General features: G+C 37.8%; 2 protein-coding genes across 4 annotated transcripts; both read left to right on the top strand.

The window, feature by feature from the left end:
* Nucleotides 1–19,874: 19,874 nt before the first annotated feature.
* Nucleotides 19,875–20,612, top strand: LOC147487447 (uncharacterized). The gene has a single exon (XM_086574036.1). The coding sequence runs from the start codon at nucleotides 19,875–19,877 to the stop codon at nucleotides 20,610–20,612; it is 738 nt and encodes a 245-aa protein (XP_086430162.1).
* A 17,411-nt stretch (nucleotides 20,613–38,023) lies between these two features.
* Nucleotides 38,024–59,673, top strand: LOC147487446 (gamma-interferon-responsive lysosomal thiol protein-like). 3 transcript variants are annotated; one of them, XR_015201850.1, is made up of 6 exons: nucleotides 38,024–38,282; nucleotides 38,384–38,446; nucleotides 38,902–39,045; nucleotides 39,179–39,251; nucleotides 58,954–59,124; nucleotides 59,301–59,673. XR_015201850.1 is itself a non-coding variant. In XM_086572184.1 (5 exons), the coding sequence occupies exons 1-5, from the start codon at nucleotides 38,031–38,033 to the stop codon at nucleotides 59,324–59,326; spliced, it is 558 nt and encodes a 185-aa protein (XP_086428310.1). In that variant the 5' UTR covers nucleotides 38,024–38,030; the 3' UTR covers nucleotides 59,327–59,673. The 3 variants fall into 3 exon arrangements, 2 of the variants coding, with proteins under 2 accessions (XP_086428310.1, XP_086428309.1); XM_086572184.1 differs by lacking the exon at nucleotides 58,954–59,124; XM_086572183.1 differs by lacking the exons at nucleotides 58,954–59,124; nucleotides 59,301–59,673 and adding an exon at nucleotides 55,419–55,753.
* The last annotated feature ends 12,416 nt before the right edge of the window (nucleotides 59,674–72,089 follow it).

Raw genomic sequence — 72,089 nt, 5'->3', positions numbered from 1 at the left:
GATGGAGGAGATGGTGCTGGAGGAAGGGGGTTGAGTTTGGTGGACTTTGGCCAGCGTGTGCAGGGTCGAATTCACACCTGCCTTGTCGCGCGCGCGAGTGATGTGTATGGGGGACAAGATCCGATTTTTGTGGGAGAAGAAATGAGAGAGGTGGACGCGTGGGTGCCTCGCACGTGCGCTTTGTACCCGGATTTTTGATTTTTGGGTCGGGTCAAAATTTTGGCCCAAGCCCAAATGAATATAAGAAATTCCCTTTATGTCCCGAAATGTTCCGAAATTTCAAACGTGAAAATTCGATTCGTTTCAACTCCAAATTGAACGGATGAGATATCAAAATGATCGGCATTAAAAATGCTATCCACTAGAATATGAAAAAAAAAATCACATTCAAATATATATATATATATATATATATATATATATATATATATATATATTTGAATGTGATTTTTTTACTAACTTTGGTTTTATTTATTTACACTTTTATATACAAATGTACAAGTCGAGAAGAACGTGTCAACAACACTTTGGAAGTCCAAATAAAACAACACATCAAAAAAACTTTTAACTCGAGGCAACTTTCATGTCGCTCTGGCGAACCCAATCCGGCCCGGACCGTGGCTTATCCTTTATGTTTTGGGGGCCTAGGGTTCGGGCGGTACTATCCCTGACCAATGTGCAATGGTCTAAGAGTAATATTACCCTTAGTACATATGGTATAGCCTCAAACCGCCCCGAAACAGTCACATAGAAAACTGATCGGGGTTGGCCTGGTGGAATCCATTGCCCGTACGAACTAGGAAATGTCCGATGGTGCATATCACGACTCTCTTTGGGCACCATGCTGGGTGCTAATAATAAAAAAAAAAACGAGTATATACATGTTGAGTCTTTTTACGTTAGATCCTCAAGACGAATGTGAGTCTTTTAACGTCAGATCCTCAAGACGATTGTGAGTCTTTTAACGTCAGATCCTCAAGACGAATGTGAGTCTTTTAACGTCAGATCCTCAAGACGAATGTGAGTCTTTTAACGTCAGATCCTTAAGACGAATGTGAGTCTTTTAACGTCAGATCCTCAAGATGAATGTGAGTCTTTTAACGTCAGATCCTCAAGACGATTCCCAACCTGTGGGAATAAGCGGGACGACGGCGAAGTTTATCCCACGAGTGGTGTTAGACAATAATATACCTTATACCCGCTCATCTCGGATAGAAGATCAAGACACGGACGAAAGGAGTTTGACAGTTCATACACCACCCCATCCTTTTCGCACGTCGCTTTCGAGCAAAAGTACTACGACCATTACCAATTCGAGATGGGTGAGATTTACACCAAATGATGAGTTGGAGTTCGCGAGGAAGAGAATAGAAAAAGGAAGAAAAAGAAGGATTTGAAATTTTTGGTACCCATTGTTTTCCAGAAGGCACGTTTGCTCGATTATCAGAAGACATTTATACTCAGTTCTGAAGTAGAGTTTTGTGGACTAAGGTTCCGGTGCTTGCAACCACACTCTAGGGATTTTTAGAAAAGAAAATAGAAGAGGGCCCGGCTACCCTAATGGCATACTTTTCCTGTTTAAATACATGGAAAGAAGTACACCAAATGAATCTATTAGTCCAGATAGAATTTGGATCATTGAAGAGTCTCTTCGACATCCGGAGAGCAACTCATGATAATGTTTAAAGGTGGCCATTTACTTGAAATTCGCTACCATCATTTACGTTTTTCTGAGATAGCCCCATAAGGGGTGACAGCAGAGACGATGAAAGGACGGACCATCGAAGTTTTTAATTTTCTGGAAAAATGTGTAATCTTGAGTTATACATCAAAACTTTTGACCGACTTTGAATTATTTTCTCAATATGTGCTTGTCATGCACTCTTTTGATGTTGGCTTTATAGGATTTCGGAGAGATCATAGGCATCACTCGAATTTCCTCAAGCTCATTTAACTGCAATTTTTCTCTTTTAAGCCGCCACGTTAGTGTTATAATTGAGGCTTTTGATGGCCCATAGAGCACGGTGCTCAAGTTCAACCGCAGATGACAAGGTTTTCCAAAAACGAGGCGATCACGGAGACATCCCTATAGGTGTCTTAAAAGTCATTCAGTATGCCCACAAGGCATCATATAATCGTAGAGACCGATCTTTCCTAGATGGATTGACGTTTTTTCCAAAATGGATTTGATTTTCGATTAGAGACTTCTACTTGACCATCGGTTTGAGGATGATACGGAGTTGCCACTTTGTGCGTGACTCCATATTTCTTTACTAATGATTCAAAATTTTTATTGCGAAATGTTTTCCCCGTCACTAATTATAGCTTTTTGGAACACCAAATCGAGAAAATATTTTCTTTTACTTAATAAAGCGACCGTTTTATGATCGTTAGCACGACATGCCAATGCCTCAATCCATTTTGACACATAGTCAACTGCTACAAGTATGTATAGGAAGCCATGAGAATTTGGAAATGGACCCATGAAGTCGATGCCCCATACATCAAAGATTTCTACAATTAGAATGGGATTTAAGGGCATCATATTGCGTTGAGTAATGCCTAACTAACTAAGCTGGCAAGCGATTGCATGCTTTGCAATGCTCATGTGCATCTTTAAACAAAGTGTTGGACAATAAAACCACATTGTAGAACCTTGGCCGCAGTTTTCTTACTACTAAAATGACCACCACAAGATTGTTCATGGCAGAAGGATAACACATCGTTGTGTTCCCAGTCGGGAATGCAACTTGGCGGATTAGTTGGTCCGAACAATACTTGAATAGGTAGGGATCATCCGTAAATAGAATTTCCAGCGGTGGATAAAAACTTTTTCCGGTCATTACGAGACCAAGATAAAGGGACTTCCTCGGTAACTAAGTAATTTACTATGTCGGGTTACCAAGGGGACGAAAAAATAGAATACAAGTGTTCATCCGGAAAGGAATCGCAGATAGGTTCGGTATCAGTATCAACATCACTGACAAGTCTTGATAAATGGTCTGCAACCACATTTTCGCTACCTTTTTTATCTCTAATTTCGAGAGTAAACTCTTGCAAAAGGAGAATCCATCGGATCAACCTTTGTTTTGCATCTTTTTTCACTAATAGATAACGAAGTGCCGCATGGTCAGTGTAGACAATAGTTGGAGAACCCACTAGGTAAGGACGAAACTTATCCAACGCATATACAACGGCGAGAAACTCTTTCTCAGTGGTGGTATAGTTACGTTGAGCTTCATTAAGGGTTTTACTCGGATAGTAAATGACAACTGGCTTATCTTTCGGCGTTGCCCCTAGTACGGCTCTATAGCATAGTCGCCGCGTCACACATTAATTCAAAAGGTTTAGACCAATCAGGTGGTTGAATTATGGGAGCGGTAGTTAATCGCGGTTTTAATATCTCAAAGGCTTGTTTGCAACTCAAACTGAAATAAAAATGGCATCTTTAAGCGAGGAGATTGGTTAAAGGTCTAGCAACCTTTGAGAAATCTTGAATAAATCTCCTATAGAAACCTCACGTGTCCAAGAATGCGAATGTCTCAAGCAGTTTTGGTATAGGAAGTGAAGCAATTTTTTCTATCTTAGCTTTGTCGACTTCGATTCCGTCCTTTGAAACGATGTGTCCTAAAACTATTCCTTTAGTAACCATGAAATGGTATTTTTCCCAATTAAGAATAAGGTTTTTCTCTTCACAACGTGTAAAGACCTTTTCAAGATTTGATAGACAGCTATCGAAAGAATCTCCATAAATTGAGAAGTCGTCCATGAATACTTCCATAAACCGTTCAACCATATCACTGAAAATATGAAGCATGCAGCGTTGGAAAGTACTAGGTGCATTGCAAAGGCCGAAAGGCATTCGTCTATATGCAAATGTACCAAATGGACAGGTGAACGTTGTCTTTTCTTGATCAGCAGGGTCTATGACTATCTAAAAATAACCTGAATAACCATCAAGAAAGCAGTAATAGGCATGACCGGCTAAACATTCGAGCATCTGATCGATGAATGGAAGTGGAAAGTGATCCTTACGAGTGACGGCATTAAGTTTGCAATAGTCAATGCATATTCGCCATTTTACTGGGATACGAGCGAAAATGCATTCATCTTTATCATTTCGCACAACTGTAATGCCAGATTTGTTTGGAACCACGTGTACAGGACTCACCCAAACACTATCAGAGATAGGGTAAATAATACCCGCAGATCTAGTAATTTTAACACTTCCTCTCGGACCACATCTTTCATGGTAGGGTTTAGCGACGCTGCGGGTTCACGCCGACGCCTTAGCATTTTCTTCCGTGTATGCGATGGGTGCACACATTAGGTTCAATGCCTTTAATCTCATCGAGGGACCATCCAATAGCAGAACGATGTTGTTGAATGACATTAATTAAACGAGCTTCCTGATCGTCAGTCAATTGTGAAGAAATAATAACTGGGTGACGACCATCTGCATCAAGCTGTACGTATTTTAATTCCGAAGGAAGAGGTTTTAAATCAGGGGTGGGCGGAGTGGGTATTAAAGATTCTTGAGGAAGGTCATCATCCATGCAGTAAATAGATTGATGATCATCCAAGTTACTTGACACCACTGTTGTAGGGTCAAATAATGGTACTGACTCTAATAACTCATTTACTTCTTGTGTATAATCATCATCCTCAAACTCAGATTCGCTAAAGGAAAGAAATTGGTACACTTCATCTTCGTGAAAGAGTTTGTGAAATACTCTTGCGGAATGTTTATCACCCCGGTTGACCTCACCATCAATGTCGCTCTGGAAGTTGTTTCATCAACTTGAACACATTCACCTCGACCGAAGATTTCGAAGCGACATGGTCATGGAACCATCTCTACAGCTTAATAAGAGCATTAGTAAAGTGGCGAGGAATGGACGTCCTAAGATGATAGGAATGGAATCACATGCAACTTCTGTATCCAAAATAACAAAGTCTACAGGATAGAAGAAATCTTGGACTTTTACAAGGACGTTTTCCACAATTCCTTTTGGATATATACTTTATGGAACGATCGGGCTAACCGTAGAGTCATGGTGGTAGGTTTGAGCTCATGAAGACCTAGTTGTTTAAATAAATAATATGGAAGTAAGTTCACACTAGCTCCTAGGTCTAGTAGTGCAGTAGCCGTGTATTTGTCACCTAAGGTGCATGGAACCGTTGGTCTACCGTGGTCCTTGTATTTTACTATACCATTGTTCGGTGATGGACGGAAACTGTTCAATGAGGAACGCTTGTTGAGGAACATTAGTTCTCCTTTTTGTGGTGCACATATCTTTCAGAAATTTTGCATGTTTTGGTAATAGTTTTAAGGCATCGAGAAAAGGTAAGTTGATTGTTAAATTTTGAAAAGTCTCTCAATTTCAGCAAAATTCTCATCAGTTTATTCTTTGCCAAGCGCAGGAGAACGGCCTTTAGGGCTGAATTTGGCAAAGGGTCTACTTGCTTGTTTCCTACATTTGGAGGTGTTGACTTTGTTGGATCCGGGGAATCTTCCGTAGGTTAATTATTAGAAATAGATTCCTTGGAACCCTCTTTTTCCTTTGGTTGATCATCCGCATAATGATCCGATTGTCTACAGTTTTTCCAGATCGTAGAGTAGTGATTGCATGCACCTCACCTTGGTTGGGGGTGCTTGTACCGAGGGCATTAGTGAGTTCAAAGGTGTGGTTTTTCGGTTTAGGGTTTGAACCGCCAGGCAGGAAACACGCCTTTTCGACTCTTTTTTTGCCCAATTCTTTGAAGTGATTGTTGGATAGACGTTAAAATTTGAGACTGTTGGTTCATGTAAGCCAAGAAAGTCTCATTTGTCCTATCCGTAATGGTTGGCGCAGTCAGCAACAAAGTAGGAGTTCTCGATTATTGCTTAGAAGTTGTTGATTATAGTTGGGATCCGGATTATTTGGAACAAGGCTGCGGTTGGTTTGATAGTTAGCATTGAAATTATTTTGAAATTGACCTTGTTGGTATTGTTGATTATTTCCTTGGCGGTATGGAATAAAATTGTTGGTAGGTCAATAGGTGGATTAGCTTAAACCCGGAGGAGCCCCCCATTTGTTGGTTATTTATTTTAAGTTTAAATTGGGATGTTGTCTCCACGGTGCATTGGGAATGTTGAATGCACATGCCTCCTCCGATTGTTGAGTAGGGGAAGCATACAACAAGGGACAATATGCATCGATGGTCGGGACTAAGACAAAGGACACAAGGGGCGGTGTCAACGCTCATGACCGGGTTTTGGTAGTTGATCGCTTATTTGAACCGCAAGGGCATCTACTTTTTAGTTAGGGATTCTATCAAATTTTTTATTTCGGGATCGGGTTTTACCTCAAAAAATAGATGTGGCCTTTGTAACATTGTCCTTTGATGACCGAGACGACTTCGGTGTTACCCCAAAGTGTGTACCTTTTTTTCGCTTGTTTTTCAAGAAAAGTATAAGCTTTCGTAGCTCCTTTGTCCATGGAAGCAACCGCCGCTCATTATATCAAGAGTTTCTTTTTGATGATCGAAAAGACTATTAAAGAATGAACGAACAAGGACAAAACTTTGTCCAGTTGGTGATGAGGACATTCTAACAGAAGATCAAGAAACGACTCCATGCTTCCGTCAAAAGGATTCATGAGGATTTTGACGAAAGAATTGAATTTTCTCAAGCATTTCAGTTGTTTTCTTCTCGAAAGTGTAAAATTGAAGCATGAAAGCTTGAACTAGTTTATTCCATGTATTTATGGATCGTGGGTGTTGTCCCGCTAGCCGATTGACGCTTTTTCCGCTTAAAGTGAATGGAAATAGTCCGAAGCAAGAGTTGTTCCCTTAGAGATCTGGATGGTGAAATGTTGTTGCCACTTGTTGAAGCCACGAAGATGATTGTAAGGTTTTTCGTGCTCCAAACCATGATATATAGGTAACAAACTGAAAACGCGTTTGGTAGGATACAAAAATCACCGACAATGTCCTCAAGTTTGATGCGAGGAAGAAGGTCCTTCCCCAGAATGCAAAGATAGAAGTCCGAGAGGGGCTTCTCTGCTGGTGGAGGATCGTCGGCCATAATGACGGTTGATGGCTAACGGAAGGATTGTGATGAAGGTAATTAGCGTAGAAGAACAATTTTTAGGTGAGAACTTACGCAATTGTTTATCGTGATTTTTTCGACGATAGGTATGTTCAATTTCTTTAGTGGAACCGGACCTTAATCTCATGCAAGCATAAAATTAGATCTAACTTACGTATGAATTTAGTAGGACTCGAATTTTATTATTATCTTAAGCATTAGAGTTTAACAACATATGCCTAAGCCGCCGCTAACGAAAGTGTGAAGCTAGGGAATACGTGTGCATAAACCAACAACCAGTCACAAGAGATATGAGGGAGGCTTTCTTCGCAAGCACGGTTCTAATTAAGTAACCTCAATCTTTCAAGTTTCCTAGACACCATCGAATATGATTAAGATTTATGGAATTAAAATTTATGCAAGGCGGTATTAATTTTAATTTAATTAATTAATTTAATTTAATTTATTTTTTATTTATTTATTTATTTATTTATTTATTTTTTAAGATTTATGCAAGGGTGAAAATACAAACATGCAAATACGATCTACTCATACAATACTAGGTGCATTAGCATGTGAAGATACTCTACTCATAATGATAGCTATCCTAATAGGCAAGCTTGTGTCATCGATAAATATTTCCATAATGCATGTGCAAATATACATCAAGAATATGTATATGTACACTTAATTTGTAAATCGATATTACGTAAAACGTGATATCAACAAGAATAAGCAAATTTGAATCACTCATAATGCGATCTAAATACATAAGCATGGATATAGTATACATATGCAGATAAATAATGCACAAAACTAAACATGCAAGGTATTATACATAAACTAAAATCACGACTCTTGTATTGCATAATAATTCGATTTCGACAATACTCATTGAGATTGCTAATGTCATATAGAGAGCGACTTTTACCCCGTAGTGGTTTAGAAACAACTTACCCAACAAATTTTAACCCTCGTTTGGAATGTTCTCCTCTTTCTTGACAAAATCGACTTATTAGACAATACCGCGTAATGATATCGTGAGAAATATTAAACATGTAACAAGAAACATTTATAACGTAGAAAAGACATATACCCATGCAAAACAAGTACCATTAATATGTAAAATATACATTAATATGCAATTCATGTCGTTGTAATCGATATAAATATTTACCGTAATAACTTGATTCATGCATAATTCTAGGCTAAAACTTAAATAATAATCCATAAATTTTTCCTAATACTATATACATGGCATACATGCAGAAAAACATAAAAAATTACAATAATGATTGAAAATTTGGAACTCAGAAGCTTCCTCGCTTCCGCACTCGCGGAACCTAAAACAAACGTTTCAATTGCCGACGCCGATTAATCCCAAAGGATTATCGAATTTTTTAGGTACATGGCCAGATATTTAGGCCCGAAATGGATCAAGGTAGATCGGGGAGAGATTTGGTGGTTGAACAGGCAAGCAAACAAGAAAAAATGACTGCTAACGGTCACACCTACGTCACACGCTCTACACTTCGACACAAGCTGCGTATCAATTAATCCAGAATTATTTCAATTTTTATGGGACTCTTATAATCACCTGCAGTGATGTTTCCACCCCTAACTTTTGGTACCGGAAGTGGAACTAAAAAATTTGTGAGTTTAAACGTGTCTATTCATGAGGTAAAAATACTGAAAATTTGAACAAAAAAACGTAAAACGAATGAAAAGGAAAGGAAAGAAGAGAATGGGGTTCCCCTCGATGCAACTTCCGACCAAGAAACAAGTTCTATGGTTTTAGAACAAAGAAGCGGTGCCATTTGATATATGCTTCTTTACTACTACTTAGAGGTTTGAACTCTCTAAATTGATGCAAAAGCAACTCAAGGTCCTTACTCAACGATCTTCGATTTAGTAGAGTTGGAATAAGGATTCGAACCAACCTAAAAGTCTAGGACAACTACAAATTGGTTGTTATAATAAAGGAACTAAGAAGTAAGGTTATAATACTAATGCTAGATTTTCTTTCCTACACAACATTTAGAAAAACATTAAAGTTTGAAATCATGCACTTAAACAAAATACAAATTACTAAGAAAAGGTGGAGAGTTAATCCTCCCATGTGAAACTAACATTTAGTTTATTGATTTGAAAAGGTTTATTGATTCTTCCTAGACTTCATGGACAAGTCTGTTTCGAGCCCCCCCACCTACGTAAACGCCCATTAGTAGGAGTCTTTACTTTATTAGGTTAATCGTGGGTATAAAGCCCAATTCATGATATCATGGATCGATATACAGGCTATTAACCTATGTGTCTAAAGGCTGAACCTTAGCCACATGCTTTTATAAATGTACATTGATTTATGTCAATTCATTTCTTATCAAAAAGATAATTATCACCGTTAGCCAGTTATATTCTATCACAATTACTCAAGCAACAAGATTATGAGCTACAAGGACTCTACTCTACCTATATAAATATCATATTATTTTTCATAAGGAACTACGTTGAAACTTGATCCCTAGATAATAGATCCCATTATTTGGTTCAGTTTCATCTCTCCCCAACATCAAATTCCTTGTTTTCTTAGATGCGTTCTTTACCATTGCTTTCTCATTGTGGTTACAGTTTTCAAAACAAGTCCCTAATGGAAAAAAGATTTGATCCCTAGCATGTATGGCTACTAAAGAGCTCATACATGCTAACAGGAAACCAAGCAATGACTTATCTCTAAGCTCATTGCTTGATTCCTAACTAGACACTACACCAACTATCATTTTGGGATAGGATGTGTAGAGTTAGTTATTCTTCCTAAAACCTACCAAACCAACAAGAATTGTTTTTTCCCTCACATGAGTTGGATTAACTCCCCAAAAGGAAGTTAGCTCATGATCCTTGAGACAAGGAATTTAAACTAGAGAAACAAAGAAAGAGAGAAAAAGGAAGAAGATAAACAATCAAACTCACTTCTATTTATTTTCTAGAAGAAAACAAATGTTTTCCTCCATTAAAACTATTGAGCAACTTCTTACCAAAACTAAAAACTAATCCCACATTTTTTTTCACTAAGGAACTAAAAAATAATGCTATGTAAGGAAAATAAGTCAAGGAGTAAATGGAGTGTCCCCACCCCTTGTCTAATTTCTTCTCCATTTGAGAGAAATCTCATTTCCTCCCACGTGAATCATCAAACCACATTAATTCATTTTATCCACCACATTAAAACAAAGTGACACCTTGCTTTTTTTCACTTATTAACACCTAATCTAATTTATTACATGTGTCAACTTTGCACCAATAATTTGTTATTTTGTCTTGACATGCTCCATGATTGATGACTCATCCAATCTTGTGGCCCCCGACATAGTGGGTCCATGTGATCCAGCATGGTCCGGATATTTTGCGCTTTTACAACTTCCGCCTATGTGTAGAGTTCATCATTTGATTATCCGAGCAGCTCTCTTGTCGCTCGATCCCCCGGTTAGAGAGGTAGGAGTTTTGGAAGTTTGATGCTCTTTGTGCCGGATTTGAAGAAGACTATATATACATTTCCTCGTGCTTTTATCAGCGAGTTTAACCAATATTTCCATGTTTCTTTTACCAAATACGCCTGAGTATGAAAACATATTTATTTTATGATTATTAAACACATAATTAACCAAATTTATATGTCTCAACGGGTTTCATAATACACTTTTAGGTGCTTATCAAGTACTAGAAAGACTTAATGTTAAAAGCCAACAAAAGAGTATGAACATTCGCTATTTATAAAGTGGACTATGAACACTCCAATGTTCCGGTCAATTCTGAGATACCGCTTCTCAGAGTACTAATATTCAAGATTTAATGTGCATTTATTCCGGTATTGAGAGTGAACACCTAGCAATGCAACTGAAGAAGTCTTATAATTTGCTGAAATGATGTTTCCCAGTCCTAACTTTTGGTACCGGAAGTGGAGCGAAAATTTTTGGATTACAGTCAATCGCAGAGGCAAAAATAAAAAAAATGAAGAAAAACGAATAATCTAACTAGAAGGAAAGAAAGAAAGAGAATGGGGGTTCCCCTTGATGCAACTTTGCTTTGTAGCCCAAGTTCTATGGCTTTAGAACAACAGCAGCCATTTGATATTAGCTTTTACGACCACTTAGAGTTTAGAACTCTCTAAATTGAAGCAAAAGAAATCAAGGTTCCTTACTCACGATCTTACCGTTTTAGTAGAGTTGGAATAAAGATTCAACTAAACTAAAGCTTAGAACAACTACAAATTAGAATTTACAATAAGGGAACTAAAAGAGTAAGGAGTAATTATTAATGCTAGATTTTTCCTTCCTATTAATAAAAACATTAAAATGAAAACATGCACTTAATACCCGAAATGGAAATTTGAAAGAGAAATTGGAGAGTTAATCCTCCTCATGTGAACTACCATTAGTGTTGATTTGAAATAGGTTTTGATTCTTCCTAAACTCATAGACAAGTCCCTAACGGAAAAATAGATTTGATCCCTAGCATGCATGGCTCACTAAAGAACTCATACATGCTAGCAAGTGAAACCAAACAATGACTTATCTCTAAGCTCATTGATTGATTTCTAACTAAACTCTACACCAACTACCATTTTGGGGTAGGATGTAGAGTTAGTTGTTCTTCCTAAACCTACCAAACCAACAATTGGTTTACCCTCACATGAGTTAGACTAACTCCCCAAAAGGGAAGTTAGCTCATGATCCTTGGGACAAGGACTTATGAACTAATAAAAACTCAAAAGAGAAAGAGAGAGAGAGAGAGAGAGAGAAGAAAAATCCACAACCAAACTCACTTCTATTATTTCTTAGAAGAACAAGTGTTCCTCCATTAAAACTATTACAAGCTTTTTCAATAAAATCAAAAACTTAAAAACTCATTTTCACTAAGGAACTAAAATAATGTCATGTGAGGAAAATAAGTCAAGGGAGTAATTGGAGTGTCCCCACATTTGTCTAATTTCTTCTCCATTTGAGAGAAATCTCATTTCCTCCCACGTGAATTATCAAACCACATTGATTCATTTTTATCTACCACATTAAAACAAAGTGACACCTTGCTTTTTTTTTCACTATTAACACCTAATCTAATTTATTACATGCAAGGTGTCAACTTTGCACCAATAATTTGTTATCTTTGTCTTGACATACTCCATGATTGATGACTCATCAATCTTGTGGCCCCGATAGATGGTGGGTCCATGTATGCCGATCGATGGTGATCGGTATTTTGGGCGGTTTACAACTTCCCGCCTATCGTAAAGTTCATCGCATACGATTGTCGAAAGCAGCTCTCTTGTCGATTCGAGTCCCCGGGTTCGAGCGGTAGGAGCTTTGGAAGTTTGATGCTTCTACGTGGATTTGGAAGAATTTATATATCGCGTTCCTCGTGCTTTATGCAGGGTTTAACCAATATTTCCATGTTTTGCAAATACCGCAAAAGTGTGAAAACATATTTATTTCATGATTATTAAACACATAATGAACCAAATTTATAGGTCTCAATGGGGTTTCATAATACACTTTTGGGTGCTTATCAGAGCCCCCGGCAGTCGTTGGTCTCGTGGCACTTTGCTTTATGGAAAGCGCAGTACGACTTTCCTGGTGTGTACTCTGGGAGTTTTACCTTAGGTCGGTAATAAGCCGTGTTTTTTTTATTTTCTCCAGTATGTAACTTGGAGATCTTGTAAGCACAGCGAACTCTCTTTTGGTTTAGTTTCGGGTGCTGGTCTGCTGACCGTGTTGCCTGGGAGTTCTTGTTGGTAGATGGGGCGTTATCTGAGATCGCAGCGACTTCGCATGCTGCCTTCAGCCTTTCTTTTTCGATGCCTTCAGCGAGCTTGATGTATTTCTCCATGCGTGCGTACAGTTCAGCCAGTATTTCAGGGTGCTCTTTCACGAGCGACCTGGATAGATCAGTATTTTTCTAATCGCATTAGAGAAAGCTACTATGGCGAACGACTCCTTGAGGTCGCTCTCCATGGACAATAGCTCTGTCTTGAAACGTCCCAGGAAGGTGCAAATTGGTTCGTCACTCTTCTGAGACAATTGGAATAGTGAATTGAGGTCGGCTGTCTTACGTCTATTGTGGACGTACTGGCTGGCAAACTGGTCAGTGAGCTTTTCGAAGCTGTCGATGGAGTTTAGTCCTAATGAGTAGAACCAATCGAGAGCTCCATCCTTTAAGCTTGCTGGGAATAAGTGGCAATCAGGGTGGTCGAACTCCCGCAAGACCGTAAAAGTGCTGAAAGCTCTCGAATGTAGCGAAGTTACGCGGTCGACCGGGGCACGATGTTATCATCGTACATTGTGAACCGAGACTGAATGAAATCTTGGGGGGAGGCTTTACTGAGTATCTCAAGTGTGAAAGGTGATGTCTGATACGTTTTCAACATCTTATGGACGACCTGAGTGGCGTCCTTCTTCCCAGTGCTCTGTTCGATCCGCTGGGAGAGGCTATTGATCTGTTGGTTGACCTCATTGATCCGAATCCCCGGCGCTAGCTCCATTGGGTTCGACTCGGGTTTTGAGATGCATTTTGAGAGCGGCATTCTCCTGTCGGAGCTGGGTGATGCTACCGTTCATGGCTTCCATCTGGGTAGCCATAACTTTCAATTGATCTTGGAGATTGTCCATGCTTCGCGGGCTTGAAAATTAGTGATTCTAAGAAGATAGTTGGAAGTAATGGAAACTTTGAGTAGATGAATTTTCAAGAAATTTGATTCACAGACGACGCCAATGTAAAAGTTATATTTCGTTTAACGTTACAGGAGTAGGCAATTTGGAGAAGATTGAGTGGTTGATTAAGTTTGACCGAGTTCGTGTGGACGAACTGCCTACGTATCAAGTTCTCTCTCTGGGGGGAACTTAAATCAGGTCAAACGTAGTTCCTCATCCTCTTTATATAGGCAAAGAGCCCGCACCTCTTGCTCTCTTGCTTCAGGTCAGATCCAGATCTTCAGGTCACTTATGAGCCATGAAGGCGAGTTATGAAGAATCAATGAGATGCGTGCCTGAAGCTTCGGTCTTGATGGTTGTAATAAAGGCTTATGTTACGAACCATTGTGAGATGAGTGGGCGTTATGTAGGTTGCTTCTTGGCGAGATTGTCTACTCGACTCGAGTCACTTTGAAGCGAGCTCGCAGGTCGAGTACGGGAGATCGGTTGGTGGTGACATCACTCTGGGCGTGAGTTGAATAGGTTGCTCGCCTGAGTTGAGTCAGTATGAATCAAGCTCTGAGGACGAGGATACGAGGTTAGTTGTTAGTTCTGCGCATACCGGACATTTGTGTGCAGGGGCGGATCTGCAGGTTGGCTGACCGGGGCTACAACACCCCCTAACTTCCCAAAAAAAATGAAGTATGAATAGCGAAAAAAAAAATGAATCCCACTGACTCTCATTGAAGGTTTGTTAAGTCACAATTGCAGAGACCAAACTGACTCTATCACAAGTACAATCCCGGGCCCAGTGGGCCACGTTTCTCTCAAGTCACAACCTCACAATCCCACGTTTCTCAGTTCTCACAATCACAAAACGTCAAAAAGTTAAAATTGAAAACAAAACAAAAAACTGAAAGGTCAAAACAAAAAAAAACACTATTTGCTGTTCACAAAAGAAAAATTGGCTTCTTGTCTTCTTCAAACTTCAGCAGTTCTTCCGCAGTTCCAGTTCCGGACTTCTGGCCCAATCAATTTATAATTTTATTCCCTATTCATTACTTAAGGTAAATTGTTTTGCATTATGTCTATATTTTACTAAAGAAGTTGATTGGGATGCAACAATAGATGTATTTGATAAGAATCCACGCAGGTCAAAACTTCACTAGAGTGATGCTAATGTGCTATGTTCTTTTTGTACATTTCTTTGTTATGTTTGTCTAGGTCTATGGGTCTATAGTGAAAACACTCTTTTGTCCATTTTGGATAAGGTAATAAAAGCGATAACTCTTTTGTTTATCAATGTTAGCTAATTATGAATTCAAATAGATATTCAGATAATTTTACGTAGACATTGATTATTGGTTCCTAAAAAAAAATTTAAAAGTTAACTCCATGGCAACACCCCTAATCTAACATCCTGGATCCGCCCCTGCGTTTGTGGTATTCATTGGATGTGAATATTACTCCCTCACACGCATGTGGTTTGAAGCGTGTTGGAATCCAAGTATGATAACTATGGTTTTTTTTTGCCTGTAAGTGGATTTTATCATATTGATTGTTTACATTGGAAATTTAAGCTTCTGTGTTGCATAGAAATAATAATAACGAGCAAGGTTGTTATGCTGTTTTTCAGTGTATATGACAATATATACAGAGGATTAAGGTTGCAACATCACTACTTTAGCATGATTATAATAGTTATAAAGATTATGGTCTTCACTTCAAAGCTATGCTCTCAAATTTTTTCCTAGCAAAACCTTTAGATTGTTGGGTATGCTCTTAATTCATGCTTATTGAATATGGTGTGTTCTTGATTTAGCTCATGGTTTCATCGATTCCGTTTTTGGTTATGACCATTGTAAGTACCCTCCGTTCCACACTACAGTACATGTGTCCATATACTAGGTCGTCCTCCTTCAACTCGTCCCACACCATCAGATCGTACCCACGACCCAACACCCAGGTCGTCCACATCATCAGTTACAGCCATTTATGGAAGCAAATCAACTAGCGCAATCTTGGAGCTCAATCAACGCCATAATCAAGGAGACATTAACTTTGTAACAGTAGAGTAATGGTGAATCATCAAGATAGCACATAAGGTGGATCTACACTTCATAACGGTCTGGAGCAAATAAGGAAAGTCAGCTCAAACATCTATAAGTAGAGAGAGATGAACTACGTAAGACTTGATTCGAGTTTACCCCAAGAAACTTGATACATAGGCAACTCTTATTCCGAGAAGAGTGCAGCCATTCCCTATCACCCAAACCATCAGTTCGTTGTCCATTAAACACCAACATCTACATTGGCGCCGTCTGCTGGTTCATTCTCTTGAGAAAATAGACAAACCATTTTCTCATGCTTACGAAGCTGGTCACAACAAACCACCATGGAAGGACAGCTACAAGCATTAGAATATCAGATGAAGACGCTACAGGAGTCGTTTGTCGTACTTCAACAAGAGAACCAGACAATGCGCGAGCACACCACCTTCAACACAAACAATGGCACTCCAGACATAGTGGAGAACAATGCCGTCACAGCCCTCACCAACACCACCAATCAAAGGCTGGAAGACTTTGCGCAAAGATTGGAGAAGGTGAATGACAAGGATAGCGCACTTCATATCGCCCAAAAGGTACTCCAGACGTACAAGGCGTCACCATTCACAACAGAGATCAGTCACAAGTAGCCGCCTTTAGAGTTCATCCAACCAACGTTCCCACTGTACGACGATAGTTCATGTCCAGGCCAGCACGTAGCTCATTTCAGCCAGACTCTCGCACTCTACAGCACTCCAAAATATGACTACCTTAAGTGCAAACTCTTTCCAGCCAGCCTGAAGGACGGAGCCATAGATTGGTTCTACACACTCCTTCCTGATTCCATCAGCAACTTTGACAAGCTGGCCGAAACATTCGCAGCAGAATTCTTTCACAATAGGAAGAAACAAGCCGACCTAGACTCGCTGTTCCAGCTAAAACAAGTGCATGGCGAGACAATCCGTGTGTTCCTAGGACGTTTTAAGAAGGACCTCCTCTCGCTGGAATCAGGACTCAAAGACAGCTTTGCAACTTCTGCATTCACAAACGCCCTCTTAGACGACTCCGACCTAGCAAGGTCCCTCATGCGCAACAAGCCAGAGACCCTAGACGACCTGTATCACAGAGTTGACAAGTACATAAAATACGAAGAATGGATGGCCCAGCACAAAGAAAAAGAAGTCCTCGCAGTAAGCGACAGGCGAGGATCAAAAGAAAGCAATCAATATTCAGGCAACAACAACAACAACAACAAGAGATCTAGCTCCAGCAGGCCTTCATACACAAAGAGGGAATTCTCCAACTTCTCCAGGACACCCAGCCAAATCCTGAAGAAGATATATACAGCACCATACTTCAAGCCCAACATCAACAAGGCGATCGCCATACCAGAACGTCCATACTGCAATTTCCACAAGCTCCACCACCATGACACTAATGATTGTTGGAGCCTCAAACACTACCTCCAAGACTTAGTGGAGGAAGGCAAATTGAAAGAGTTCCTGCCAGAAAGCGACCTAAGGCACAAATTGGAGCCGCAACAACGAACGACTTGCCAACAACAGAAACAGGAGCAAAACAGCCCGACGATCTAAATCTCCAGGTCGGTCGAGGCACAATAGGAGACAGCACTCCTCCGACCACGATGAGGAGAAAGTAATCAACATGTTACAGACACCTCAAACGACGAAACCTCATGTCGGGAGAAGCGCAGAAGAGTAGGAGCGCTTCAAGAAATCTACCACCTTTCACACAAAGCTGAGGTGATCAATTCCACCAACCCTCAAACAACAACATCAATTTCATTCACTGAAGAGGATCTAGACAAGGTGTGCCTACCACAAAATGATGCCCTGGTAGTGCACGTCAAAATCAACGGGTGGACAGTTAAAAGAGTCCTCATCGATCTAGGCAGCTCGTGCGACATACTTTTCTATCAAACTTACAAGGACATGCACCTACCAGACTCGGTGATGATAGAATCAAATGCACCGCTCTATGGGTTCAACGGAGATCGCACAGATGCCATTAGAGATGTCATCCTGCTAGTCTCCATTGGAGAAAAGGAAGACATGGTCAAAACCTCAACACGATTTAGTGTGATCGATGTCAAGTCGTCCTATACTACCATTCTAGGACGCCGATAGATTCACAAGATCCAAGCAATTCCATCAACCCTACACCAGGTCCTGCGATTTCTCGGTCCCCGAGGCATCATGGAGGTCAGAAGCAACCAACTAGAAGCTCACCGGTGCAATCATATCAGCATAACGACCTCACCCAAGCCTCAGGTCGTCGAAGACAAAGACGTCCCAAAGAAGCAAGATCCTCAAACGTCCAACCCTATAGCAAGTGTAGCAGACAAGCTCAAAGGGAAACAAGCTCAAATAGAACCAGGAGAAAAAGTCAATCTGGGCTGAGCTAATGACCCAAAGTTTGTTTATGTAGGGGCTAATTTAGACCCCAAGCTCAAGGAGCAACTTGTCAAATTTTTATCTCTCAATAAAGATGTTTTTGCTTGGTCGTATATCGATATGCTAGGAATCGACCCTCAGGCCGCTTGCCACAAGTTAAATGTAGATCCAACTGTCAAGCCTGTCAAACAACAACCTAGGAAACTAGCACTCAAATTTCAAAAAGCCATCAATGAAGAGATAGAAAAGCTCAAGAATGTTGGATTCATCGAGGAGAAGTTAAAGTATCCGACACGGCTACCCAACATTGTGGCGTTCAAAGAAGAATGGTCGTCACGACTTTGCATAGACTTCACCAGCGTCAACAAGCAGCGCCCAAAGGGCCGACTTCCCCTACCAAGGATCGACATCTTTGGTAGATCAAACATGCGACCCACGAGCTTTTATCATTTATGGACGCATACAGTAGATACAACCAAATACTACTGGCAGAAGAAGACTAGGAAAAGACATCCTTTGTAACCGAGCAAGGAACGTTCTGTTACATCGTCCTACCATTCGGCTTAAAGAATGTCGATGCGACCTACCAAAGACTGGTCACCAAAATGTTAAAAGACTTTCTAGGAGACACTATGGAGGTCTACATAGACGACATGGTGGTCAAAAGCGAAAAGGCGGGCGATCACATCTCCCACCTGCAAGAAGCCTTTGAACGACTTCGCCAAAACAAGATGAAGCTCAACCTAGAAAAATGAGTATTCAGAGTAGCCTCGAGAAAATTCTTAGGTTACCTCATTTCACAAAGGCGCATTGAAGCAAATCCAGAACAAATACGAGCTCTCCTTGAAATGCCAGCACCAACTACAGAGCAACAAATTCACAAGTTATCAGGCATGGTTTCAGCACTCAACAGATTCATCTCACGAGCATCTGACAAATGCAGACCATTCCTGCAAATACTCAAAAAAGGCACAACATTTACATGGACAGACAAATGCCACAAAGCCTTCACCGACCTGAAAGCTTACTTATCATCGCCGCCCGTCCTGTCCAAACCAGAGGAAGGAGAAACACTAGGGCTTTACCTTGCAACAATCGACTTTGCAATTAGCTCTGTTCTTTTTTGCGAACAAAAAGGAGTCGAAAAGTCAGTCTACTTCACCAGCAAGACATTGGCAGATTCAGAAAAGCACTATTCTCCGATGGAAAAAACGATGCTTTCTTTATTATACTCAGCTCGGAAGTTCTGACCTTACTTCCAATCTCACAGCATTAAGGTAATCACCGATGTACCCATCAAGCAAGTATTGAGTTCCAACAACAAAACCGCTCGAATGGCCAAGTGGGCTGAAGAGCTCGGAGAGCACCATATAGAGTTCGTTCCCAGAACGTCACGCAAAGGACAGGTCTTTGGTGATTTCCTTGCGGACTTCCCCGTCGAAGACACCAACTAGGAACCCGAGCCCATCACTTCACTCTATCAACCAGCCACCCCAGACACATGGCACCTCTACATAGATGGAACGTGCAATAACAACGGCAGTGGACTGGGGATGTGTTAACATCACCAGAAGGTACCCAGCTACAAAAATCAATCAAGATCGATTTCTCAATGTCCAACAACGAAGCGGAATACGAAGCATTGATCACAGGCCTCCGCATGGCACAACAGCTACAAGTCCTAAAGCTTAAAGCTTACACCGACTCCAAGCTAATCGTCAAGCAGATCACCAAAGAATATGTCACGAATAGAGCAAACCTTGCAAAGTATGCTCAGGTCATCAATGACCTCACTAGATCGTTCAAAACGTTCTCATTAGAGCACATTCCCAGGGAAGATAACAGACATGTAGACAGTCTAGCTTTCGTAGCCTCAAAGACACAAGAGGTTTGCCCCAGCACAGTGTACATTGACATCCTGGAAAGACCCGCATACCAGAAAGAAAGTGTCAACAGCCTCACCGACTTTCTGCCCTCATCCAAAAAAGAAATCACTCAATCTTGGATAGGCCCATTCTTGAAGTACATTTTACAGGGTGAGCTCCCGGTTGAGGCAAAGAATGCTCGTGTAATACAATTCCGAGCCCCAAGATACACAGTAATCAACGGAGGATTATTCCGCAAATCCGCAGGAGGGCCCCAACTAAGGTGCATAACTCCACGCGAAGGCCAGCTTATTTTTGACAAAATCCACAAAGGTGAATGCGGCAACCATGCAGGAGCAAGATCTCTGGCATATAAAGCAATAGCCGAAGGGTATTATTGGCTAGGCATGCATATCGAAGTAAAAATGTACGTTTTTAAATGCCTCCAATGTCAAACATTTGGCCACAACCACCTAAGTCCAGCAAGGGAATTGATCAATATTGCAAGCCATTCATCCCACAAAAGAAAATAGGGCTCAAATACGTCCTAGCAACCACAGATTACTTCACCAAGTGGGTTGAAGCAATCCCACTAGTCCAAATCAAGGAAGTCAATGTCATCAACTTCATATGAACCAATATCATCACAAGATTTGGTATACCCAACACCCTTGTCATGGACAACGGAACCCAATTTGCTGGAGCACAAGTCAAGGCTTTTCTACAAAAATGGCGCATCACTCAAGTATTTTCTACACCTAGATATGCACAAAGCAATGGCCAAGTAGAGGCCACAAACAAAGCCATCAAAGAAAATTTCCAAAAGAAATTGGAGAGCAAGAAAAGCCAATGGCCAAAGCAGCTCAAGAATATTTGCTGGAGCACAAGATTTGGTATACCCAACACCCTTGTCATGGACAACGGAACCAAATTTGCTGGAGCACAAGTCAAGGCTTTTCTACAAAAATGGCGCATCACTTAAGTATTTTCTACACCTAGATATGCACAAAGCAATGGCCAAGTAGAGGCCACAAACAAAGCCATCAAAGAAAATCTCCAAAAGAAATTGGAGAGCAAGAAAAGCCAATGGCCAAAGCAGCTCGAGAATATTCTATGGGCATACAGAACAACAGCCAGAGTTAGTACCAACGAGTCTCCTTTCACACTTTGCTTCGGAACAGAAGTAGTAATACCATCAGAGCTCACAATCATAGCCACACGCTCAGACATTGTCGAATCAGGAGACAATGACAACATCTTAACCAAAGAAGTCGATCTCCTAGAAGAGCGAAGAGAAACAGCTGCAATATCCCTAGCTCAGTACCACTAAGCAATCCAACGATCGTACAACAAGAAGTTCGTCCCAGGATCCTTCCAAGCTGGCGACCTAGTCCTCAAAAAGACTTTAGCACCAGCCAAACTCGACCCAACTTGGGAGGGACCATACATAGTTGATAGAGTTGTTGGAAACGGAGTGTACTGGATCAAAACTCAGCTCGGTAACATGCTTCCCCGACCTTGGAATACAGCTCTCCTAAAGCAATTTTATCAATAAGTTTTTCTCCAGATATATAGGTTGATATGAATAAAATTTCATCAACATTTCGAGTACAGATGTCATTTTTTGCATTACACGAGTACTATGCACCTTGCACTACGTAACCCAACCTAGGACATCACAATGTCAGGTCGTACATCAAAGAAGGAGCCAAGAATGACTCAAATACAACAACCACGTAGTGGTTAATTATCAATCAAATCAAACCAAGGTCCCCCAAAAGGACCCTAAATCAACTTAACACCAAGGTTAAATATGATTCAACTGTAATTGCCACTCAAAGGCCAATTATCAGATAAATACAATCCAAGGGACCCCCAAAAGGACCCCAAGTCAACTTACGACCTTGAAATGGTTTAAGTTAGACTCAACTATAATGGTCATTCAAAGGCTAATTATAGCAGGTTCCCCCAAAAAGAACAACTTACACACACCTGCACATGGCAAAGTCTAGGTGTCAACTACGCAAATCTACCAGGTTATACACAAAAGCTCTATGACCTGTTACAATCAAACGACCTACCCAAGTTTAGCAGTTCATCAAAGCTACCGCTATACAACACAGGTCGTCAAACAACAAGCAACGACAACAAAAGCAATCACATGCATGCAAACCTCAAGCACAATCTCAACAAGTAAGTAATTTAAATATTTCTACTTAAATAACAAATTCGATTAGATACTGGAACCCCCCAGGTCATCCTAGGAAACGACCCCAGTATCCCTATCATCAAAAATATTGTTTATCAGTAGCAAATGCAATGTTGCAATATTGTTCAAAGAAGCAACCAACCAAAATCAAACCGGAGAAGCTCAAACAACATGAGAAACTTGATCAACATTCAATGGATCCAGCTCGCTGCCCTGTACAGCACCAGAACTGCTAGCCAAATCATCACCAACATTCAACACATCTTTGACAAAATCATCAGGAGAGGTAGCTGGAGCAGCACCTAGATCGGATGGCAGTTAAGATCGTCTACTAGCATCTGCACCAGTATCTTCAATAAACACTGTTGCAGCTCCACGTTCAATTGACATCTTGAGGAGCTCATACTTACGATCTAGCTCCAGAAAATCATCTACCAGAACGTAAGTATCACCACCCTCCACCAAATCAACCAGGTTGTTATATTCAGACTTAGCTCGTTCAGTAATCGCCCACGTCTTCTTGCACTCAACAACCCACTGCTGAACCTCCAGCCTCGAAGAGTCAAGAGAGGGTTGCAACAGAGCCACTTTCCCACCAAGCTCTTGCACTTGAGTCCTCAACCCTACGACCTCAGCCCTCTCCACCTGTTGCTCGGCCACCAACTTGCCATAGGCCTCTTTGGTGGCATCCAACTCCTTCTTGTACAGATCGGAGATACATGTCATCTCCCTCAACTTCCTGTATATGGCCAGAACCTAACAAATAACAAATTAAGATTAGATCGGACCAATATTGACAAAGCCAAAAGATAACAAACTCAGAACGGAAGAACACTCACAAAGCACATCGACCAATCCATCTCCTTCAAGTTCACCTCTAGACTCTTACCATCTAGCTTACGCCTATCTCCATCAAGAATAATGCTCTCCAACAACCCTCCAGTAACCAATGTGAACTTGAAACTGCAATCCCCATTCTTCACAAACTTCCTCAGCCCACCAGTAGGGTCATCATACATGACAAGCCTGCTCAGAACATCATCTCCACTCTTGTCACTTGGGGCCACACTCCTTGACCCCTTGCACTGCTGAGCAGCAGGCTCACCATCAACAACCTTCTTCTTACCACGGGCATCAGCTACCCCAGCATCAACAACCAAATCACTCAGGTTCATCTTCTTCAAAGGTACACGACCTGAAGAAGTACGACCTTCTACAGTACTAGGTCGTTCCTCAAACTCAGTTCGGGACCTCTTAGCCCCCTCCGTCTTAACCACTTCGGAGCACCTCTTCAGATTAGGCCTCCAGAACGAAGTGGGAGCATCACCATCTCCACCAGCACTTCCACTAGCATTATCAATAGCAAGACCACCAACACTACTAACACCCAATTCAAAATGGGTGGATGCAGAACGATCCGCATCACCAGCAGAGAAGCGGTTGGATGCAGAGCGTCCTCCATCCCCCAGCTCAGAATGTTGGGATGCCCAACGATCCACATCACCCATCTTAGAGTGTCTGGATAAAGAACGACTTTCAGCAGCCACACCACCCGTCCTAGCTGCCCTAGAACAGCTATCACCAGCCCCTCCAGCCTTTCTCATTCCAGAAATAGGTGCTTTCTTTTGGCTCTCCCTCTCTATGGAAGAATCCGAGCTAGAATCAGAGAGAACAACGATAGCCTTGTGATCCCTCTTCTTTTGCTCCAACTTCTTACGGTTAATTTTCTCTCCTCCACGCCTCTTAAAGTAATGAGCAACCTCCCGCAGCAAAGCTCATTTCTCCTCCCAGCTCAAACAAGCAAACCTTTCTATAGCACCGGTCTGGGTACGACCACAAATAATAACCTCTGCAAAAACAAAACAAATAAGTCAGAATGTCCAAATCATAATATACCATACACACATTACAACCTAAAACCAACGACCTACTAGTAAACTGTACAACACGATTTGCCAACTCCAAACGAGGAGGACAATATCTACCCACAACCAACAACGGCCTACGACTCCACTCTTCCTTACTCACCCCCACGATAACAAGAGATTTCCCCTTACCGACTTGAAAACTGAAATTCAGAGCACCTGACCTCGTCACAACAAAGTGCTTCAACACATCTGTTAAGCAGATGTTATATCCCCTATCATTCAACAAATCCAACACATGAAAAATCCTACAACTATTCCCTACGAATTGACAAGGGGCTTTTCCCAAATAATTTAGCACCTCCATACTAAGATAGGAGAAAGGCAACCTCATCCCAGCCTTCAAGTGTCCATAACAAACAACTAATCCTCCACCCTAAGGAACGTAGTTACTATTAAACAAATTCCTCTCCCCCCTCAGGTCGTACATGGCCAGGTCGGCCTTCACCCAGCCAAACTCCTCCCTCAAATCAATATAACAATCCTCCGACCTAGGCCTCCTCGCATCCTCATCCCTCGTCTCCAACAGTGGAGACAACGAAGCCTTATCACCGCTAAGAGACCTAACTTCAACATCTTCCTCTTCATCACTTACTGTTCTCTCTCTCCATTCATCAATTTCAACTTCACCACTCAAACTATCACTAGTCATAGAGATTGCAAAATCAAAGGAAGAAGAAAAGATCAAATTTTTAAAGTTGAAAAGCACGCACCTGATAGCAAAGGAAGATAAAGTTTTTTTCTTTCTTTCTTTTCTTTCGCTCTATTTTTTTCCTTTTTCTTGAAGAATGAATAGACAAAAACCTTTCGCAAAACCAAAACCCTTACGTGCCCAAAACCTTGAGAAAATACAAATCGTTTCAGTTTCCCACGCAAGCACAATCATGACTAGCCCACAAAATCGTCGTGATTTGGGCCCATGTTTCAAAACCCAATTGTTACCACACATTTTTCGAAACCTAAATTCAAAACAAACAGCTATCAAACACGTGTTTTCAGACTTTATTTTTTAAACTGCAATTTTTCCACCCTTGCGCCTATCCAAAGAACGGATAAAAAATAAAGGGGGATGTGTAAGTACCCTCCATTCCACACTACAGTACACGTGTCCACATACCAAGTCGTCCTCCTTCAACTCATCCCACACCATCAGATCGTACCCACGACCCAACACCTAGGTCGTCCACAGCATCAGTTACAACCATTTATGGAAGCAAATCAACTAGCGTAATCTTGGAGCTCAATCAACGCCACAATCAAGGAGACATTAACTTTGTAATAGCAGAGTAATGGCGAATCATCAAGATAGCACACAAGGTGGATCTACACTTCATAACGGCCTGGAACAAATAAGGAAAGTCAGCTAAAACATTTATAAGTAGAGAGAGATGAACTACGTAAGGTTTGATTCGAGTTTACCCCAAGAAACTTGATACGTAGGCAACTCTTATCTCGAGAAGAGTGCAACCATTCTCTATCACCCAAATCATCAGGTCATTGTCCAGTAAACACCAACATCTACAACCGTAACTTGGTCCAAACTGATTTTATTAATCATATTAGGATTGTTATACCTACTTGCTTTAGTTAAATCACTGAACAAATTCAATTAAAGATCTCTTCTTTGCTCCTAGGTGTCAAATCTTGCTCTTCTGAGCTTCTACATCTGAACATTATGGGCTGTAACTTAATATTTCCATTTTCACTTATTGTGAGATCATTTCGTGGTTTGTCTTTTTCAGATAATTAGAATGAACTTTGTTTGAAGTAAATCTATTCTCTGGATCAACAATTGGACAGTCTGTCTTCATAAGCAAGTGCAGTAAATGTGATGTTGGCAAGTGACCAAACGTTTGTTATGTAGGCAGCCCTTGTGTATTGATTTAGGAACTTAACTTGTATTGATTTAGGAACTTAACTTCATTATAGGTCAACGTAAGAACGTCTTTGTTCTGGTATAATTCAAGTGACCAGAAGTTTGTATGGGAGGCAGGCCTTCTGTATTGATTTAAGAACTTAACTTCATTATAGTTCAAAATATGCATGTATTGGTTATGGTATGAGGTATTGCGCTCCCTTTGAGATATACTGATGTGTGTATGTCCATCAGCTTAGGCTTTGTGGTACTCAACATTGTTCAATATAGCTTTATCTGTCCAAGTTACTCAGCTATCGATCACCTACCTCCGTTCACTACACCATAACAGGCTATTTGCAACCTCAAAAAACCGTTGCTAATAATTTTCGCAACGCTTTTTAAGCGTTGCAAATATGGCATGGGTAAAGCGTTGGAAATTTTTGCAACGGTCAATAAGCATTGCAAACAGAAATTTCCAACAGTTAATAAGCGTTAGTAATATGTTAAAAATATTACCAATGGTTCTTAATCGTTGCAAAGTTGTTTGTTAATAAAAATTAAAAGTCGTTTGTAATGGTTATAAACCGTTGCTGATGGGTTGCTGATAAAAAAAAAATAATTTCTCATATTTTGTAGCTACATTGCTTTATGTGCAAGCTTAATCAAAGCCAAAATTACAACTTTACAAGTCTGCAAAGTAAACTTCCGAATCGGAACCAAACCTTAAAAACAGTAATTAGTTATAATAATAACAATTATGATACCAGTAATAATGGTCAACAAATAATGACCATACTTACATCAGCCATTAGAGGGCACAAAATATCTTCTTGGCCATATTGTTTACTAGCAATAGCAGCTTTCATGCCGAGAGCAACTTCATCCTTGTTCCTTACATCCATAATCTCTGAACCTTCCTCTACCAACTCATCTAAAGACATAATCAGGCCTTGGATTTTTCGGGTTTTCAAGCTCAATATAGACTCACTAGTATCAAGCCTTGGATTTTCCGGGTTTTCAATAAAGATAGAATCAGTTGCGGCGGGCAGCTCCTAAAGTACTTCTTAAATCTATCAAGGCAATTTGAATGCTCGAAACTTGAGTCACAGATATAAGGCCCGCAACCATTATCAAATGAACCGCGCAGGGAGAGGAGAACAAAGATTATGTGGATGGTCCGTGCAGATTGGACATAAAGCATCATCCCATTCCTTGTACAGTGCACTATCATCTATGCCAAGTGATGTGCTTCCTTTCATATCTGTCATCTTGGATGCACAAGCTACTGCAAGCACTAAACTCATCAAACCAGTAGCGGATACTTCGGTAACGAAACATAACTAGATCATAGCAACTAAAGTCCAAAGGTAATTAAACGGACTGTTTTCTCATACGTTAATATGGACGGTTGTAAGACAAAAAAAAAAATGGTAAAATATATAAATTAGCGTAGAAAATATGGTAAAGAAGGATCAATAAAACAGGAGCTAGTTTATTTCAATGGGCGAACAGTGTTACTTATTTATTACATATTCCTAGTAAACAAATTCTTATCTTCCAAATCACAAAAGACGAAAAGAGTGCTATGAATGACAAAATATGTCATGCACTAAACCTGTAACCCCACATTACGCCCAATTAACATGCACCACTTATATACCATGCATCCCTTCTACACAAGGCACTCTCTTAAGATTATGACTAATGCTTTAGTGAAGGTTAACTATGATGAGATATAGGGGCTCAAAAGTCCCATGACATGTATATTGAATAAAAAGTTTGGAACAAACAAAGATGGAAAGTGAATATCAATCCAGAAGTATGAGTCTAAGGACCATTAATCAACCGGAAAGAGTTACTTGCTCCGGTAAATATCATGCACAAATTACATGAAAAAATGGAACATCAATTATATGGGGCAAGGGGCACCTAAACACAACCTCGGGATATCTTAAGGAAATAGGAAAATGACAAAACACTGACACTCACCCAAAAGAGAAGTCTGGACTATTCCCTATTGTCAGTTAATATATGTGAAAGATGCTTGACTTGCTACTCTAATACAATCCTTACAAATTCCAAGTACCAACTAGTGCTTCAAAGAATATAACAAGTAATCCATCATCTAGAAATCCAGAAGAATGATAACACCTTGAGACAATGCATTAACGGCTACATGTCATGCTCCAATGTCAGCAATGCGCCTCATGAGTTATGACCTGCACTTATACCACATATCAAAGGAGATGCTCATGCACGTAATGTCCTAACAATCAAAATTGCATAAATAAAATTTTGCACATAGCCACTATTTAACCTACAATTTTTAGTTAAAACCGATACAACAAGGCAAACAAAACAGTCTACAAACCTCAAATAACAAAAACCTAATTTTGCTCCATCATAGAGAACATAACTTTATAAGGTCATCAGATCCATATACAAAAAAAAAACAAAAATCAAAACTCCCCCAACCAAAATCGACATTCCCACTCCAAGTCTCCAAGACACTTTTCCATAACTATTTTTAAAAAAATCACTTAAATTGCACATAATCATCAAAACCATCAATATTTTTTTCCACCAACAGTCACAAAACCATTAGTTACCAATCTTTCCTGAAACACAATTCTATTTTTACATACCATTTAGTCCTTTATACCCTAACTGTAAAATTAGGGGGTGCAACAAAATTTCAAATCTAATTCTTTTTATGAACCCTATATCTATATGTCCAACACCTAACCCCATCCTAACATAAATTACATCCACATAATTAAACAAAAAAATAAAAATGAATCAAGACAGATCACTCAAAATCAACATAAAAAGATCCATCATAATTAGTCAAAAAAAAAAGGTTAGATTTTTACAATTGAAGGATTGCATGACATTTCCAAGAAGCTAAGCGGTTGCGATGGTTCCAAATCTATTTTGGCGCATTGAAAAATACCAAGCAGGAGGGGTCATGTATCCCAGCCTTGGAAATATGTGTTCACCACCCAAAACTATCCCCATAACTCCAACTTGAAACACAGGTACGACCTTGCTAAGTATGCATTTCGGAAGGACAGGTGGATAGTTTGCAAGAATAGCATCAGCCCCTGGAAAAGCAGTTTCCAACCCTTATTTATAGTTTATGCAGTTCCCCTATCAAACAAAAAAAAAATCGCCAATCAATTTTCCAATTCCAAAATGAAATTTCAAGAAAAAGGTTCCTGCGCCTGAATATCTGTGGTGGCTCACGGTTCCTCCTGTTAGTCCTGGAACGAACCTTCACCACATGTGAGTGAATTGCACAAGAAACACAGTACTGCATCATATCATACAGCTTAGGTAGAGTATACCCTTCATTCAAAATTACCCATCATCAAAAATGATACTTAAAAAAAAATCGAAAACATTGAAAATGATAGAGGCTAGCTTCATTGACACAAGCTTCTTGAACATCTCTAACAGCAAAAACCTTGTCCTATTATTATTATCCAATTAATAAATAAACACAGATCTGTAATATTACAATAAATAAAAATTGAGGGGATCTAATAACCTTGGGGCAGCATTTTCCACAGTTGGAACAACGGATGAACTTGACGTGACCATGACCGTGCTTGTTACGGCCACCATTCCTACGCTTGAACGTCTGCAAATATAAAAAAAACGTAATATTAGTAATTGAATTAGTAAATAGTGTTTCATTTGGAAAGTAAGGGGGAGGGGATCGAAAGAAATGGCGTACGAGATGATGTTATAAAACTGGATCTGGATCGAGATGATGATTTTGAGGAAAAATAATTTCAATTTTAGGGATTTTGAAATGCGTACGAGATGATGATATAAAACTTGAGCTTCTTGAATAGAGAGAGGGAGAGGGAGAGCCAAAGAAGAGTGTAGCGGCGGTGAAAGAGAGAGGGAGGAGACTGGAGAGTGTAGCGGCGGTGAGAGAGAGGAGAGAAAGTAAAATTACGTTTTATATTTCAATTTGTAACACTTCTCCAACGATTTTTAAGCGTTAGCAATTAATTCTTGAAATTTAACGAAATAATGTAACGTTTTACAACATTACTAACGCTTATATAGCGTTGGCAATTTGCTAACGATAAATAACCGTTGCAAAGCAAAACAGGTGCGTGTTGCAAATATCCTATTATGGTGTAGTGGTTGGTGTCACATGAATAAACACAGCTTGAATTTAGATGTTATCGTGTTGATTGAAACTAATTGACACAGTTATTTTGTTTACTTCATGTTGCTTTAAAGTTCCAACGTTCTGTATATTCATAGAATTCATCTAGGGTAAAACAAAGCTAATTGTTCTTTCAAAATGTGGTACTAGGGTATGCAAACAGAAATGTTCTTGAAAGACAAAGCACGATATGACCTTATTATATCTTGCATTATTATTTGGTAAAGTCAATCGATCTCTTATATACCTACAATAAATGCAGGGAACTGGAGGCAAAAACATATATGGCTAGACATTTAAGGACGAGAACTTTAAGTGTAAGTTAATTTTCAAACACATACATCTAAACAGAAGCGTCACATGGCAAGTATGTGCACTAACAGGTCATTAAAGTTCAAATCTTTAACTTTCTTACTAAACCAGAAGTTGGCTTATATGGATCTTCCTCTGTTCAACACATTACGAAATATGAGATTTCTAGATATTGATTTGTTACTTGTTGGTAACAGTTTTGGCATCCTCGAGTGATGTTGTGATTTGGGCATAGTAGTCAGTTATGCAAGTATCTCGGATATCGAAATGTTCCATCTAAATTTCAAATTTGATTTCAATCATATAGTTATTGGGTTGCTTAAACTTGGTAATCCTGGTACAACCCATTGATTGGTGCTTTCTTATTTGTTAATAATTTGCTAAAACTATCTAATTTGTTCTCTCTGCCATTTCTACCCATCAATATTAGTAGATAATGATTATGTAGTATCAAATCGTTTTTGCTTTTACGTGATTAGCAAACTATATCCGTATCACATGAAACTCGGTGAAAATACATACCAATTGCTGGGTTCTGAAGTTTTAGATTTTGCAGTGGCTCATGTGGGACCAGGAACTATTAGCATGGCAAATGCGGGGCCAAATGCCAATGGAAGCCAATTTTTTATCTGCACCTTCAAGGTAATGCCAAATCTTTATTGCATTATGTTCCATCTCCTATAATAAACCTGCCCTTTAAATTCAGCCGGGTATTTTTCTTACGCATAATATCCCTAAATGAATGATTAAATTAAAACACCCATATACTATTTAGAAGGACTACTTTGCCTTTTTAAACCTTTGTAAATTCTCGGTTCCCATATTGCCCTTAAATTGAAGTATTGGCTAACACTTTAAATATTTTTCAAATTTAAAAATCCTGACCACTGAGCTACAGTCCCGCAACAGTACTATAATATTTGTTTTAGGACTGTTTTGCCCATGTTATTTTCCTATATTTACGATATTACCCTCATTGTCTTAACCATTTGATTTATGGATAAAAACAACATGTGCGTCAGCACATGCATCATACTAGTAGGAGTAATTTGTCGTTTCATGTGTTAGTGAATTAAAATACCAAACACATGCATTAATTTTAATTGTATGCCACCATAAATGACATTTAATTACCAATTTAATTTGATGGTTTAGAAAAATTAAAAGACGAGAAAGAGAGAGTACGAAGGGAACTCTCCATTGCCGAAAACTGAAAAGTCTCGAAATTAACCAACAAAGGTTTCTTTCCATCTTTATCTCATCGTTGCAATCATCAATTTTCTTAATTTTTTTCATAACATCTTAATACTGCTTCAACACCAACAACAATTATTCCTCCTCCTACTGGCATTCATGAATTGCTCGAGTGTCCTGTTTGTACCAATTCCATGTACCCTCCTATGACAGGTATGTAGAGGAACCACTTTCTCCCATCATCTTCATATAGCAGTCATTTTTGTGTTTTTTGGTCGCTCAGCCTATGTCCAAATGGAGAGAGGTAAACTGAGGTAGATTTTTTTTTCTCCCTTTTACATTGAGATGATCCTTAGGTTAGTTAGGTGGATGTTTAATATAGGTGTGAGCTTCAAATAGGGCTTCATTTTTTTTTTATTCAGAAGTTTCTTTATGAAAACTGTATGTTTTCTTACATTGATTTAATGCCACATCCACTGTAATTTTGAATTTATATAAGGGGGTGGTAACTAAATTTTTTGAACGGTATGGTCCAAATCATGCATGCATTCTTCTATTTCATTTAAATTCATCACATGTTATTGGCGACACCATTGATAGATAGGATAGGAGAAAACATTGCGCACCTGAAAAGAAGCATGACCATTAGTTTAATATTGTACCTGATTAACAGCTGACAACCATGGGTAGCGAAACATAAATAACATGGTCGTAGAGATTAACCGAAAGTCACAATTTTAAGATGCATGAAATGTTATTGCATACCTTAAACGCAGTAATAACCTCTTTGAAGAGCAAACATAGTTTTTTGCATAATATGACTATGGATAGTCAAGGTATACGACTTTTTATTTTCACCAAGTAGGACCTATTTCTTTTAACTTCTGGACACTATATTTGTTGGAGGAGATGAGTTTCGCTTCTTTGGTAATTTTATCACTCATGCAAGATTTTGTAGATACGAATACTTCACAGTGCACATGCTGATATCTATTTTATCAATATATCTAATAATTATTATTCGGTGTGTTTCTAGCTGATTGTGATTTGATATTGTAAAATCTACTTTCTTTGGTTTTTTTTCCCCTCTTACAAGGTCATGCTAGCTGGCCATAATTATGTAAGTCATATACCATACATAATTGAAAGTGGCTAAACAACTCATGAGGAATATCCATTTCACGATGCTACAGTTAGAAGGAATATAAAAGTGGATACAGTTCCAAACAAGACAAATAAATGTATAAGGTATAAGGTAAGAATTTCTTAGTATATTTGGGCTGATGTATGGAGTTAGTTTGAGTGTTTGTTGTGATATATAGTTGCATATTCAAAGGATAAAATATAACTTCTTTTATCTGATATTTGTTATTGGAAGACAACAACTTCTATGTTAATATTGAATGCAGAAGCTAAGCTAAAAACAGTGTCACCTTTATTTACTGGATTAGAAAGTATAAGTTTTGTCCCTTGATTGAGCTCAATTGAGATGGGCAGGAACATCTCAATGGGATCAGTAACTGAACTTTATCTTGAAGTCCCCTGGATAATAGACTTCGATTCTTCAATTGGATGGCTTTGCAAGTTGTTAACACCTCCAACGATTCCGCAATCCCATAGAAGCTCTCACCATTGATTTTTAGTCTTTCTTAGTGAACCCTCAAAGATACCTCATACTTCTGAATGGGGTTGTTTTATGCATCTATCTTTAACTGGACTCATTTAATTGCATTTGAACGTTTGATAAACTCTTCTTTATTTAATTTCTTTAGTACCATGTTGTTCCTCCTTATATAAAATTAAATCTGGACTCTCTTTTTTTTTGCAGGGCCATGGGCCAAGAGCATTGGCAACTAAGTTAAAAAAAAAAACTCGATTTAAAATTATGAAACCTTGCAAGAGGCTCACAAATTATTAGTATAGACAATTTTGTAATTTTAGGCTGAGTTTTACTTATGTTGTATAAGCATGTAAGCCTATTCTGTAATCTATTTTTGATGTTGCTTTAATATTAATGTGACATGTGTAAATACTCAAATTCATCTTACAATTTAATTTGCAACGTGCAGAGCATGTGCATCTTTGCTAGTAGTCTCTTAATGGGCATGATAGGTTGTCATTTAAGATGTAGGTTTTGTGTTGTCTTCATGTAGAAGGTCAAGGACCCACTATTATAGTTTCTTGTTTATGTAACACATTGTGCATCAATTGTGACATTGAAGTATTGAACAATTATCCAGAAAAAAAAATGTGACATTGAAGTTTTGAACTGATCTATATGTTGAAATGCCTTCCGCGCACAATTTAAAACTATTGATCGTGACATGTACTGGACAGGCACCATGATAATTTTTTGAAAATTAAATAGCTAGAAATGATAAACAGTGTATATGATTTCTAATATAATGTACAATAGATATAGATGTATATACTAAATAACTTAGATAATGCATAGTAGTAACTAATTTAATTTAATTTAGCATTACCTACAAGAAATGGATGTCAACATAAAAAATCTCCATTTACTTGATTGTCTGATGTCAAAAAAAAAAACACATGCATTAACTTTTTGTACCACATTGGCAAATAGCCACATAGGCAATAACAATTTTCTTACGAATACATATTTACCAATCAGATTTCTAAAAAAATTAGTAGGGAAAGAAAAGCCCATCCGTATTCAGTTGCTTCTTATAGAAAAATTGATGGCAATATATCAATATTAAAACATATGATGAGACAACTAAACACTAGTAGTTTTCTACATCTTTTTAAAAAGGTCCTACTATTGACAGACCCCAAATTGTGTTGGGTAGACTCCGGCCCAACTCGGCCCAAACTTGGGGTTTGTAATTATGTTGGACACAACATAGAGTTCAATACACCCCCGACATCCAAAGCCTATTTTCAAATGAAACCGGAAAAACCGATGAAAGCCGGTCTTCTTCTATTGCTTCTGAACAGATTACACAGAGGTGGCTTGTACAACAACAAAGGATTGGAACTGTAGTTGATCAGGTATGCTTGCTTCAGAGAAAATTTGACTGATCTCATACGTTCCATGTGGCAAGGAAGGATGTTCAACTGGCACAAGGTACAATATATAGATTCTCAAATCACTAGGTCTGCTGAAAAAAGTCATGCTAGAAAGTTGGAGACTTGCAACATTTGTTTAGGAGAAATTGATGCAGATCAAATGTTTGCCATTGATGGTAGCTTGCACCGCTACTGCCTATTTTGCATGAAACATCATGTTGAAGTGAAGTTACTTCATGGCGTTTTGCTAAATATACCGAGCTGTAGAAGATTATTGACTCCCAATTTGATTAACAAGATGAACCAACACATGACCGAGGCGTTAATTCCTATAATGGATAAAATATACTGCCCATGCATATCCAAGAAGTGCTCTGTCTTGGTGCATTTCCATCTTTATTCACCATTGTAGAGTAACGAGTCTGACCATTGCTTTGCTTACCTTTGTGAAGGAGATGACCAGGAGGATACCCATGGAGTGCATAGCAACGAGCCTTCACATGTCCGAGCTTTCCACATTGATCACAAATTAAATGTGGTCGCTCTGTCGAGTGTGTGGTTACAGATTTGTCACATTTATCTCGAGTAAAAGAATATTTATCTTGAGTAAAAAATGGGAACGATTGCTAGAATGAGTGAAGATGGCAGCAGATTTTGTAGCAATTGTTATTGTACTGGCAGCATCACGTTGTCTCTCTTCCTAAAGAACTAATGAATAAGCTTTAGTCATAGAAGCCAAAGGCTCCATCAGTAAAATCTGTCAATCCTAGTAAGAATTTGAAAAGCTTCTCTTATTGTTGCTGATCAGACCATGTCTTCATTGCACCACATATGCATATGGTGATAGGGTTATATACTAAAAGCATTACTTTTGTATTAACTCTAATTCTTTATATTTTGGATGAGAATCATATGGGCAAATATGATGCATATTATATATGTTATTAGTTATATGCATGTGTCTAATACTTTATGTTGTAGATGATATGGTGTGAACACACAGAAGATCATATCATCAGTACCTTATAAAGTATAAGTAACCGTTCACAACCTAGATGGATTTGGACAAACCATTGGTACGGTTGTAATATAATCTGGTATTAGTTTATCTTGACTATAGGATTACACTAGTACACTTTGTGTGTATTGAACAGGACCAAGTGAGGTTGTTTCTCTTTATTCTGGCTGTATAAGAGAACAAACGCCTCTGTTATTATGGATGTTTGTCCTCTTAATCCGGAAATAATAACGGGCACTTACGTGCATTGTACATTGCTTTAAATCATCAATGAGTGAGATTCATTTGTGAATCAACAAACTCGATAGATTGGGTAATGACATTGTATGTAAGGTGTGATGTTGATTATAGAAGGAATCTGTGACCCAGAAGTCGGGTTGATGATGTCCCCTTGAGGAGCTCAAAAGAATTTCATGTAAACCCTGCAGGTGGATTTATTTCGACATGACAATGAGGTTGAGTGGTACTACTCAAGGACATAAGAAGTTGATTAATGTAGTTGTCAGTAACTTGACTTAATCAATGGACATTCGATATCTTAAATACGGGGAGATCAACGAGCATATAATATGGAGCCCATAAATACTGACACATAATTTGGGATTAGGGCGGTAGTGCAACAATGGCCTTTAGTGGAATAAGTCATTTGTTGACGGACTTGGGCCGTGTGTTCTGGGCGAACATGGGAAGCCCAAGCCCGTCAAGAGGCCCAATCCTAATTTCTCCTCATGGTCCCTATTGTAGCCTATAAATAGAATACTCTTTCTCTTGGCCGAAATTAACCTAGTCACTATTCACTGGATTAGAAAAAAGAGGCAAGAAAAGATAGATCCAAAATTGGATCTAGCTTTGTGAGAAAGAAGGGGATTGGTAGATCGTTGCCCACAGAACGTCCAATCTGTTCTAAAGGAATATAACATAAGATCAAGGGGTTGATTTCGGATTTGATAAAACTTTGATTCTCAGATATTACATTTTAGCCGATTCTAAAAGGTATGATTTCTATCCAAAACCGTGAACCCCATTAATTCCACTGCGCGTGGGTTCTCGCGGTTTGTAGAAATATTCGTTCTGAAATAATGGTTCCTACATATGGGTAATGGAACATAGGATGAAAGTTCATCCCAGTAACTCTTGAGCTTGGTATAGTATGCTGCAACTAACTAACATTTGTCGATCTTTGCGAAACTCAAGCAATTGAATCACAAATTTGGAAAAGGCGTGGTCCATTACCTTGAAATCGAATATCGGTCTGGCAGATTGGTCCAAACTTCATGGGCAGTGGCAGCATAGATCACACTATCAGCAATGTCGCGTCGGTAAAACCTTTGGGTGATGATACCAGAGGTCTGGGGATCGAACTCCGCCAACATCAAAGAGTTACTGATCTCATTTAAAATAGGCTTACCAATAAAAAAAAAAAAAAATGTCGCGTGTCACCGAATTGAGTAACCAAGAAAGAACCATGTGCTTACAACACTACCAAGATGATAAATCTATAGAGGTAGAAGCAGGCCGGTGCTTTGATTGTTCCATCAATGAACCCAAGTTTGTTCTTTGCACTAAGAGTCATCTGTCATGACACAACTCCAAGTAGGGTAGTTATCGGCGCCATTAAGAAGTTCATAAATTAGTATTGCTCCTGGATTGTCAGAATGGTGCAAATAGTATACAGTATACAGATTACTCAATACCATGACAAATATCTGAAGATGAACGTCAGTTATCTTTTATTCATAGAGATCAGAGGGATTTATAGCTTACACATTGTTATAATAAAGGAAGGTTCTCCTATTGTAGATCCTTGAAGGTAAGGGTAATAGGAGGTTTGAGGTTGTAACACAAAATCTGTTTTTTAGGGCAATGGGCAAATTTGCAATATATATATATATATATATATATATATATATATATATATATATATATATATTGCAAATTTGCCCATTGCCCTAAAAAACAGATTTTGTGTTACAACCTCAAACCTCCTATTACCCTTACCTTCAAGGATATATATATATATATTTAGTCTGCCAAACAAAAAATGGATGGTGGGGTCCATAGAGAGTACCTTTTAAACACCAAAAAAATAAAAATAAAATAAAATTGTTGATTTCCAATTTGCAAAGCACCACTGTCAGATGCAGTTACAAGTCTATATAAAAACAAACGAAACAAGTAAAAGCATCTACTCCCAAATGGCTTCTCCTTCATTTATGTTTTTCTTGGTGATTACCCTCGGTACTATAGTCTGTGACATTGATGCTGCTCCTACAGTTGTTGTTGCTCCTAAGGCTAGTGAGGTTCCTAATGTTAAACTTTCAGTCTATTATGAAACACTATCTCCCTCTTCCTCTTGGTTTATCTACTTCCAACTATCGTTGATCTTTGAAAATGGTCTCATTGATATAATTGATCTCCACCTTGTCCCTTCCGGTAATGCCCGAAACAACGCCATCGTCTGCGAGGTGCCGCCATTTCTCTTTTGCTGCGGCTGTTTAATTTTACCCCAAAACATATTGCTAATCTAGCATGCATTCTCTAATTTCTTTTTTTCTTTTATTTGTAGCATGGCGAGGACGAGGGTTTCCTGAACACTGTTGAAGCATGTGCCATCTATCTACTGCCTTTGGTAAAAAATTCGACTTCGCTTATAATTTATAAATTTGTCCTGCATCTCCATGAATTCTTATTTTGGTGCTAGCTGTTAAAAGGCCGGTCTCAAGCATTGGTAATTGGTTTCTGGATAGCCACCTCAAGTAATTCTAAAATCTAAAGCAAGCCAAGTGGATACACCCACGTTCCTGATCTTTATGGCATCCACACCCTATATTATTCATATTTCGTATAAAATTTTCGCATTTGTCTTTTAAAACTCTTAATTCTGTTGTCCAATTAGTTTGGGGCGCAATCAGAAGCCACAAAATTAGATGTACATATATATGTTCGTTGCAAACTGTATTTTGGTGGCAATGTGGCATTTTATTTAGTATACTTGCTGGGAACGTTGGGATTGGGAGCAAACTCAAAAAAAAAATATTACGCATAACTCATAAATGATCTTGTAATCTACTTGTTATTATGCAGGATAAACATTATCCATTTCTTTCTTGTGTTGGGGAATATGTAAAGCATGAAAACTACAATGATGAGTGGATTGTTTGTTTTGAGAAAACTGGTATGGATGAAACATTGATTGCAGACTGCGTAAAGAGTGGAGTGGGACATCACGTTAATACTTGATACATCACTATTTTATTAAAAACCAATTAACTAATTTTGTTTCTTCACTTAGCAGCTCTCTGTTTGACATATAAGCTGTTTTTTTTTCTTAATAATTGCAACTATTAAAAAAACACGCAAGAGAAACAGCAGAGCTTACACCACCTCTTCAGTTTGTTCCGTGGGTACTAGTCGATGGCAAACCCCTTGGTCAGGTTAGTTTTTGTTCTTCCGATTCTTTTCTAAATCTTTCATTTCTGGTTCTTCTGATTCATATAATTTTTATTTTTTGTATCATTACACTGATTATGGTGCGTACGTTTGCGAAGTTTACAAAGGGTCGGACGTGCCTTCTGAGTGTATATGAAATGAGTATTGCTAAGAAAAGCATTTTAGTTTGGGATCCCTTTCGTTTTTATTTCATGTTGGAGATAGAAAACAAAATATTCAAATGTCAAAACATTACAGTAGATATGTTTCATGATAAATTTGAATCATAATAATCACAATTCGTCTTACATTACAGTAGATATGTTTTCATAGATTTGAATCATAATAATCACAATTCATCATCATACTTAAACCAATTGTTTGTAACCACTGCATCTTATAATTTGTCCTTTTTTTTTTTGGCTTAAAATGTAGTTTCGAATTACTTCGCCAAATGCCTAAAATTCTAATTTATTTTCGGAAACTAAGATTTAGTCCACACTCCATAGTTAAGTTGGACTTTATGACACTGTTGAGACAATGTTATGTGGTGTCTTTACCCATTTGACACTTCGATTATAGAGTTTAATCATATGCTATGCTGGGATTAATTAATCCAATCCACCTAACTAAGTGAGCAATTTCATGAAATTTACAATTAACCAAACAAGTTTTCACCAGAAAAAAAAAATAGTTTAATGCTGGATGCACTCAAAATTAAGACCTATGTGGTGATGTGTATTTTTTGTACCTATCTAAAATACTTTAAAGATTACGCCTCTTATCTACAGTGGGGCAATAGTATTTTATTATTTTTTTAATGTATCTCTTGGTTACTTGGTCATTTGTTATTTGCCCATCTATTTTTTGATATTTACCTAATTTATCCTATTTAAAAAGAGAGAGAACAAAGGCAAGAAAGATATTGCATAGCACGTACACCATTCTAGTCTATTTAATAAGATAGGTTTTTTTGGCACTACAAGACAAAATAACAAACAAAAGACATTCCAGATCATTTTGAGCATCATCCAAAAGTTTGATGTGTGCCGATCATCATCGAGATACATATTGGCTGCCAATTTGTCATCCAATTTTCAACTTTAAAACACAAGCTGCCGAACCGGTAATAAACGTCAGTTTCACAAATGGTCAACAATTCGAATCCTTACAACATCGTTTTATGTGTTTTTTAGTTTTTTTTTGTTTCTTTATTTACAAAACTGCTGATAAAAACAAACAAACAAATATTGCAGTTGTGGTGATTGGAACTGGGGTGTCAAAAGCCAGATTAACCAGTGCATTAGGGTGCTAATAGCTGGCAGTACACAATCCATGTTCATTTAGTCTTCGAATTGTTGAGGAATGCATGGCCACGCATGAGCGTAATTTTGCAACTAGCCACAACTATTTTCTCTTATTTTAATGTTTATAATCGTAAGCGCCTATGACATAGTGCCTTTAATACATGCGTAACAATTGTTTCTTTCCATGATCATCCTCGATAAGATGTGTGCATTGAGTAAATAATTTCATTGTTAAATTCCTGTATTGATAGAATTGGATCCCACTTTCTACCATTTCTTCCATAATATCGGTCAAACATGCACATATATGCTATTTAATGGAAACAATTTATATCATTGAAAGTAAACAAATAAATAAATGTTATGCATAGGAGGCTTTGGATTGCATAGCATTTCAAGTTAAATGCTTTCATGCTCCTATTGGTTGAAAATCTTTCACATTAGTCCATATATCATGCAACTCCAATCTAAAGATGGGCTTTGCAATAAGACATGATTTATCACTTACGGTGCTTCACTGTGTGACTAAAGTCGTTCAAGCGTTTTGATTAAAGAGAAAGCTCAAAATCTGGTACTCATCCGAAGAATATCTTTGGCTCCTCAAATTCGGAGTTGCCTTTCAAACTATCACGGCAACAATTCCCCATTTGACTAGTTTATGTCATGACAATTAATAAGTCGCAGGGCCATTCAGTGAAGTATGTTGGCATTGATTTCATAACACCGGTTTTAGTCATAGATAATTAACTCTATATGGCAATGTCAAGATGTATTTCTTCAAAAATAATATCTGCAAAATATTCTACCACAAATATCGTATACACAGAAGTTCCATCCGCTCTAAGGACATCAATTAATACCAATGAGAAAAAACTGAGAGTAGTCTTATTAATGCCCCGTAATCTTTCTTTGTTCTTATGGCGGTGGTACAATAAATGTTTCCTATAACAAGCAAAACATTCATGGATAATGTGTTGGATTCGTATGTGTTTTCCTTTATTTCAAAACTTGAGTCTATTTCTTGATGGTTGCTTAACTCCATCTTCTCTTCAATATATTTGTCTACAATAGTGTTTGGGCTGTTGAGTTTATGCTCTTAATTCAAGGCTCTCTCCCCTTATTTGTTCCCTATTTTGATATGCGTTGAGTTAATCAAGTTGTAAGTGGTATGTGTAATGAGTTGGTTTGTCAATGTATAGGATTGTCAAGCCCACTTGAGTGTGCAATGGCATGGTTATGAACTATAAAACTAAACTACTGGAAATGAGTAGTGCATGCTACATACCCCTATCCTAAAAGCGTATACCATTGATCCATTGCTACCATGGAGATGGTCGCCAGGGGTGGTGTTTAAATGCATTGTGTCTTGAGTGCCATCTGGCACGAGTAGTACCCTAAGTGCATATACCAAAAGCCTATTAGGAGAGTTTGCATCTCAACTCAAGAAAACAAAACCATAGGCGCTCTTACCAATTTGACTACCAACTAATCCAAATATTGTTGTCTTGGATTTTTTTTTTTTTTTTCTAATAGGAAACTTTTATTAATACTTAAACTTTGACAAGTAGTTCGACATTGTCATGCAGCCAACGAGGTGGATGGCTAATCCTAGCATACTTGTTGGCCCATTTAGCTACTTGATTCGCATATTTATTACAATCTCTATACTACACCATAACAGGATATTTGCAACACGCACCTGTTTTGCCTCGTAACGGTTCTTTACCGTTAGTAAGTTGCCTACGCTATATTAGCGTTGGGAATGTTGTAAAGTGTTACTGTAATTCGGGTGAATTTCATGAATTAATTTCTAACGCCTAAAAATTTGACCAAACTGTGTGAGAAGTGTTACAAATGAAAATATGACGAAAGAGAGAAACCAAAAAAAAATCGCGCTCTATTATTTCGATCGAAATATAAAACATAACCTTACTTTCTCTCATCTCTCTCTCACTTCCGCTACACTCTCCAATCTCCTCCCTCTCTCTCTCACTGCCGGTACCCTCTTCTCTCGCTCTCTCATTTTTCTTTTAGACTTTTTTTTTTTTTTTTTTTTTCTCTTGTCTCTTACCGCCGTTATGCTATTTTTTTAAACTAGGGTAAGCACCTCACTCCTCTCTTAAATTAATTGTTTTCCATCTCTTTCAATTAATTGTTTTTCGTTTCCACTTCTTAGTTGGGTTGATACTGTAAGAACCGTTATTTCAGAATGACTATTTCTACAAACCACGAACACCACGCGCAGCGGAATCAATGGGTGTCCACGATTTGGAATTGGAAAACATACCTTTGAGAATCGGTTTAGATAACTCTGAGAATCCAAGCTTTATGAAATCCGAAATCAACCTCTTGATCTTCTGTTGTATTCCTTTAGAATAGATTGGACGTTGTGTGGACAACGATCTACCAACCCCCTTCTTTCTCTCAAGATCATAAACGAATTCAGATCTACTTTTCTTGCCTCTTTTTCATAACAAAATGAATAGTGAATTTCGGCCAGAGAGAAAGAGTATTCTATTTATAGGCTACAACAGGGACCATGAGGAGAAATTAGGGTTGGGCCTCCTAACGGGCTTGGGCTTCTCATGTTCGCCCCGAACACACGGCCCAAGTCCGTCAACAAATGGCTTATTCCACTAAAGGCCATTGTTGCACTACCGCCCTAATCCCAAATTACGTGTCAGCGTTTATGGGCTCCATATTATATGCTCGTTGATCTCCCCATGTTTAAGATATCGAATGTTCGTTGATTAAGTCAAGTTACTGACAACTACATTAATCAACTTCTTATGTCCTTGAGTAGTACCACTCAACCTCATTGTCATGTTGAAATAAATCCACCTCACGGTTTACATGGCAATCTTTTTGAGCTCCTCAAGGGGACATCATCAACCCGACTTCTTGCGGGACACAGATTCCTTCTATAATCAACAGCACACCTTACATACAATGTCATTGCCCAATCCATCGAGTTTGTTGATTCACCAATGAATCTCACTCATTGATGATTTAAAGTAATGTACAATGCACGTAAGTGCCCGTTATAATATCCGGATTAGGAGGACAAACATCCATAATAACAGAGGCCTTTATTCTCTTATATAGTCAGTATAAGGAGAAACAACCTCACTTGGTCCTGTTAAATACACACAAAGTGTACTAGTGTAATCATATAGTTAAGATAGACTAATACCAGATTATACTACAACCGTACCAATGATTTGTCTAAATCCATCTAGGCTGTGAACGATTACTTATACTTTTTAAGGTACTGATGATATGATCTTCTGTGTGTCAACACCATATCATCTACAACATAAAGTATTAGACACATACATATAACTAATAACATATATAATATGCATAACATTTGCCCATATGATTCTCATTCAAAATATAAAGAATTATAGTTAATACAAAAGTAATGTTTTTAGTATATAACCCTATCATATACTACTTCAATTTTGCTTGGCTTGGTACCACTTCAAATTTTTTTGCTTCAAAGGTACGATTTTATTTTTTTGGTGTTGTAAAACTTCATTTTAGTGTTCATTTTGTGCTTGCTTGAATGTTATCTTGTCACTATTTTGCTTTTGGTTGGTTTAAAGGTGTGTTTTGAGTTTTTGTATGGAGTTGAAGAGTCGATGGATATATTTATGGTTTTGTTGGTTTGTGAAGTTGGGTGATTATAGTGTTACTATAATTGGGGATTGTTGTAGGATCTAGTTTCTTATTAGAGTATGTACACTTTTTTCTTTTTGTTTCTTTTTTTCTTTAGTGTTAATTAGATTGATTCTCATTGTCTAATTGCATGATTAGTATAAACTAGCCATGCAGCCTGACCTGTGGTCGGGCCTGCTATTATTAAACCCATTATGTGTCTGCTTGTAAATTTTCAGGCTTTTAATTTTGGTTGATGTGCTTAAGCCCATTTGTATATATATATATAGTTCCTAGCGTTAGCTTTTGCCGAAACAGTAAGATTATGAAGTTACAAAAATAATTAACTTAAGATTATAAGTTCAATTCCTTTCAAATTAATCCCAAACTTGTTAACATAACAATGGAGAAAAATGAATCTCATTAAAGAACAATTTTAAGAGTAAGAAAGTTCTCACATGTTATTTAACAATGTTAGCAAATTAAACCATTGTATTCAAAGTTTCTCAGTGAACGAAAATTACATGAGTTATAACTTTTAAGATGTGGACATCACTAAGAACTTAACATGGTCTTCTATCGATCAATGGTCTTTTATTTTCTTATTATTTATTCATAGCTAGCCAAAGAACCTCATCTAATGATTGTGTGATGCAATCCCAGCCATGAAACAAAAGATAAGGTAAGGGCTGTGATGTTTGCAACTTGGTGAAAAGTGTTAGAAAATACCCAGATATTCATGGCAGGGAAATGCTTCATAGTTACTCAATGGACTTAGGACATTGAGAGGAGGAAGGATGTTGTTAAAGTTATATCAATCTGGGTTAATCATTATAATGTACCTAAGGTGCTCTGGACTGGAGAGGGGTTGGGTTTTTTAGCCAGCCGAATAGGAGAGCCACAGAGGATGGATGAAGCCACAACAGCACGAAAGAGATTATTGTATGCGAGGGTTTGTGTTCTAGTGGAAATTACTGTAGAGATGCCAGATTCTTTTGAAATAAATATGGGTGGAGACGATGTTAGGAAAATCTCTGTAGAATATGGGTGGGTTCCAAAAATGTGCGACTATTGCAAAAGGTTTGGACATAAGACTGTTGACTGTAACAGTATAGGGCATATGCCTAGGGTTGACTCTCGTGTGGAAACTAGGGTGCACACAACTGAGATTACAAGTGTGATCAGTAGCATTAGTACTACTTCAGGGGCAGAGAACACAGTGCACAATGCGGCACCAGTCACAACCTCACATACTAAGATAAATCGGGAAGACAGAGGTGTTCAAACTGTGGAGGGTGCTACTGAGGGAACAATGAATGTCATAAATCTGGGAATTGGAGGTTTAAATGTAGCTGGGGTAGATTTGAACAGTCCAGAGAATACCATGGGTAAAGACAATGGAATGAGAGTGGATGGTAGTGAGGAAACAAGGATAAATGTAGAGGATCCAACAGTGGGTTTGGAAGAGATGAATGCAGTAATGGAAATGGTAGAGAATGAAGTGAGGGCTATAGTGTTAGCAACATCAGCAGAAGTACCAGAAGAAATTGAGAAGAGGAAGGAATATGAAAGCGACAGTGAATCAGATGTATGTTAGAGTAATATGTTTGCGGCCTTAGTACCTTTTGAGAACACTCGGATTGATGAAATGCAAACAAATCCAGACCCGCTGATGCATTATGAAGTTGTCTGATGAGGCATACAACGAATACAACAATCTCCTTGTGGCAGCCAGAAATGGGGACTTGTCTGATGAGGAGTCTTCGTAGGAGGAAACCATCTATTTCAAGGATAAGAATAATATCCCCCTCTGTATCGGATCCACCTGCTTCTCCAAAAGGTGGTGTGACAACGAGGAGTAAAGGTCAAACAACTAATCAGTCTAGTGGTAAGAAAAGCAAAGGAAAGAAGAGCAGGGGACGCCCCAAGGGTTCAAAAAACAAAAACTCCAATCTATAAATGATAGGACCAATTTGCTTCTGGAATGTGAGAGGAGCTAATGACCTGTTGAAAGCAGCGGAAATAAACAAGGTGCGACAAAGTAAGAAGTTGTGTATATTTGGGCTGCTAGAAACGAAAGTGAAGCAAGCCAAGTATGACCTCATAAGACAAATATGTTGCCCTACATGGGAACATACTAATAACTATGATAGGAGTCACTTTGGACGCATCTGGATATGCTGGGATCCGTCTGTAGTCAGAGTTCTTCGAATGGACGCATCGAATCAGTATATACATTGCAGAGTTACATATCTTCCAAAACCAGAAGAGTTCTTGCTTACAGTTGTATACGCTAGTAATGCTCCACGGGAAAGGCTAGTGTTATGGAAGGATTTGCATGGTATACACAAATCGATTCAGATGCCATGGTGCATAGTAGGAGACGTCAATAACATTTTGGCTGCAAATGAAAGGATAGGAGGAGATCTTATGCATCCGAATGAAGTGACTAATTTTAGTATATGCATACAGAATGCGGGACTCTCATATATAAAATCCATTGGGTTCTTTTACACTTGGTGGAATAAATCCATCGGGTCAGCCAGAATCATGTCGAGGATTGATAGATGTTTGGTTAATAGCCTGTGGCTATCTCGATACCCGCAAACTTTAGCTGATTTTCTACCACAAGGTGTTTCGGATCACTCCCCTATTCTCATTACATGAAACGATTTTAATAGAAAGCCAACACCATTCAGATTCTGCAACTTTTGGGTTTATCAGGATGAGTTTAAAATTATGCTAGAGGAAGTTTGGGCAACTCAAATCTACAATAACCCGATGTATAAATTGATGCAGAAACTCAAGTTACTAAAGGAAAGGCTTAGACCATGGGCAAGAAGGAACTCTTCCAATTTACATGAGAGAGTAATTGTTTCTAGGCAAAATTTACAGGATGCGCAAGTGCTGGTTCAAAATAAGTCTAATGATGCTATGTTGGGAGCACAGGAAAGGGCTGCAATGCAGAAGTATATCAATCTTGCACGAGCAGAAGCGGAGGATATGAGGCAGAAAGCAGAGGAGAAATGGATGATAGGCGGGGATAGATGCACCAGTTTTTTCTTCAATTCATTGAAGGAAAAAGCTGCCAAGAAAGGTGTTTGGGCAATTGCAAATGACCAGGGGGTTACAGTTAAGGGTCAGGCAGATGTATCAGATATCATTGTTGAGTATTTCAGAAAGATGATGGGTACTGAGGCTCCGCCAATTAGAGTTAGAGAGAGAGAGTTTTTCATGAATTTGAAAGTCCGAAATGTCATCGAGCCGAACATGAGGGAGGTACTTGATGCAGAGGTTACGGGAACAGAGATTAGGCAGGCTATCTTTGATATGGAGAATAATAAAGTGCCTGGTCTGGATGAATCCGTTCTTCTTTAAATATTGTTGGGAGACAGTGGGAGAGGATGCCATAAGTATTGTTAAAAATGTGTTCAGATGTTTTAAGATGTCGAGGGGTATCAATGCTACCTTCCTTTGCCTTATCCCAAAGGTGAGCAACCCTTCAAGAGTGGAGGAATTTCGACCCATAGCACTGTGCAACACGATATATAAGTGCATATCGAAAGTAATCACCAATAGAATACAAATGGTGATATCTAAACTTGTACATGAGAACCAGTGTGCTTTTATCCCAGGTAAATCTATTCAAGATAATATTCTCATGGCTCATGAAGTGTTGAGAGGATATGATAGACGGCATGGCACACCCAGATGCTCAGTTAAACTGGATATCAGAAAGGCATATGATATGGTTAGTTGGCAAACGATCCTCCTCTTGTTGGAGAAATTTGAATTCCCTCAGAAGATGCGAAGATGGATTCATATGTGTATTAGTACATCTTATTTCTCTGTCTTGGTAAATGGGGCTCCGGAAGGGTTTTTTGCTGGGGGAAGAGGTTTGCGTCAAGGCGACCCTATGTCCCCGTATCCTTTTTGTGCTAGTCATGGAAATTTTGGGAATTGTGATCAAGAAAAGCATTGAATCCAGGCTCATGCGATAGCACTCTAAATGCAAAAGGAATATGTTAACACATTTGGCCTTTGTTGATGACGTTCTCATCTTCTGCAAAGGGGAAGTAACCTCTATAGAAGGCCTCAAGGACTGTTTACAAATATTCAGTGAAGCTACTGGACTCAGCATTAACCCTCAGAAGACTACTATAATGATGGGAGCTATGTTTCATGATGATGCACGAGCGCTGGCCCAGATACTGGGTTTGGAACTTGTGAAACCTCCAGTAAGATATCTCGGTCTCCCACTCATTTCTGCTCGACTTGGAATCAAAGAGTGCCAACCATTGATTGAAAAGGTCACAGGCCGCATAAAGGACTAGAAAGCTAAACTACTATCTAAACTACTAGAAAGTGCTGGAAACAAATTGAGAAAATATGTGTCACCTACTATGGTGTGTACATCAAGCAAGCTTGAGTACCATTGCAAAACTCTCTAGGGAAACAGTATGGAAATATGGAACAAGGTGCGCGATTTGGTCTGTCTTCACAAGTAAAGAGAGTAGTGTCCGGTGAGTGGATTTGGAGAAATCGGTTGGAGAATAAATCTTGTTCTTGGTCATGGCGCAATATCTTGAAGTGTAGAAAGGAAGCAAGAGAGCTAATCTGTTATTCTATCTCAAATGGGGAAGACACTCTCTTATGGCACGACATTTGGTGCAGCAGCAGTCTTCTCTTACACAATTCACAAGCGGTAGCTAAAATCATGCTTCCCCTCAATGCAATAGTGAAGGAGCTATTGACCAATGGAAGCTGGAATGACATTGTAAATAATATACAATGCAACACCCTCAGAGAAGATATCTTGAGTACCAAAGTGAATCGACACATAGAGAGAGATTGAGTAGTATGGACACCGCATCATAGTGGATCATCACTTTAACAGCGGCGTCGCTCACGCCCGAGAAGACATGGGGGTAAGGTTAGATGGCAACGAATGGTATGGGGCCGACTGGTTATCCCTAGTCATTCCTTTACTGCCTGGCAATTATTCTCAAACAGCCTCTCAACACAAGACAGGTTAGTTTACAAAAAGATTATAACACATTCATATTGTTGCCTGTGTCAGCAAAGTCGGGAATTCTCAAATCATCTTTTCTTTGACTGCTCCTTCTCTCGAGAGGTGATCAATGACATTAAGATAGTCTTGGGTATTGGAACTGATTGTAGAAGCTCAAATAGAGAATGGTCTTCACTGTTGAAACTTTGCAGAGGGTCAAGCCAGGTGGTGGAAATTTATAAGAGTTACATATGTGCAATAGTTAATGGGATTTGGAAGGAGCGAAATGCACGTAGGTTCTCCAATCATAGTAGGCCAGCATCAGCGGTCTTGAAATGCATTCTGAGAAAGATGAGAAGATATTTACAGGTGAAGGTATCGGAAATGGAGGACACGGACGTCGCCCGAAGGCTAACTCATGATATCGGGATCTAGGTGAAGTTTAAAAGTATGACACAACAGTTTTGTACTTTGGAACCACCTGAACAGGATAGATTTAAATTGAACACAGATGGGGCTGTTGTAGATAATGCTACGGGTCATGGGGGTGCAATCAGAAATAGTAAGGGTGAGTTATTGAGAGCATTCACTGGTAGTGGAGGAGAGAGGTCAGTACTCTTCCAAGAATTGAAGGCCATTGAGATTGGGTTGTGTATATGTTTGGAAATAGGCTGTGTACAAGTGGATGTGGCATCAGACTCTCTACAAGGAGTACAAATGAGTAACAAGTGAGCCAAGCCGCCATGGAACTGTCAAGATGTGCTAAACCATATTTTAGATATAGCGTCACAGTTGTTAAGTTGTACTTTCTCGCATGTTTTTAGGGAGTCTAACAAAGTTGCCGACCACCTAGCTGGCCTATCTATTGACCATGGTTCTAATATTGTGTATGTTGGTCCTCCAATAGGTAGGGAGTTGTATAATTTCATTGAGGAGGATGCAAGAGGCACCATCTATGTACGAGTTGGATGATGAATACAGGTGAGGGTTAGCCTAACCCTAGCTTAAAGTTTTAAAAAAAAAAACTTGGTGAAAAGAGGAGATATTTGTTGTTGAAGAGTAGTTGCAAACTTCTAACTTGCCTTGAAAAGAACATAAACTTAAAAGAAGACTAAAATGCTTGAAGAAGTAAAGAGAAGATGATCATTGGAAACACAAAAATAAACTGCCATTACTATTGAACATATCAATAGTTAAGTAGATACACAAAAATATCAATAGACACAAAAATACGACAAAATTCCGCACGTTCAACTTTATATTTCTCCTTCACATTTCACATAAAGAGCAATACATTTACATAACTAAATGATCTCATTAGTAGTCTTAAACTCTCACATACTCCAAAAACTCGTTCAAGTGTACATTTTTTTTTTTGCTTTTTCATACGAAAAAACTATCTTCATAGTCTAATCACTCTCTATGGTATACCACATCATATAATTGTTTTCTATGGTGATCCTTCATTGTTTGGTACTTGTACGACCATAAATAGTTGCAATTCGTTGTGCACCATGAACATATCTATTGTGCACCTTGAAAGTGCCCATGTAATAACCACTGATCTTTGCATCCCTAGAGTTTGTTCTACTACTCATCTTGCAATGCCAAAAGAAAGTCAATATACCATACCAATTTAAAAGTCTATACAAAAAATCTAAGCTATGTGCTTATATATATAACAAACATGCATATTGTGTAGATGTCGGTTTTGTATATGGGCCAAATTATGTTGTTACTAATATGTCTAGCATAAACCTTGAATGGAATATCTAATATATTGCCAAATGCAAATAAATATATTTAGTGGTAGTTCTAACTGCATATATCATATAGATCACAACCATAATATTTGTTAAGCAGGGTACGTTGGACTCATTGTTGGCTCGTAATGGTCTTGTTTCAAATCACCATACAACTTTTCTAGGGCCTCCAAGCAAGTGCCTCTGGTTCTTCAATTCTTTAAGCTTCTATAGCTGCTGAAATTATTGATGAAAACAATATTAGAAATTTTAAATGCAAGAGTAAACAGATTATCACATTTGTCACTGTTATATATACTAATTGACATCCCTAGCATAGGTAACAAAGTGCATGATCAAAACAAATTGAACCATTCTATGAGACAACTCCTCAAATAGTCAAACTCACAATTAAAACCATTTGATCACATAAAAAAAATAGCCATTAATATGACTAAAGAATAGGAAAAAAAAATATCAAACTTTCATAGAAAGCAAAAATCTATATTATTAATTATTAGGAGGGACAACCAAAAGCTACCGCAACGTCTAAAAGCTCTAGAAAATGCTAAGCATTCAACTACCCGTTACTGACTTGCAAACATTTTACATAGTAAATTGATGTCAGATAATATAATACTATTTTGATGAGAAATAGAAGTTACATTAACAAATGAAAATAGAATTCCATACCCATTCCAGTTTAAGATTTTGAGGTCTAATGTAATTTTATTTAAATAAAAAGTAAAACTAATTTGGTCAAATCAAATGGATTAAACAGACCTTAAGATGTATTGATGTCGTTAAAAGCTTGAGAAGGATTTGTTTCACCACCTTTTCCAAACCAAGAAGTGAATGCTCCTTTGAACTTGTCCACCACAGGCTATCATTACCAGAAACATGACCACCCCTCCCCTCTTTCTCTTTGAACTACCCAACCGGTCAGCCACCTTCTCTGATTTAGTCACCTTACCCATGGGCTTGTTCTCTCACGTCAGCATATTTTTTAAAAAAGTCCCTATTTAGAAAATAATTACTCGCCTTCTTACCTAATTTAATATAAGTCAAAATTGTCTTTTCATGTGTTAAGTTAAAACAAAAAACAAAGCTACGCCTTTATTTCACATATATGCATAGGCTATTTTCGTAATTAACAAATAAAAAAAAAGGTAAAACAATATACATAACCCAATCCTTCGTTAAGCATATAAAAAAAATACCTACAAGGGCTAACCGCACATCAAAACAAATTCTTAAAAACTTAAACCTAAATAAAAACCTAAAACCCTTTCCTTCTCTATTTCTCACACTCCAATCAAAAAGGAAAAAGACTTTGTGACTAATCACTGATCTCACTACTTCAAGGTAAAATATGTACTTCTCTTGATTTCATGTTCAGCAGCAACTATCATCCGATTTGAAGAATTTTCCTTTCCCTCCAATTTTCCTTTCAGCAACCTTTAAGGTAATGATCAATAAATTACATAGTAAATTGATGTTAGATAATATAATACTATTTTGATGAGAAATAGAAGTTACATTAACAAATGAAAATAGAATTTCATACGCATTCCAGTTTAAGATTTTGAGGTCTAATGTAATTTTATTTAAATAAAAAGTAAAATTAATTGGGTCAAATCAAATGAATTAAACATACCTTCAAATGTATTGATGTCGTTAAAAGCTTGAGAAGGATTTGTTTCACCACCTTTTCCAAACCAAGAAGTGAATGCTCCTTTGAACTTGTCCACCACACCTTTTCTAGGCTATCATTACCGTAAACATGATCTTTTCACTCTCTCGAACTACCCAACCGGGTCACCCACCTTCTCGGGATTATCACCTTACCCATGGTCTTGTTCTCTCTATCCATTTCTTCTTCATCAATTACGTTTGTGAAAAGCATCTGAAACATCCTTACACATTGCCTTTTCTCATCACTTTGTCAACAACCACTTTTCGGCTTATGGAATGCAATATAACGGAGGAAAGTGCTTTATCTTCTTCACCAGGTTTCAACTTCTCTGCAATATACCCCTTAACTGAAGCAACTCCTTTATCTATCTCTCCAACACCCCTTCCTGTGTCAACCTGAGAATTAACCACTGATTTTTGCATCCCTAGAGTTTGTTCCACCACTCGTCCTGCAATGCCAAAAAAAAGTCAATATACCACACCAATTCAAAAGTCTATACAAAAAATCTAAGCTATGTGCTTATATATATAACAAACATGCATATTGTGTACATGTCGATTTTGTATCTGTGCCAAATTATGTTGTTACCAATATGTCTAGCCTAAACCTTGAATGGAATATCTAATATATTGCCAAATGCAAATAAATATATTTAGTGGTAGTTCTAACTGCATATATCATATAGATCACAACTATAATATTTGTTAAGCAGGGTACGTTGGACCTATCGTTTGCTCGTAATGGTCTTGTTCAAATCACCGTACAATTTTTCTAGGGCCTCCAAGCAAGTGCCTTTGGTTCTTCAATTCTTTAAGCTTCTATAGCTGCTAAAATTATTGATGAAAACAATATTAGAAATTTTAAATGCAAGAGTAAACAGATTATCACATTTGTCACTGTTATATATACTGACCGACATCCCTAGCATAGGTAACAAAGTGCATGATCAAAACTAATGGAACCATTCTATGAGACAACTCCTCAAACAGTCAAACTCACAATTAAAGCCATCTGATCACATAAAAAAAATAGTTATTAATATGACTAAAGAATAGGAAAAGAAAAATCAAACTTTCATAGAAAGCAAAAATCTATATTATTAATTATTAGGAGGGACAACCAAAACCTACCGCAACGTCTAAGAGCTCCAGAAAATGTTATGCATTCAACTGCCTGTTACTAACTTGCAAACATCTTACATAGTAAACTAATGTCAGATAATATAATACTATTTTGATGAGAAATAGAAGTTACATTAACAAATGAAAATAGAATTCCATACGCATTCTAGTTTAAGATTTTGAGGTCTAATGTAATTTTATTTAAATAAAAAGTAAAACTAATTGGGTCAAATCAAATGGAGTAAACATACCTTGAGATGTATTGATGTCGTTAAAAGCTTGAGAAGGATTTGTTTCACCACCTTTTCCAAACCAAGAAGTGAATGCTCCTTTCAACTTCTCCACCACACCTTTTCCAGGGCTATCATTACCAGAAACATGACCCCCCTTTTCACTCTCTGAACTACCTAACTGGTCAACCACCTTCTCTGATTCAGTCACCTTACCCATGGGCTTGTTCTCTCTATCCATTTCTTCTTTACTGTTACGCTTGTGAAAAGCATCTGAAACACCCTGACCCATTGCCAACTTTCGGCTTATGGAATGCACCAGATATAACTTCAGAAAGTGCTTTATCTTCTTCACCAGGTTTCAACTTCTCTGCAATATACCCCTTAACTGAAGCAACTCCTTTATTTGTCTCTCCAACACCCCTTCCTGTGTCAACATGAGAACCAGTACCCATATTGGTGTCAACACCAATACCTTCATCCATGTTTTTTTGGGTAATCATACCTGTACCAGGGATCTTGGAAATAACTGCACTCCCAGCCCCAGCTTCTTTCCCATATAATGGTTCATTCTCTCCACCTTTATTTAATTCAGCTCCGGTCGACGAAGTAGAATCAGAACTGCTACCATATCCAAGCTTGAAAGCTGCCATATTTTTTGCCTAGACTGCTGCTGAAGAGATCTTCTCCGTGTAGCTGCTTTGCTGTGTTGTGGGCTCTTCAACAGACTTTGTTGTCACAATGGGCACACCAGCAGATGGCACATTTTCTCCTCTGTCAGTTTGGGCTCCTGCAGTTTTGTCATCTATTTTATCACCATACCCAATTTTAGATGCCACAACGTTTTTTGCCGAAAGAGCTTTATTGGCAATTGCCGAGTTTACTGATGGCATCTTGACATCTTGTCAAAAATAGAAGTATATTCTGGCCTAGTTCGGTAAAGCATTTGGCTCTGGGTATTCCAAGAAAAGTTCCATCCAGAAAAAATAAGTTGTTATTTTATGTCATATATGATAGCAGATTCCATTTCCATTAGGTGTATAGTTGTATACAGAAGCGAAGAATATTTGAAAACTTTAAGTATTTTTCAGCAAGAGTGGATCAGCAGCTATAGCGGGCATGATTCTTGTTGTTTCTACTTCACGCAAAAATGGTCCCTGGGATCCTGAATTTGCCCAATAGAGCAAATGACAATTTTCTAGTTAACAAACTCGGGCGCTAATTGCAATGCATGCCAGTAGTTCTTAGCACATTGTATGTCAAGTCATATGGAAATTTTTTGAATCCATAAATTTTTTTTTATCGCCGTTATCAGTTGGGTTTTTTTCTTTTTAGAAAGGGAAATCTGCCACTTGATCTGAATAAACTTTTTTTTTTTTTTTTTTTTTTTCTGATTTTCTCGCAGGTACAAAGTTGTTGAACCATGTCCTTGATCTCTCCTCCAAGCAGAATATCTCAGAGATTTATCTGCATGTCCAGACAAACAATGATGATGCCATTGATTTCTATAGGAAGTTTGGGTTTGAAATCACCGAAACAATCCAGAATTACTACGCACATATACGTTCATGTTTGATGGCTGATCTACGTTCATGTTTTATGTTTTTTGGACGATTTTCATTTTTATTGTTTATTGGGTTTTGTATTTCTAACGGCGAATAGGAAAACCATGCGTGTGTTTACTTTTTCATTTTAGACACAATTGAAAAGACCAAAAGGTTCTTTTATAAATTATTATACACACCAATAATAAGGTTAACTTAGTAATCAACCAACTAATTATTTGTTAAGTGAGGATTTTTTTTTAAATTTTGCTGACGTGGCTCACTATGAGCATCCTGGAAGAACCGATATTAATGTAGGTAGGATGTATTACTCGGACTTCAATCTGGGAAGAAAATTGACATTGAAAATTATGTTGTTGAAAGATATGCTCATATCTTTGCCTTGTACGTTTGGCGTATAATGGATTAATATTTTTTGGTTTACTTTTTAAAACTTTTTCAGTGTGGGTCCAATGTTTTAGATGTACAGTATGTATTTTGGAAACTTGTTTTTTTTTGTATGGATTGTTGGATTTGTGGTTTTGTGGAATGCAATGAGAGGAGATTACTCCAAAATGTAACTAAAATTAGCTAGGTGTTGGAGCTGATTTTGATCACGCATCCAATCACATGGCTAATATGAACCCATCAATCTAGTAGAAAATGTGTGTTTTTAATGATTCAACTAGGGTATTAACTACATTGTTTTGTGAGGCTGACGATTGTCGTTCGAAAGGAACCACCAAGAAGTTTGTTAAGAAATTAGAATATTGCCTATTTGCGTATTTGTTTATGTTTTTTTGTTTGTTTGTTTAATGTTAAATATTGATTTTTGGATATGTGATTGAATTATGGAGATTAATTCTCATCATATAATTACATGTTGTATCAAATCGATAGATTATACAACGTGCTTGTTCAACCCCCCACGTCTAATTTTGCAGAATGTCTCGGCCAATTCAAAAAGAGTGGATGAATGAATTGGATAGATTTGGAGATGTTTACAAATAGGGGGTGGCTGATTTCATTCAATTTGCGACTATGAACAACCACGGCTCGACCACGTGTCCTTGTAGAGAATGTCGGAATAGAAAAAGCTGTGTTTGGTACAGTCTCTAGACATTTGATCAGGTACGGGATGGATAAGAATTATCGTGTATGGCTTTTACATGGTGAGAACCCATGTACGGATCCGGTGGTGGAGCTAGTGATTGAAGAAGAAAACACCAAGGCTGAAGGGCTTGGGATGGGGAATTTTGTTGATGCTTCTTATGGAGTGCATGAAGTAGTTTCAGGTGATTTGAATGAGGATGAAGAAAATCATATGGGGGATTTTGAACCACCACCTATTCTTGAACCTGATTTGGGGAAGAGGTACAACAAATACAAGAAAATAGCAAAACAAAAGTTATACCCTTCATGTGAGGCTCCTGTTACTACACTTTCGACAATTGTTGACCTTTATAACTTGAAGAAGAGATATGGTTGGTCAGGAACTAGTGTTTCCGCACTTTTGTCCCTTTTGAGGATATGGTTCCCAGAAGGAATCACTTTGCCATCAAAGTACCCTATAATGAAAGCAATGCTGAAAGATCTAGGAATGAAAGCCATGAATATCGATGCATGTGAGAACAATTGTATGTTATACTGGAAAGATGATGCTAAATTAATAGAATGTCGTCAGTGTAAAGCACCCAGATACAAAGTGAAAGAAGGAAAGATGGGTAAGAAAGAAACAAAAGAGCCGAATAAAGTTTTGAGACATTTTCCCCTGATTCCAAGGCTCAAGAGGTTGTACACTATCCCATGGATAGCGAACGAAATGACATGGCACGACCGAGCTACACCTTCTTGGGACCATATGCAACATCCTATCGACTCAGTCCAGTGGAAAACATGTAAAAAGAGCTAGCCTAATTTTGCCTATGAAGGGCGTAATGTTTGGCTTGGAATTGCAACTGATAGTTTCAATCCTCGTGGAATACAATCCACTAGCTATAGCTGTTGGCCTATTTACTTGGTACCTTATAATCTCCCCCCCCCCTTCTTTATGTATGAAACCAAAGTTCTAAATGATGTGTTTGCTGATACCTAGGCGGAAGGCACCGGGTCAAGATATCAACGTTTTCTTAAGCCACTCGATCTATGAGGAGTTGGAACAGTTGTGGAAGGAAGGGGTGCCGACTTATGACATGCATAAAAATCAACATTTTACCTTGAGAACTATGCTACTGTGGGGTATTCATGATTTTTCTGCTTTGGGAAACTTAGCGGGCTGCATAACACATGGTTATAAAGAATGTCCGATTTGTTCAGATACCACTCAATCGATATATCTTGAGCATGCAAAGAAGATTGTTTACACAAACTACCGCCCCTTTCTTCCATTGGGTTACCCGTTTTGGTCAGGCAAATACTTGAGACTTAAGACTAAGGAGTTGAACATTGCTCCACTAAGGTTAAGTGGAGAACAAGTTATGAAACAAGTGAGTCATATCAAGTATAAGCCGGGTAAAATCCCAAAAGGTAGCAAAAGAAGCACATCTTATATGAATTTAGGTGATAGTGGAGATGATGAAGATGTTCAAGTTACAAAGGTTTGGTATAAAAAGTCTATTTTTTGGGATATGCCCTATTGGCCCACTTATAAATCCCAACATATTGTTGATATGATGCATACTGAGAAAAAATATAATAAAATATAATGGTGAGAACTCTATTTTTTCAGTATGACAGTCACTCAAAGTTAAAAAAATATAATAAAATGAGAAGAAAGCTATTTTGTATGGAAATCTTCCTTTAGGCTAAGTCCAATGGCTCCCTATCCCCTTAAAAGTAGAGCTAAAGTCAACAGATTTTACTCTCTATCATTAATTTTCTCTGTATATATACAAAGGATTTTACTCTCTATCCTTATTTTACTCTCTCTATATATAGAGAGAGTAAAATAAGGATAGAGAGTAAAATCTATATAGAGAGAGAGTAAAATAAAGATAGAGAGTAAAATCCTTTGTATATATACAGAGGGAATTAATGATAGAGTAAAATCTGTTGACTTTAGCTCTATTTTTAAGGGGATAGGGAGCCATTGGACTCAGCCTTAAAGTATTGATTGTACTGTACGTAATGTGAGTTTTTTATCTTTTCACTTTCCTTCACATCTAGTCTAAGCACATGTAAGACCGTTTTGAAATATGAAATCCTGGCAAATCATCACAAATACTCGGGAAACTTTACAAGTTGATTAGAGTACAGACTTAGGAAATACTCGGGAAATACAGACTTGGGAAATACTCGGGAAATACAGACTTAGGAGAGAGATCAATACAGAAAAATAACCATTTTACGCCAAATTTATTTGTATGAATGCTAATATTTTTTCATTATGTATTATAGAGGTGTGGAAACTCCTTTGTTTTAGAGAACAAGTCGTTCCTTCAAGCTGCCTGGATACGTTGGCAGAAACTTTATGTGCAATACAGAGTTGAAATGACAAGTGTCATGAAAATCGTAGACAAGGACGCAAGAGATATCGCTGCCTAGGACGTTATACAAAAATATAAGCAGGTAAAGGGGATGTGTGATGGTTCTTCATCCAGGAGATGCTTAGCTTCTTACAGTCTTTTTCCCCAATTTTCTACCTAACTATCCATGTTTGGCGTATTTAGTTAGAAGTTGAGGCCTTTGGGAATAATTATTTTATCAGGTATAGCTATTGATTGGTTTTATGCATAAATATGCAGATATTATATGGCACAACGGAGTTTGATGATAGTACAAGGGAGAAAGAAGTCATCTATAATGAGGCTCTTGCAATTTTCCACGTAACATATGATTATTGAAACCAATGGAGTGGGCAAGTGCAAGTTATGATTATGCAAAACCACGATATCTCTTATTTAGGACGATTTTACGAAAGCTTCTTTTATGTTGAGAGTCTAACAATAAATTTGCGAGGTTTAGAAAATCGCTCAAAGTTGTGAATTTATATGGTTGGATTAGTTTTGTACTTTCTCATGTATACTGTTGTTTCCTTGTAAAAAATGGTATGAAAGTGCACCGTTTTTTTTTTACTATGTGTACTATTGTTTCATAGTGAACAATTTTTTGTATTTAGCACAAGAGGGGCATCATTTTGCAAATTCAGCTGGTCGCCACAAAATATAATAATTTTTTTTTTTTATAACTGCAACCCATCAACAACGGTTCATAACCGTTACCAACAAACGGGAACAAACTGAAATTTTATGTAAAAAACAATCTAACAATTTTGCAACGGTTATAAAACGTAGCTAATATTATCAACGAATTACTAACGTTCAAAAAGCGTTTGTAAAAATAAGAAACGTTGCAAATATTTTAAAATTGTGTACAAAATAGGCATAGAAAACCGTTACAAATACTATGTGCAACGGTTAATAACCATTGATAAATTTCTCTTGCAACGCTTGTTAGCCATTGCAAACATTTCTAACACGTTACCCACGCCTTATTTGCAATGCATTTTAGGCATTGCGTAAAACATTAGTAACGGTTTTTAGCCGTTAGTAAAAGGTTGTTATGGTGTATCCAAATTCTGCATCTAGCATATACAATGTCTCTTGTTTATATGAACTCTTTTCACTTGGCTCTATGACTGTACCAGATCAGTCATCAGTTGTGAATCAATGAGAATCCTCACATGGAATTGTAGAGGTTGTGGGAATCCTAACACAACTCGGATCCTATCTAACCTAATAGATGTATAGAATCCAAATATAGTTTTCCTCTCTGAAACTAAACCTTCTTCGCACCACATGACTTACCTTACACACCTTCTTAAATGCAATCATTTTCATGAGGTCCACCTATCAACACAGCTGGAGGCCTCTACCTTATGTGCAAAAGTGGTATTCTGATTCAAATCCTAAACTCCTAAACTCATCATATAACCACCTTAATTAATAATGGACCACAAACTATTCTATGGATATCATGTTTTTTCTATGGCATCCCCTATAAACCTTGTAGAGATAAGAATGGGGAACCTATTAGACAGCTGAAAACACTACCAAATCCCACTCTCATTATTGGTTACCTGAATATTATTCTTAATGCATAAGATAAAATAGGTGGGAAAGAATTTGAAATCCAAGACACTTATCCTACATTTGACATCATGAGATAACAAGGACTCATTGATATGAATTTCAAAGGCTACCCCTTCACATGGTCAAACAAAAGACAACACCCTAATAATAATAAAAAAGGTTAGATAGAGCAATCACAAACCCATATTGGAACATCTTATTCTCTGAATCCATTCTATATCACCTTCCAGCCATTGGTTCTAATCATAGCCCAATCCTTCTTAACACAAACTCACCCACCCAAAACTCACCAAAACCCTTTAAATTCCAACACATGTGGATTGCTTATTCAAACTACCAAAATCTCATCTCTCTTGCCTAGACTAGAGCATTCTCCCCATATCAACCAAGTTCAATCATTCACCACCTTTCATCTACCAAAAAAGCTCTAAAAATATGGAACAAAACAATTTTTGGTAACATTTTTCAGAAGAAAAAATTGACGTTTTGTACCATGAACTTTGCTGGTTTTATCAATTTGGGCCAAGTACTTTTTTTTTAGCAAATTGGGCCATGACCTTTCTTTTTTGTATCAGTTTGGGCCACCGTTACCATTCCGTTACTTCACATGCTTATGTGGCGTGCCGGATGTATTTGTGTCCGACCAAATGCTCATGTGTCACCATTGAAGTGCACACCTAATCCCCGGTGACGTGGCATCGAAATTTCAAAGTGTTTCAAACTCGAAATTTCACAGAAATTTCACCGAAATTTCAAAGTGTTTCCCCAAATTCAGACAGAAATCCTTAATTCCCAAATTCAGACAGATATCCCTAATTCCCAAATTTCCAAATTCTTAAATTAAAAAACCTAATTAAACCCCCAATCCCCAATCCACCAAATGAGAGATGAGGCTAATATAACACGCGCACAGAGAGAATGAACACCAACTTAATACAAACAGGAAAAGTAATAAATTAATGATGAAAAGGAATTAATGAATTTGGAATGGCAATCCTATATAGGAAAGATAGAATCAAGCTAAATCAACTGTAAGATAGTTTCATATCGATTAAATCTATGAGGAATACAAATTATTTGAATTACATTGGAAGACATGAAATTTTGGCAATTTCCTTGGGAGGAAAACAACAAATTTCGTTGTTTCACATGGAGTGATTTCTCCTCAATGAAGGCATATCTTTAAATTGCGGATGTGTGATATGATGCCATTTCTTCTTCAATTACCGCCAATTTGTTAGAAAAAAATGAACCGTTTCAGTCTTTTTATGTAGCGGAGCGGATTTGGGCCCATTGGGTCCATGGGTAAGTCCAACACACATAGGCAGCCGTTTGTACACATAGGCAAATTTTCTAACGGAAATACACTAGTGGCCCAAACCGATACAAAAAAGAAAGGTCATGGCCCAATTTGCTCAAAAAAAAGTTCTTGGCCCAAACTGATAAAACCATCAAAGTTCATGGTACAAAACGTTCATTTTTTCTTTTCAGAAAATCTTTCTTATGAAAACTCATCGTGCAGATATCCAAAGTAGACAACCAACAAAAGAAAATATAAATCTAGAACATAAGGCTCTCTCTAATCTTGATTTCATTTTGGAATGTGAAGAAAAAAATCTGGAAACAAAAATCTAGGGACAACGACATTATTGAAGGAGATAGAAACACTCACTATTTCCACATTAAGACACATAGACAGGAAATATAATAAGATAGAATGGTTAAAAACTTCTGATGACAATCTAGTTTCCACTCATATGGAGATTGGTAATACTCTTGTAAATCATTTTCAAGAACTCCTTAATGCACCTTTTCTCCCATCTCTACACCTCATTAATCCCCTCTTCACCAACATCATTTATGATAATGAGAATAGTTATATCTTAAAAGATGTACGTTACTCCTGAAGAAGTAAAATCTGTGGTTTATAGTATTGGAGGACTCAAGTCTCCAGGTCCCGATGGTTTCCCCTTTATTTTCTACCAAAAATCATGAGATATTGTTGGGAAAGATGTGTCTAACATGGTTAAAAAAAATCTTAGAATGACACACTTTTGAAAACATAAATCACACAAACATTGCTTTAATCCCAAAATTTGGCAATACTAATAGGTATAAATATTGTAAATAGCTTGTTTGACAACAATACTAGCTAGATATCCAAAAAATCTTTCTTCTTAGAAGTAATCATATAGATTGTCTAAAATGGAATCTTGAAAAAACAAGACAATTCAGTATTAAATCTATGTACATTAAGCTTAGTGAAGTTACCCCTACTATAAATAACAATAAAACGAATCTAGCTTTCTAGAAAAATAATCATAATCCGAGGGCCTCTTTATTTGTTTGGAAATGTTATTATGATATTATTCCTACTAGAGATCATCTTAGTCAATTTGATCATGTACATACTTGATAAAACATGCCTGCTATGTGGCTTACATATAGAATTTATTCAACACATCCTTTTGAAATGCAACTTTACAAGAGCCCTATGGTATGGCACTCCTTGGCTGGTCCATATATCAAATTTTGATAATCTATAGGTAAAGGAGTGGATAGATATGTGGTTTGCACCACCTGTAGGGTGGCCCATTGATAATGAAACATGGACAAAATTCTGCCTGATGCTGTTCTGGAACATCTAGCTAGAAAGATGTTCAATCTTCCACAATAAACATCCACCAAATATGTATAAACTACATAGTTTAGTTCAAAATTTCTTTGCTACTAATCATTCTCATGTGACCATTTCATGTTCCCTATAGATGTCAGAACAATTCAAGAAGCTAGTGGAAACCCCCTTTGGGGAATTACCTGAAACGCAATACTAACAAGTTTTAAAAAACAGGAAGCCAAATCTACTTATAGCTATGTCTTAAGAGACTCTAATGGAATCTATATTGTTGCAGGAAGAGAACAGGGATGGGACAAATGCTCTAAAGAGGTAGTATGCCGAGCCTTACTCAAAGGAATCAACTAGTGTAGGAAGTTCACTTCTAACAATATAGAGGTGGAGACAAGTTTTCATGCAGCAAAACATTTTTTGGAGTGGAAGAATACAAACCTATCATGGACATCATAGCTCATTCTCAATGATGCACTACCATTTTTTGGTTGTTTTGATAACTTTGGTACAAACTGGATAGGATGTACTGGAAACAAAGTTGCACATATCCTAGCATCTTATAACAGTCAGTATATAAATAATATTCAACTTCCTTCTTCCTTGTGAATGGGTCCAGCTATCACCTATGGCTGATGAACTCTTTGGAAAAGGATGGACTTAATGTAAATTTTACTTTTTAATATATAAATAATATATGTTGATTATCAAAATTTTTAAAAAAAACCAAGTTTTCTAAGAAACTTCGTGTGGTGTGAGACATTTCTTATCTGTTGGCCGTTGCCCATCATTTTCATCGTACCAGTAATAAACATCTTTTATTTGATTGTAACTAAACCAAAAAGAAGAATGCAACAATGTACATTAATAAAACCTTAGCTAATAATTAATAACACTGCTGGAGTAACAACTAGTCGTTTCCTTTGATATTCCTGAATTCCTTAGGAAACAAGTGCTTGTCAGCCAGTCCATAAATCCTAACAACTCAACAGAATGAAGATGTGTATGCAGATTTCCACTTTCATAGTTTCACACTTTTACAAATCCACTGTTCCATTTCACAGTCTTAAATGAATTCATTGATCTTACACTGTTACATTGTTATTTAACATGGGCTGAAACAGACTCTAAGGTAGTAGCGAACCTCTTTCATAAGAATATTGTTCACTGGTCAATGAGGGATGAGTGGGAACAGCTAAAGAAAGAAGCTATATGGATTAATGTCATGCATACATGGAGAGAAACTAATTTCGCTGCAGACAACATGTCTAAGTATGGTGTGACACTAGCTGCTGGAACCAAAATATGGTGGAATGGAAGACCAGACTTTCTAAGGGTGGAGGATCCATATACTACCTACTTTCGCTTTGTAACTTGAAGTTATCATCTTATGTATCTCTTGTAATCAAAATGTAACTCTATTTTATTCATTAATCAAATACCTTTAAGCAAAAAAATGAAGATTTTTGTTGAACTGAAAGCACTGTTAACTGTTATATATATTTTTTTTGTTTGAGAAAAGAACCCAATGTTAGGTTTACATGACATTTAAATGGAAAGAAAGTGCATTGAAGTAAATAGTGAACTGATCGATGAAGTGCTTCGGCAATTTGACACTAATGATTGTACCTCTAGGCACCATGAGTCCATGACTTTGTTATAAGAGCTAACTATATAGCCAGAGTTAATGAATTAAGCTATGTGTATATGATTTTCAACGCATTGTATGTATTGCAACGAAAAAATCAATGCTTACGTAAATATTGAATCATGGTAAGTTTTCTATTGATAATTAAACACAACCCAATAAGCCTGATCTATTAGATTTTTTTGCTATTGATCTTTGGAGCAATTCTAACTTTAGTCAATTACCAAAAAAAATCATAATTTTAGTCCCCAATCACATGGAATTTGACCTGGGTTTTGGATAATCATCCTGTTTCTATTTGCCAAACATCCTCATTGGTTATAAACTTTAAAGAAATAGCACCTAGATAGCAGTGTAGGACTTTAGGCCGCAAATGAATGAGATGAAGTGTTGTACAATCCATGGACTGGCAGTTCAAAAGGTAAACTTGCCTACTTTGGACTTTGGAGTGATTCGGTCATGGCCCACGAGACACTTTGGGGCTCCCTGTGAATAAATTGAGGTTCAAACACATAAATTGACCAATAATTACAGTTTTAGGACAAAAACGAGCTGACATCAGCATCTATCATTAATAATTTTGCTATAAGGACATTTACGGGCTGACAGCACACACCATTATACATGAGTATAACACACATGCAAACACTATTATGCATGCGTGCATGTATGCAACAAACATGCAAACACCTACTATATATACATGTGTAACGACCGCCCCATCCTACCACGTTGATACTATCCCCACTTAGCCACTACGGACCTCCGACAGTGTGAGGTTTTGTCCAGATGGGACTTTCAAGATGTCACCCATCTTGAAAACTACTCCCGCCCGAGCACGCTTAACTGTGGAGTTCTCACCAACCCCACAACCAATTGTGCTTGAAAATGCCTCGATGTTAAGATTTGGTGGATCAATTACTCATAGCCACGATCTTTGGACAACCACTTAAGCGAAGTGGGATCACACCATGGCGCAACCGTCACCCATATCCGGGCTAGGCGTCTTTCCATCATACCCCCTCGCTTAAGAGGTTGAAAAGGCATCGACGTTAGGATTTAGTGGATCAATTACTCATAGCCAAGATCCTTGGACAACCACTTAAGCGAAGTGGGATCACACCATGGCGCAACCGTCACCCATACCCGGGCTAGGCGTCTTTCCATCATACCCCTTCCTCAGCTCTGATATGACTTTGTAATGACTCGTCCCATCCTACCACTTAGCCACTGCGGAACTCCGACAGAGTGGGGTTTTGTCCAGACAGGACTTCCCAGGAGGTCACCCATCCTAAAAACTACTCTCGCCCAAGCACGCTTAATTGTGGAGTTCTCACCACCCCCACAACCAATTGTGCTTGAAAAGGCCTTGACGTTAGGATTTGGTGGATCAATTACTCATAGCCAAGATCTTTAGATCACAGCCACTTAAGTGAAATGCGATCACACCATGGCACAACCGTCATCCATACCCAGGCTAGGCGTCTTTCTATCATACCCCCTCCTCGGGCCTTGCCCAGGGGTATCACAACATGTGTATACATGTGCATAACACACATGCAAACACTACTGTGCATGTGTATATATACCACACATGCACACACCATTATGCATGTGTGCAACAAACATGCACACACCCGTATGCATGTGTCGAACAAACATGCACACACCCGTATGCATGTGTCGAACAAACATGCAAACACCACTATGCATGTGTACAACATGAAATAAATGAAAATTCTCATGTTAGTCCTAACATAAAATGTGAGTGTGCTGAGGTGGTCAAAAACAAAATTGAAAAGTCACGTGGGATTTTGATTTAAATGATAAAACTTAAATGAGGGTAATATCATCTTTCAACAGTGGTCAACCCGATTTGTTGTTAAGCAATAATTATCTACGGACCCAAACTAGAAGCAAAATTTATCCCCAATTCTGTCATATAGGCCTGTTCTCTGCTGTGAAATTAGGCTTGGTCAAGAAAATGTAGCCACCTCATGCTTACTTGCAATGTTCTAAAATTAGTCTAGGCAATCTCTCTAGGCACTAGGTGGTGCCCAACCGACTCGCCTAGGCCTAAGTCGGTTCTAAAAACGATAGACCAATTAAGCGGGTGTAGGTGTTCTAATTAGTCGGGCTAGACGGACTAATCAGCCTCTAGGCAGTCTGCCCACCTTTTTTTTTTTTTTGTTTTTTGAATGATTAAATGTCAAAAATAGAATACCCATTTAGGCTTAAGATTTGAATGAGCTTAAAAGCCCAATGTAAATTATAAGCCACTATAAGAAAGAGAATATATGTCTTTTATGAAGTCAATTTTCGGTCTCCCTACTATTAAACTTCAAGCATATCACTTCCCATCTTCTTCAACTATTATGCCTTTTTGTAATAAGTATTTTTATTTGTGTTTATTTTTTGAGTTATGGTAAATGTTTTTCTTCTTTTCTTGCAGTATGGGTGTGTACGACTATATATTATTTCCTCCATTTACTTAATTCCTCATCAGTTGTCAATATAAAACAGAACCACGTATGCATATACGATTTTCATACAACTTCAAAAATATAAATCATAGTTTTAAAATTTGTAGTTGGAAAAGAAAAACCTCTCCTAGTATTTTAACATTTAGAGATATGAGCATAATAAAAAAAATATTGACAATAAGGGGATATATCGACTTTTGATTTTTCGATATGTATCATAGATATATCACTCTCTTTGGTGATATTTTACATTGGGGCATCTAGAAATATCATGAATATATTTATGATATTTCTTGATATATCACAATAGACGATCACCTATATTTATTTTAAGTAATGGTAAATGAAATTGTTACCATCAACCAAAAGCAATTGATATTATTGATACATCGCTATATATCCCCAATATCGTTGATATATCAACAAATATTAGTGATATTTATAGTGGAATATATCAAGTAGCATATCATGATATTTATATATATCGTTTGCTGATTTCTCAATAGATATCGTGATATATCATGATATTTTGTACTATGGATATTAGACAACTAAGATCAACAACAAACAATTTTGTCTGAAGTCTTATTAGCTCTTCAAAGGGAGTTACACCTACATCCCCAAAATTTGCAACAAATAGAACATATTGCACTAATGTGAGGAATGTATCAATTACAACAACGAGGAAAAAGTTGGTTGATTGAAAACAATTACAACAAACGTTCTATCACAAGAAAAAGTATGCATGTTAACAAATCATGATCGGTTTGCCAGTGGTCATTAGAGCGGATTTGATTGCCGAAGGAGACCAATCAGGGTGGAAAGTCTTTACATAAGTTGCTGCACCAGTAGCATGTGGACATGACATAGATGTCCCAGACAAGATGTTATATTTTACAGTCCTCTTATCTCCTAGGGGACCTATAGGCCTTCTATTTGGCCATGCTGCTAAGATAGTGACTCCAGGAGCAGTTATATCTGGCTGCAGCACCTTTTGAATCAGACAAACATATTGATATATTGACGTAATTAATGAAGCGCAAAACTGATTATAGTAGAATATCTACATTGGATCAAACAAACATATTGAATTAAGCCACGAAATAAGATTTTGTATACGCCATAGACAAGGTTCAATTCCTTTGTATGTGCTTTATTGTACAGCAGTACCTACATATGGATATGGTGTCAAGCTCAAGGAATTGGACATGGAAATTCTAGCCAAACGAACACATGCATTGTAGAGAAAAACGATGTTTTCTCATTGCGGTGTCGGTGACTCATGCTTTGGTGACCTCGGTGACCGACCAGACTCAACTGCCTGGTCGAGGGCGCGACCCGTGCTTCACCATTTTTCAACACGAATTTTGACTTTTTCGGAAGTTTTCTGAAATAGTATAAATATAGATTTTTTTTGTAGAAACCTAACCTAACCAAAAGGAAAGAAAAAGAGAGATTATAAGAGAGAAATTTTTAGTGAGTTGAGTGTTCATTCTTTGTGAGTGAATTCAGAGCTCTTGTAATCTATTACTCTGGACATCTAGTAAAGCTTACTCTGGACATCTAGTCAAGCTTGGATCTCGCCAGTGTGGACGTAGGCAAATTGCCGAACCACGATATATCTTTGTCTTGTGGTTGGTTCTCTTTTGCATTATTATCTTTACTTTATATGTTTGTTAATTGTTAATGAGAAGCATTGGGATAGTACTTGGAAGGTGTTGAAGTCTTGTCTAGAGAGAAGGATTGATCCTTATGTAGGATTGATCTATTTGTTGTGGGTAACGTTGTTTTCGCAGTTATTTATTCACAACAATTGGTATCGGAGTGAGGTATACAACCTAGGATTTTGAGTTTTGGTAAAAAACCATAGTGCTCGAAATTTGTGTAGACAAGGTGTTTGATAAAATTTCTGAGTGAGATATTTTTTGGGTTATTGTGTGTGACTTGAAAAAAACTCCCAAGATATCAAATGCTAGATTTAAAGTAGATAAGTTTGATAAAGAAGCAAAAGAAAAGATGGCGAGGGTGATGTCGAATGAGATGACTTCCACAAGCAAGTGGAAGGGTAGTTCGAAGAAGCCTTTAAAATATGTACGGTGCTACAATTGCAAGGAAAAGGGGCATTATCTATGTGATTGCCCTAGCCCGAAAAAGAGTAACAAGATGAGTGGTAAGTTTGAGAATGAGGATGTTAGTGAAGCAAGTCTTGCTTCCAGCTTCGATGGGGATGATGTAAGTCTTTCGGTGTCTACACAAGACGACCACATGACCGATACGTGGATTCTTGATTTCGGGTGTTCCTACCACATGTGTCCAAATAAGAAGTGGTTTGCTACCTATGACAACTTGAGTGGAGGTTCCGTTTTGATGGGTAATGATGTTGCTTGTAAGACGGTAGGAATTAGAACTATACGGGTCAAGATGTATGATGGTGTAGTGAGGACTTTAACCGATGTGAGGCATGTTCCTGATCTAAAGAAGAACCTTATTTCTCTTGGTACCTTGGATTCCAAAGGCCATAATTTTGTAGGAAATGGTGGAGTCCTAAAGATCCTTAGTGGCTCTTTAATCATTATGAAGGGTCAAAGACTTAGAAACTTGTATACTTTGTTGGGTAGTACAGTGATAGGTGATATAGCAGTAGGTACATGTAGTGATAATTCTGAGTGCACAAAACTGTGGCATATGCGTCTTGGGCATATGAGCCAAAAGGAATTGTCTGAGTTGTGCAAGCGATGGCTACTAAAAGACTTGGAGAAACCAAGTATGGAATTTTGCGAGCATTGTGTCTATGGCACATAGTACAAAATATCGCGATATATATCGAGAAATCATAGATGGGCACAGAAATATCGCAATATTCAATTGGATAAATGCTAGTGTAAGTATCGACGATATTTGTAGATATATCGCGATATTTCGACGATATAACAAAAAATTTATTATATCCACGATATTTACCATCAATTTTGTGATCACTTTAAACCCTACCTCATTTCTCAATCTCTCTCTGTTGTGTAGTGAATCAATCTATCAATCATGGCAACCGGCTGATCTGAGACAATGAAACCGACTAAAAGCTGGATTTGAAGAACCACCAAAGGATGAACACCGTATTAGAATCACTCTTTCTTCCAAGAACGTTAAGAATCTTGAAAAAGTTTGTGCTGATCTTGTTCGTGGAGCGAAGGAGAAGCTACTAAGAGTCAAGGGACCAGTGAGAATGCCTACTAAGGTTCTTAAAATTACTACTAGGAAATCCCCTTGTGGTGAAGGTAATTGTTTTTTAACCTCCTCGTGGTTTATTTAGTATGGTTCATTTTATTTGCTAGGTTGTTTTGTGGAAATTGTGAGAAATGAAATTATATAATAAGCCTAATAAAATGGATCTAAGCTGTTATTTGTTTTGTTTTGTCGGGTTTGTTTGAAAAAGTGTTTGCCCTAGTTTTAAATCCTGCCTATTTATTATCAACTGAATATGTTCAAGAGTTTTGCAATAAAAGTAAATATAAATGGAGATTTTGATTGTTAGAAAAAAAATGCGAGACTAGGAGTTGGAATGACGGGAATTTTCTCTAGTTTTAAACATTTTTGGATTTTATCTCGGATTTTTCTGACGTGGTTGATTTGTTGATATGGATGTATGGTTTGTGATTAACTAGATTAAAGAATGAAGAGTTACTCAGGGCTGGTTATTTCATTGTGATTGTGATGTTACTACATGCTATTAGCATGCATGTATCGATCTGAAGGGTTTTTTTATTTTTTGTTTGTGAGGGGAAGACCATCGTCTGTGTGGTAGAGTTTTGTATCTCTAACCATCTCAGTATGTACCTATACTCAAACATAGCATTTAAGCTTTAATGCTTGCAATCCTCTTTCAGCGATTGTGAATTTGGCCCTTTGCTACATTTCTTTTAAATGTTCTTCATCTTATCAATACCAAAAAAGGCTTCCAATCCTTTCTAGTCTAACTAAAGGCTAAAAAATTTGTACGGACAAATGATATGGATTCTATGTTATATCGATCTGAATCCCACAGTTTTTTTTCGAGAAAAACTTGACTTGTTTAAGTGAGCAATGGTTCCTTTTCTTATGATGAATATGATCTATTATTGATAAAGCCATCAATGCTTTGAATGTGATTGTAAGCTTTTGTCGATTGTTAAGAGTTTTACATTGTCCATGGACTGGGAAGCAATTCTTTTATGCATTAATTATTCCTTAAAATTAATGATAGGTTGGGTTGTGGCAAATGATATGTACCTTGATCAATGTATTGTTGTTGAGATGGAATATTCATATTATTTTTTTCTTTCTTTTTCTTTGTGGGAAAATTTGGGTGGAAGCAATGGATGGTCAAGAGTTCATATGAAATTCTTGGCCAAGCCATTGAACATCCCAATCCCATCCCCCTTATTCGATCTGATTATAGAAATGATCGAAAACTGACTTTTCTTTTTAATTTGTTTGACAGGAACAAACACGTTTGATCATTTTGAGCTCCGTGTTCACAAAAGAGTGATCGACCTTGTTAGCTCCTCTGAAGTAGTGAAGCAGATCACCTCCATCACCATTGAACCTGGTGTCGAGGTTGAGGTTACAATCGCGGATCCATGAGAATATTGCTTTGCCCTTGTCATTTATTCTGTTGCACTTGATAATAGATTCTCTTTCTGATGTGG

The sequence above is a fragment of the Coptis chinensis genome, chromosome 7, assembly GCF_015680905.1.
Source record: "Coptis chinensis isolate HL-2020 chromosome 7, ASM1568090v1, whole genome shotgun sequence".
In the NCBI taxonomy this organism is placed as follows: domain Eukaryota; kingdom Viridiplantae; phylum Streptophyta; class Magnoliopsida; order Ranunculales; family Ranunculaceae; genus Coptis; species Coptis chinensis.
Note: the sequence above shows the minus strand (reverse complement) of the source record. Positions and strands in the feature narration are given on the sequence as shown.

Bases quoted from the DNA above. Each gene is read 5' to 3' on its own strand.
- LOC147487447 (XM_086574036.1), top strand. From the start codon at position 19,875: ATGGCACAACAGCTACAAGTCCTAAAGCTTAAAGCTTACACCGACTCC.
- LOC147487446 (XM_086572183.1), top strand. From the start codon at position 38,031: ATGTTTTTCTTGGTGATTACCCTCGGTACTATAGTCTGTGACATTGAT. The intron at 38,283-38,383 runs GTGCCGCCATTT...TTTTATTTGTAG, and splicing joins ACAACGCCATCGTCTGCGAG to CATGGCGAGGACGAGGGTTT. The intron at 38,447-38,901 runs GTAAAAAATTCG...GTTATTATGCAG, and splicing joins CCATCTATCTACTGCCTTTG to GATAAACATTATCCATTTCT.